This window comes from Brachypodium distachyon, chromosome 3, assembly GCF_000005505.3.
Source record: "Brachypodium distachyon strain Bd21 chromosome 3, Brachypodium_distachyon_v3.0, whole genome shotgun sequence".
Lineage (NCBI taxonomy): Eukaryota > Viridiplantae > Streptophyta > Magnoliopsida > Poales > Poaceae > Brachypodium > Brachypodium distachyon.
Window position 1 is genome coordinate 16,446,431 of NC_016133.3, and position 70,191 is coordinate 16,516,621.

Consider the following 70,191-nt stretch of genomic DNA (forward strand, 5'->3'; position numbering starts at 1 on the left):
ATTTGATATTCTTTCTGGCCATGGAATTAATAGCAAAACAAACAAATATACATAAAGTTATTTTGATGATAACAAAGAAAATTAGTCAGCCAACTTGGGGTGAACCCAATTGACACTATAATAGTATTGTTAAAGACAGAGTTCAAATTGATGTAAAAAAACACATTCATAAAAGAAGCAACAGCAAGTACAACTTACGATGCAAGAAATTCGAGCAAATTAAGGCATGGAGGATACAAGTGATGCAACCAGCTGACATCATTCTACTGGCTAGGTAGCTACTGCATGCATGACCAACCACCGGCCCGTAATATAGCTTATTAGTTAAGCTCCGGCGAAAAACTATGGAACGGTAACAATGTCACTTCATTGCAGGATTTACAAATATCACTTTCTTCGTTGCAGGATTAATTTATGTATCCAAATTCTGGACGACCGCACCGCTGTGCTGAATGTATGCTTTCTTGTCCTCAAGCGAAATCTTCTTCCTCCCTGCTAACTAAAATCTTCAAACGCACCATGAAGACCTAAAACTTTCGAGATTCGCTATTGCACAATCGGCTGAGAAATAATAATTTCTCAGTCGACTCTATGAACCGTCGATTCATGTGCGATCCGTGCACTCTCAAATTTGTTCAGGCTTGTTTGGAATTTCAGATTGTTGTTGTGCGCTTGTGCTGTTTGTAGCAGGCCCGTCAGAAGTCCTAGCAGGTGCAGGTGTATGGATGGCAACTGAGAAATAACTATTTCTTAGTCGATGATAACAACTTTTTGATTCAATCATTGAGATTCGTGTAAGATTAATGTTGATCCGCTAGATAAGAAAGTCTTATTGGATGGCTACAAATGTCGATTGAGAAATAACTATTCTTATGCGACCGAGAAATAGACACTCCCTGTAAAAATTGTAAGTGTAGTTCATGTGTTTTTTTTCAAAACAAAGATAGTTTCTTTTTTTATCACTAAATAGCAGTCAAGTGTAACTTTCTGTACTAATGTTTTGCAATTGCAACCTAGCTTCACTAATTATAAGTGTAATTTTTGTCTTATCTTTTTTCTTCTTAATCCTAATAAAAATAGCGGTCAAATGTAATTTTGTGTGCTAGTATTTTGCAACTACAACCTACCTTCAGTAATTATAAGTGAATTTTTGTGTGCTTACTTTTCAATAATTATAAGTAATTATAATTATACTTTAATACGTTGCAACAGAAGGCCCCTTTGCTAGTAGATGTTTATTATGTGAGTCAGTGGCAGAATAGATGTTTATATGTTTTGTCAATTCTCAAAAAGGGAAGATTTTCTCTCGCGGCAGTATTCGATGGCTCTTGCTACTCCTTGCCCACATTTGGGCAGAAATTGAGCTTCGGGGATCCCCTTGAATTCAATCTTTTCTACATATGCATCCAAACAACTGAAATAGTTGTATAGCTGCAAGATCTGAATGAGTAGGGGAAAATCGCCAAACCCTAGAATGCGTCAACCTAGCGAAAGTGCCAAAATAAAATAAAAATAGCAGAACAGAGGTCAGATCTAACCTTGGCTGCCTGCCACCTGATCTCGCACTTCATGAATTCGCAGCCGTAGTCCGCGTGAGAGGTACTAGCCCGTACTTATGCCATGAGTGCGGCAGAGCAGATGAGCTTCCACGAGACATCATGGTGGTCCAGTCTCAACATAGCAGTCGCCCTTGTCGCCGTTGAAAGAGAAAAACGGGGTGGGGAAGAACAAGGGAGGAAAACCGGGTGGCATGGGGGGAGCCTGATCGTCCCGTCTTGCAGCCGTCTTGTGGGTCCTACACTAACGTGGAAATGGTGTGGGTCCCACCTGTCATGGGTGTTTCCCGTTGTGACTTGGATAAGTGGTGGTTCCCACTGGTGACATGGATATATAAGTTGTCGTTGGCATCCAGGTACAAAAGGCATCAAAGATATATTTGCGAGGGTAAAATGGTGCTTGTCGTCCATTAGAGCTCTTTCAACGTGAATACATTTGAAAGAAGGTGTACATCAATTATTTCATCATATAACTATGTACTACCGCGTTCTACTCTCGCAGCCTACCTAGGAGCTTGTGCTGCTTCAAAATAAGCTGCATTATAGTATTTTAATTTCCATAGGCTGCTCCCCTAATTTCCACGCGACGGGTTGGTGCCGCTGCCGTCCCAGTCGGTGCGAGCCCACGCGGCCACGCTCATGGCCTCCAAGTCAGTCCACACATGCAGATACGTTTTGAACATGACACCTGGAGTAGTAGTTAGTACTAGTTAGCAAGGTGGCCGCTTTCCCTAGCGCTCTACTGCCACTTAATTAGATCGTCTATAAAAGGAAATTAAGAAAGCTAGAAGCAGGAGAAAGCAGCAGCAGTCAGGACAGGTCATCAGCTGCTAGCACTACTGCAGAAAGGTTTATCACTAACGGTCGAAAAACAACATCAGTAACGATCGGGGCCGCCGTTGCTAACTTCGTGTTACTGATGATGGGTATCATCAGTTCACTAACTGTCGTAGTGACCATTATTTATGTATATATACATCAGTGGCGGACGGGCTGACACGACCGTTACTGATGTATATATCATCAGTAACGGTCGCGTTGCCACATCAGTGTCGGTCGCTCAGTGTTGGTCGAGCGACCGACACTGATACATTTTCGGTATTTAAAAAAATAATTAAAATCACAGAAAATACATAGGAAATACACGTAATTGTATATACAGCACATCACAGATTGTATATACAGCATAGCACATAAAAATACATATTAAGCCGCATCACATCACAGCACAACACATCACATCATATCATTTAAACCATACAAATGTATATAAAGCCGCATCATCTAAAGCATATAAAGAATATGTCGCACCAGTGGCACCCCGGGTACCACCGCTGCGCGACGCGTGGGCCCCTCCCCCGGGTTCCCGGGAAGGTCTCATCCCGGGGAGCGCTGACGAGCTCCCCGGCAAGCTACCAGCCCGAAAGGGGCAAGCGGGGCTTCTGGAAATATTCCCGGTTAGGCACCTCCCGGGAAGCTGCTTCCCAGGAGGAGGTTCCCGGGTGCGCTGGTCCCGGGTGCTTCCCGGGCCGACTTGCGGGGACTGGGGGTTCCCGGACGCGTGCCCCCGCCTCGGGTCGTGGGGCCCACTGGACAGCGCCACACGAGCGCGTGACGGGCGCGGAATGCGCGGTCCCACCAAGGCAAGGGGTAAGGCACGCGGCTCAACCGCCTCCACCGCCTCCCCGACCGTCGACCGACAATCGGCCGAGGGGACCAGCTGCCCCCCGCGCCGGGGGCAGTCGGGCGAGCACGCATGGCGTCGCCCGGGCCAGCCAACGGGTGGAGTCGCGACCCGAGGATGCCCTGCGGCAGCAGCACCCGGAGCACGCCGCGTCACGGGCGACCTCTGGAGGTTCGCACCCTGCGCACCCGGAGGCGTCCGGGGCTAGGGCGGGAAGCAGCCGTTCATGAAATCGGTTGCCCCCCGTGCGAACCCCGGCTGAAGCCATCGTCGCCGCGCGCGTCATGGTGCGGTACGAGCCGCAGCAGGGCACGCCGGCACACGAGACGTGGGGCGAGGAGTTGGAAGCGCTTCTCGCCTTGGCCGCCCAACAGCCGCAAGGCGAGGGCGCCCCGGTAGGCTCCGGCCACGGGCCGAACTCAGAGCGCGAAGGCGCGCCGCCCGCCTCGCGACAGGGGAGAACCCTCCCCCTCCTCAGCGGGGCCTGGTAGACGGGGGCCCGGAGGGGTCCTCGAATTCGTCGCCCACCGTCCCGGAGGGCGATGCGCGTGGCATCTTGAATGCCCGAGAACAGGAGGATCTGCGCCCGTGCTTGGAGCGCCGGCGCAGGCGCGAGGTGGAGCGCCGGCACCCACTGGAGCAAGAAGATGCTCCCCTGGGCCCAGAAGACGGCTGCACCGCGTTCGCGCGCGAGTTGCGGCGGGTGGTGTGGCCCCGTAAGTTCCTAGCGCCTGCGCTCGGTACGTACGACGGGACCGCTAACCCCAAAGATTTTCTCCTGACCTATACGCTGGGCATGCATGCCATCGGCGCCGACGACAAGGTCAGGGCGAACTGGTTCCCGATGGTCCTGAAGGGATCAGTGAGAACCTGGTTGCTCAACCTGCCCGCCGGATCCGTCGCCACCTGGGCAGACCTGTGCGAGCAGTTCGTGAGCACGTTCCAGGGCGGTTATAAGCGCCCGGGAACCATGGCGGAGCTGCACACCATCGTGCAAAAACCGGGAGAGATGTTGCGGGCCTTCGTCAACCGCTTCTCCAATCTCTCCTATTCTATCCCGGAGGCGGAGGCGGCCGCCATCATCAACACCTTCGCCATCAACGTCCGCGATCCCAAGATGCGTGAGAAGCTGAGCACGCATCGGATCCGGACGACGCATGACTTGTACGCCTTGGCGCACAAGTGCGCCATGGCCGAGGAGGGGCGCCTAGCGCCCGAGCTGGCAGCCCAGGCTGCCGCGAGCCCGGGCTCGGGCTCGCAAAAGAAGGGTTCCCGTAAGCGCAGCGGGAAGCAAGTCCTCGCTGCGGACTCGGGGGCTCCTGCTGCGAGGGCCACGAAGAAGGCCTCGCTGGGGGGAGAGTCTGGCAGGAAGCAGAGCGATGCGGCCCGCTGCCCTATCCACAACAACTCCACCCACGACGCGCAGAGTTGCCGCGTCCTGCAAGGGATCAAGCAGCGGAGGGAGCAGCGCCACGAGGAGCGCCGTGCCGCTGGCGCCTGCTTCAATTGTGCCCGAACGACCCCAGAGCAGGTCCGAGGCCGGCCGGCGGTGGTGCCGGCAGGGTTGAACCCCAAGGAGGGCGCAGCCAGCCCCTCGCTGCACGGGAACGCCCTCCTCGGGGGCGTGACAGGGCGCGAACCGAGGAGCAGCGGGAGTCCGACCATTCCGGCGGCGACGAGCCAGGCTTCCAGGAGCCTCGTGGCGTCGCCTGCATCCATGGGGGAGCTTACGCTCTCCCATCCCACGCCGCGGTGAAGCGCCTCACCCGCGACGTGTGCGCGCCGTTGCCGGATGCGGAGCCGCAACAGCCGCTGAGGTGGTCGCACGTGCCGATCACCTTCAGCGCCGACGACCACCCGGTGCGACCGGGGTAATACCCTTCGTCGTCTCGCCGATCATTAGCAATATGACGGTGACCAAGGTGCTGGTGGACAACAGAGCGGGGCTTAACCTCCTATCCGCCAGGCTGGTGGAAAAGCTCCAGCTGCCGATGGAGCAGCTGAAGCCCACCAAACCATTCCGGGGGGTGAACCCCGGGATCGTGCGCCCGCTGGGACACATCATGCTGCCGGTCACCTTCGGGTCCCGGGAAGCATTCAGGACCGAGCACATAGTGTTCGACGTGGCGCATACCCCGTTGCCCTACAACGGGATCCTTGGTCGGCCGGCGCTGATCAAGTTTATGGCGGCTACGCATTGCGCCTACGGCGTGATGAAGATGCCGTCCGTCTACGGAGTCCTCTCCATCGGGTGCGATCTCAAAGACGCTGCTTGGTGTGTTGGCGAGGTCGTCCGGGCTGCTGCTGCAGCTGACGCCGGCGACGAAGGTGTTGTCGAGGACGACGCCCTGCCGGGTGACGCCCCGGCAAGGAAGAAGGCCCGCGCCACCCCGCAAGGGCTAGCCGGAGGAGGCGCGGGCTCGAGCGCGCGTCCCGGCAAGGGGCGGGGGCTCCGGGAGGAGGCCGCCAAAGTGAAGAAGCTGCCCCTCCAAGCCGGCGACAAGGAGCGCACCGTTACCGTCTGTGCGAACCTGACCGCCGAATAGGAAAGCGCCCTCGTCACCTTCCTCCGGGAAAACGCCGACGTGTTCGCCTAGGAACCGTCGGAGCTTCCCGGAGTCCCCAGGGAGGTGATTGAGCATCGGCTCGCGGTGCGCCCGGACGCGCACCCCGTCAAGCAGAAGATCCGGCGGCAGGCACAAGAGCGGAAAGATTTCATCAAGCAAGAGGTGGGCAAGCTCAGGGCTGCCGGGGCGATCAGGGAAGTTTTGTACCCCACTTGGCTGGCTAACCCTGTAGTAGTGCCCAAATCGGGGAATAAGCTTCGCATGTGCGTAGATTTTATAGATCTTAATCGTGCATGCCCCAAGGATCCCTTCCCTGTACCCCGTATCGACCAGATAGTTGATTCTACCGTTGGTTGTGACCTGTTGAGCTTTCTGGATGCTTTCTCCGGCTACCATCAAATCAAGATGGCGGTCGAGGATGAGGAAAAGACAGCGTTTATCACCCCGGTTGGCTGCTACTACTATACATGCATGCCTTTCGGGTTGAAGAACGCGGGCTCCACATTCCAGCGCGCCCTGCGAGAATGTTTGGGGCCCCAGCTAGGCCGCAACGCGGAGGCCTACATGGATGACATCGTCATCAAATCGAAGCGTAGGGACTCGCTGATTGATGACCTGCGGGAGACATTTGACAACCTCCGCAAGATCAAGCTCAGGCTGAACCCTGATAAGTGCACCTTTGGTGTCAACTCCGGGCAGCTTCTGGGTTTCTTGGTTTCACACCGGGGGATACAGGCCAACCCGACCAAAATAGAAGCCATCGAGAAGATGGAGGGCCCCCGCAAGGTGAAAGATGTTCAGCGCCTCAACGGCTGCGTTGCCGCGCTTGGACGCTTCATCTCCAGGCTGGGCGAGCGTGCCCTTCCTTTCTTCCGGGTACTGAAGAAGAAGGGTCCAGTCGACTGGACTGCCGAGGCTGAGGCGGCGCTCCAGGAACTCAAGCGATACCTGAGATCACCGCCCATCCTCGTCGCCCCCAAGTTGGGCGAGCCGTTGCTACTCTACTTAGCGGCGACTGACCAAGTGGTCAGCTCGGTGCTGGTTGCCGAGAGGGAGGAAGACATCCCGGGGATTGGGGCTGCGGGGCAGGGGGCTGAGCAGCCTCCGGCAACCACCTCAAACCCAGGGACCACCCCAGAGCCGGCAACCCCGGCGCCTCGGAAGTGGTTGGTGCAGCGACCGGTGTACTTCGTCAGTACGATGTTGCGCGACGCGCGGACAAGATACCCGCAAGTACAAAAGCTCCTTCTGGGGATCCTCCTTGCGTCCCGCAAGTTGCGCCACTACTTCCAGGCGCACCGCGCCACGGTGGTGTCCGGGTTCTGCCTCGGGAGGACCCTCACCAACTGTGAAGCCACCGGGAGGGTGGCCGAATGGAGGATGGAGCTGTCGGAGTTTGACCTCCACTTCGCCAACTCCAAAAGCATCAAGAGCACGGCCCTGGCGGACTTCGTCGCGGAGTGGACGTCCACGGGCGTAGAAGAAAGTGAGTCGGAGACCGGCCTTCCCGGCAAGCTGGACGAGGGCCACTGGGTCCTCTACTTCGACGGTGCGTTCAGTCTCCAGGGAGCGGGGGCCGGGGTCGTCATCGAGTCACCCACAGGGGACCAGCTGCGGTTCGCCGTCCAACTCGACTTCGCTAACTCCACCAACAACACGGCGGAGTACGAAGGCCTGCTTGCCGGGCTGCGGGCAGCGGTCGCCCTCGACATTAAGCGCCTGGTTGTTCGCGGTGATTCCCAGCTTGTGATCAACCAGGTGAACAAGGACTACGATTGCCCTCAAATGGCGCCATACGTAGAAGAGGTCCGCAAGCTGGAACGGAAGTTCAAGGGTTTGCGCTTCGAACACGTCAAGCGGAACGACAACTTCTCTGCTGACGAGCTGGCCAAGATGGCAGCGGAGCGCCGAAAGCCTCCGGCGGGGGTGTTCTGTCAGAAGCAACTGGCTCCTTCAGTCACCCCCCAGCCAGCTGCCGGGGACGCCCCTCCGGCAACCGAGGGAACCCCTGCAGCAGCAGGGGTCCATGCCGCTGATATGGCGGCATGCGTTAGCAGAGAAATTCCTCCCTGGGCGGAAGAGATCGCCCGCTATTTGAAAGGGGAGGCTCTCCCGGAGGATGACGTCACTCCGGAGCGCATAGCGCGGCAAGCCAAGATGTACACTGTGATAAACAGCAGCATCTACCGCAAGCGTGCAAATGGTGTCAAACTTATCTGCGTGTCGCAGGAAGAAGGGTGTCCGCTGTTGGAAGACATACATCGAGGCACATGTTCACACCATGTGGCCTCCCGGGCTTTGACCGGCAAAGTTTTCCGGCATGGCTTCTACTGGCCCACGGCCTTGGTCGACGCAGAGCGGCTGGTGAGGACGTGCGAAGCGTGCCAGTTCCACTCAAAGAAGAGCAACCAACCAGCCCAGGCCCTGCATGTCATCCCGTCCTCATGGCCGTTCGCGGTCTGGGGACTGGACATCGTCGGCAAGCTACCAAGGGCGGTTGGCGGTTACGAATACTTGTTTGTTGCAGTCGACAAGTTCTCCAAATGGGTGGAGGTGGAACTAGTGCGCAAGGTGACCGCCCAGGCGGCCATCAAGTTCTTTAAGGGCATTGTGTGCCGGTTTGGTGTTCCTAACAGCACACCGACAACTGCACGCAATTCACGAGCGCGGCGTTTCACGCCTACTGCGAAGACATGGGCACTAAGCTGCGCTTCGCGTCCGTCGCTCACCCGAGGAGCGACGGGCAGGCGGAGCGAGCCAACGCAGAGGTTCTGCGGGGGCTCAAGACGAGAACCTTCGACAAGCTCAAAGGCCACGGGAAGCACTGGATCGAAGAACTCCAGCCCATGCTGTGGTCCATCCGGACCACACCTAGTCGGGCAACGGGCGAAACTCCTTTCGCCCTTGTCTACGGGGCAGAAGCGGTGCTGCCTCTCGAGCTCAAGTACGGATCTCCCCGAGTACGCGCGTACGGCGACACCAGCCAACACGAGCAAAGGGTCGACGATCTAAACTTCATAGAAGAGTTTCGGTGCCGGGCTGCTGTGCGAGCCGCGCGCTACCAGCAGGGACTCCGTCGTTATCACGACAGACGAGTCCGTCCCCGGGGGCTCGAGAACGGAGACCTTGTTCTGTGCCGGATACAAGGAACGAAGGCCGGGAACAAGTTGACTCCGAAATGGGAGGGCCCCTTCCGGGTAGTGCAGGTGACCAGGCCGGGGGCTGTCCGCCTGGAAACCGAAAACGGCTTGCCGGTGCCCAATAGTTGGAATGTTGAACACTTGCGCAAGTTCTACCCGTGAAGCGGTGGAGCCCAACCCTCAGGTGATGCCTCCGATGCATACCTCTCGAACTAGTGTAACCGAGCAGCCCCCGTGTGTAAACCGCTAGTTAATTGTGAATAAAGATAAGTATTTCACCCCTGAGCTTTGTTTTTGTCTTGTTCATTCGCGTGTTTTCCCTCTTGCCTCCTGCTTTAAGTGCACAAAGGTGTCTTTCCCTACTTGGTTGTGAGCAAGGGGCTGCCGTGGCCCGAACGAAAACCCGTTGCCGGATCGTTCCGGCACGGGACATGCCGTTGGCGGGCTTCCCGCAACATGCATCACTACGCATGCAGCTGCTCGGCCTCCCGCAGCCTGCACCGCGTAGTCGCTCCGCGTGGGAAAGGAAATGCTCACATCCAAGTTTGGCATTGACCCCTTTGTGCCGGGGGCTAGGAAGCAGGAGAGATTTATCTGTTTTACCTGTGTTACTTGTTTTCGTAAGTTTCGAAAATTTTTGCAGCACCTCGAATATGGTAAGAGTCTAACCTGCAGGAAAGGGAGGAATCTTGTACACTGTGGTGCCCGTGAGCTGCCCACGGGTCGCACCATGCACCGGTGCCTTGTGGTGAGGGAGGTCCGCAACACAAGGGATTCCCCGCACTCCGAGGCTTCTGAGTTGACAGCTTGCCGCCGCGTGTGCCGCGGTTACTCGGTAAGCATGGCGGCGGAAACTGCGCCGCGTTCGAAGAAAAGGCGCCGCGGTGCCGCGCGGATCCGTCGCACGCGGTGGCAAGCCTCCCTCCCGCATCTATAAAAGGCGCGCCCCAACCACGGAATGGCTCAGAGCGAAGCCGGTTCGGGGCCGTGAAGGCAGGTGGTGCAACAGAGGCGCGGGGGTGGTGCTTCCCACCGGCGCCTAGCGCCGGCGGGTGTGCTGCCATCGTGCCCCTGCTGCGTCACTCCATCGAGCCCACCCCGAGGGGCGCCACAGAGGCATGATGGTAGTGAATGCCATAGGCATCCCACGCGACGGGTGCACTGCTGTTGTGCCCCTGCTGCATTTCCCCAAAGGGGCGGTTCCGGGGCGAGGGTCGCCGCAGAGGCACTGTGGTGGTGCATCCCATCAGCGTCCGGCGCCGACGGGGTGCATTGCCACAGTGCCCTTGTCGCCCCCCTCCGAAGGGCACCTCCGCAAGGAGCAGGGGCTGCCCCCGCGTTCCCGCCGCATCCCTCCGAGATCGTTTCCCTTGAACAGGTACCCCAGATGGTTTCCTACCGAGGCAATGCCCCGTCTGCACTGTACCACAGAACATCGCGGAACATTGGACCAAACGGAAAAGCTAAGTATCTGAACATGAACGCTGAATTCGCTAAGAGCTGAACGAAACTGAGCACTGCCCCGCTGGGTGCGACCCCGGATCCCGCGCGTAGCCGGAGTGTTAGAAGGGACGCTTGCGGGGGGAGTGCGCTCCCCGTGTGGCTCCCGGGTCCGCCCCGGGAGGACACGGCTTGGAGTGGTTACCCCGCAAGCGGAGTGACTCCCCGCTACCGCTTGGCCCCAGGTCGGCACTGCGGGTCCGTCCCGGGTCCCTGGTCTGGTCAAGGGTGAGGCGTGCGCGAGTCCCTCCGCAACACAAGGCAAGACACGCAAAGGCTAAGGGAACCACCCCGCGAGGCGGCCTCGGGAATAAAAGACAAAAACCGAGCAAACTAACAAGCTTGATTGACTAGGTGTCGAGTGGTTACATGGACTAATCAAAAGGTCATTGTCCAAACGGCGCTAAGCGCCATACTTGCAGGAAAAGCAAACAAGGAGGTACAGGGGAAGCAACGAGTATAGCTAGCTGTCGCCGTCTTCGGCCGGGGGGTCGACCGGGGGTTCAGGCTCCGGCTTCATCTGCATCCGCTCGACGACCTCGTCCATGAACTCGCGCACTGCTTGGGTGTGCGTGGGCTCGTCCTCGCTGTCGGACCAAGCATCCAGCAGGGACTTGAAGGGAAATTCCGGGTCCCGGAGATGAATCCGCGGGAGGATTGTCCCGGCAACCTCCCGGGCGCAGTTGGCGACTTCGTTGGCGCCATACTTGGCGATCCAGACATCGAGCGCCCCAAGCTTCCCCAACAAGTCGGAGAAGAAGGGAATCAGCGTCGTGACGTCCGTGCCATCCACCTCCGCCGCCTGCAGCTCGAACTTAGGCAGCAGGTCGCGCAGCGACTCGGCGATCTTCGCCAGCTTCTCCGTCTCAACCTGCCGCTGCCCGATCAGCGTGCCATGATGGAGTCGGGCATCTTGCGCGGCCTTCTTGGCCTTGCTGACACGGCCCTCCAGCTTCGCAAGCTCTAAGGCTTGGGTCGCGTTGGTCTCGCCGGCCTTGGCGAGCTCTTCCCGGACGGCGGCCAACTCGTCCTCAAGCCCGGCCGCTTTGCCTTTGACCGAGTTGAGCTCGGCCTCGTGCTGAGTCGCCGCTCTCGCCGCATCCTCGGCGGCCTTGACCTGCACCTTCAACAGGATGCGGAGGCCTTCGATTTCACCGTGGTAGTTGGCGATTAGCTCGCTCTTCTCGTCCAGCCGCACCTAGGCCGTCGCGAGCACCTCGGCATGCTCCTTCCGGGAAGCTTCTAGGGTTGCCGCCATTGCGTCGATCCTTCCTTGGAGCTCCGTGCGCTGGACCTCCAGTTGCCGACGGAGCTCGGTTTCCAGGACTACCGGCTCCCGAGCCGCCTCCAGGGCTTGCCTGGCCAGCCGCGCCTCCTCTTCGGCGAGGTGCGCCTCCTCACGCAGCCGGGAGAGTTCGCGCCGCTCTCTCTTGACAGCCTCCCGCACCTTGCCGAGTTGATTCTTGGCAGCAGTATGGCGCTCCCTCACCTTGTTATAGGAGGTGACGAAGGCGAACTGCTGGTCCCGGACGGCGTCCAGGAACCGGTGCCCCCGCTCGAAGACGCTCGGATCTCAGGTAAGAGGATTCCAAGCGACCCCGGCGAGGCTGCCGAGGTCGGTGCCGGGGAGAGCCCCCGAGGATGACGAAGCCCCAGCAGCCGAAGTAGAGCTGGGCGCGGGGTCGCCAACTTGCTCCCGGGGGTCTTGCCGTCCTTCCCGACAACTTCCCCCGCGCCCTGGCTCCAGGACACCCGGGTTGGAGAGGGTTCCCTGCTTCCGGCGGGGGTCGTCCCCTGCTGGACAGCGGGTGAGCCCGAGCCGGCCACGTCCGCTACTTCGGGCGCGTCGCCAGGTGCCGCGGCGGCGGCGGCGGTCCCCGCTGCTGCCGCTGTGTCCGTCGCGGCGGGGGCGGACACGGGAGCCGTTTCCGACTCCACCTCCGCCCCCGCGGTCCCGACGACCGAGCCGGGGTCGACCACGGTCGCGCCTGTTCCGGGCGCGGGCGCGCTAGTGCCTGCAACCGTGGAAAAGCATGAGGGTCAGCGATGGTTGGTGCTTTCGGAGGCGAATAAGGGCGACCGGGGCGGTTACCTTGTGCGGCCGTCGAGCTTGCCGGTGCAGCCGCCCCTACCTCGCCTGCGCCAGCGGGAGCGTCCAAGGGTCTTGCCGCGGGCGAGTTGCCACTCGCTGCAGAAAGAGAAGGTATGGTTGTGAATTTGGCTAGCAGGAATTGCAGTTGCAGAGAATCAACGAAGACATACCTGGTGCCGGCTCTGTCTCCGCTTGGGCTGGGTCGCCAAGGGGCGCGCCCGCGCTGACGCTGGCCCTCGAGGCAGCAGGGTCGGTGGCGCCGCCAGCGTCCGCGCGCATCCTCTTGCTTGGCGAGCCGGGCGGGGAATCACTCCTCGCCCTCTTTCTAGCGCCCGCCGGCGAGGAGGACTTCAGAGGATTGCGCCGGAGCGCGAAGCCCCGGAAGACCCCCCGAGCGGGCGGCGCCGTGGGCACCCGCGGAGTCGTCGTGACCCGGAGAGCTCCAGGTGTTGATGGCGATGCCGCTGCGACGCCGGGCACCAAGCTCTCGGAGGCCCCCGCTACCGGAGCGAAGGCCGTCGCCGGGGCACCGGAGAACCCCGCAGGTGCTGGAGTTGCCGGGGTACCGGCGGGCACCCTGGGACCAGTTCCCGTCGTGGAGCTGGCGGCCACCGCCGAGGCACTCGCGGCCCCTATTGCCGCCGATGCCGTCGCGGTACCAACGGGCGCCCCAGGAGCGGCGGCGGCCGCCAGGTTAGGGGCCGCTACCGGGGCGGACGTCGCTGTTGAGGAAGTGGCTGCGGCCGCCGCGAACGCCCTCGACCTTCTCAGGATTAGGGGCGCGCTGTCGCTGCTTTCCTCGTCGTCGTCCTCCACGGCAACGACTTTCGGGGACGCAGCCACCTGGCCCGCCTCGTCGTCCAGCGACCGGAGGAAGGGCCAGCTGGGCTCGGACCCGCCCTCGCTCTCCTCGAGCACCTGCTTCCCGCGGGGTGCTTGTGGGAGAGCGTGCGGGACGCGGGTGGGGGTGTCGTCCATCAGCCCCCACTCGTTGCAGGGCGGGAAGGCGCCGACGATGTCACTGAGCGCCTTGACGCTGGCATGGAGAGCGGAGACCCCCGGCGGGAACTCTGTCCCCTTCACCCACGTCTTGAGGGACTCCAAGTCCATGCCGTCCGCCTGGAGGCATGTCCTGTCCCCGGAGCCCGTGTACATCCCCGCGGGCCGGGAACGTAGCTGCAGCGGGGCTATGCGCCGATGCACGAAGGTGCGCACCACGTCGACATCTGTGAGCCCCGCTAGCCGCAACGCCTTGATCTTCTCCACGATGGGGACGAGGTCGGCGTCGTGGTGGTACCTGTCCTGCCATCCGATCTGGGGCACCGGCAGCCCTGTCGGCGGTTGGATGAACTCCTGGGGGTCCTCCACTCGGACCCAGCACCAGTCGCCCCGCCACTCTTTTTCGATCTTCTTCCCCGACCGAACAATGAACTCTGACTTCATCTGGTCGCGGGCGTGGAAAACCACCCCCGACGACATCGCCTTCGCGTTATCGATGCGCGGGTAAAAGTAATGGCGAAAGAGCCCCACCGACGGCATCACCCCCACGAACGCCTCGCAGAGGAATTGGAAGGTGGCGAGGAGGAAGAGCGAGGTGGGGTGGAGCTGCGCCACCCGCAACTGATAGGACTCCATCAGCGCGTGGAGAAACAGAGAGAAGGGCGGCACCATGCCGCAGAGGAGGAAGCGCGCGAACACCCGTAAGTCGTTATCCTGGTGTTCGACGCCCGCCGGGAGGATCCGCGTCTCCCCGTGCTCGTTGAAGTTGGAGGCGACGGCGTGCCGGAGCTTCCCCAGCGCCTCGCCGTTGTAGCCGGGGCGGAAGAAGGCTACTTTTGCACGCATCTCCCGCCTCTTCTGGTCCTTGGCGGCGGCCGCTTTGAGTGCCACCTCGGTCTTGCTGGTCGCGGGCTTCTTTGAAGACTGGACCACCTTCCCTTTCCTGGTGGTGGGGGGCCCCATGGGGAGCGAGGGCGGAAGCTGGCAAGAGCGCGGGGATGCGAGATGCGGAACAGGATGGAGGCAAAAGGGCAAAGTGTTGCTCCCCGTTGCCAACAGTGGAAGCTTTATGACGCCCGGTCGTTTGGTAACGGCCGGTTCCGTACCCTACGGGTGCGCGGGGATAACTCCTAATCACTGGGAGTAATGCGCGGAGTGGCCTTAACTACCCTATTTAGGGGGGGGAGTTAGGATGGAAATCTCGCGCCCACTACTCCGCTTTTGGCGGTGCCGTACATGGGGCAGCGAAGGGACGCGGGCCCGCAACTGATCGGGGGCCCACGCATCGGTTATGGGCGTAGCCCGGCAACCGACTAGGAAGAGACCCTTCCGGGAACAAGTGATGCCGGCCCATGCCCGGGGGCTACTGTCGCACCAGTGGCACCCAGGGTACCACCGCTGCGCGACGCGTGGGCCCCTCCCCCGGGTTCCCGGGAAGGTCTCATCCCGGGGAGCGCCGACGAGCTCCCCGGCAAGCTACCAGCCCGAAAGGGGCTAGCAGGGCTTCTGGGAATATTCCCGCTTAGGCACCTCCCGGGAAGCTGCTTCCCTGGAGGAGGTTCCCAGGTGCGCTGGTCCCGGGTGCTTCCCGGGCCGACTTGCGGGGACGGTGGGTTCCCGGACGCGTGCCCCCGCCTCGGGTCGTGGGGCCCACTGGACAGCGCCACACGGGCGCGTGACGGGCGCGGAACGCGCGGTCCCACCAAGGCAAGGGGTAAGGCACGCGGCTCAGTAAACGAGCCAACCGACGGGTAGTTACCCGTCCGATCCAAGGAACAGTGGTTGTCCAATCCTACCCTAGGGCCCTAGGCCCCTAGCAGCGGAGGTGGCACGCATGCATGCCACCAGCTCACCAGGGAGAGTTGCGTGACTCCCCATTGGACACTTGTAGCCCATGCACCGTGGCACGTGTGGCATCCCCTTGTGTATAAAAGGAGGACCCATGCCAACGGTCAAGGAGGTTAGATTGTTGACGGGTCAGACAGCTGGAGAGGTTAGTCGATTGGTCAGTTAGTTGGTTCGGACGAAGCTCGCTCGATAGATGCTTACTGGCTCCAGTAGGCAGCCGGCGGAGAGTAGTGAGGAGTGCCTAGCCACTGAGAGAAAGCCCGGGAGCTTGCCCGGCAACCTGTAATCATTTGATCCGTAATCAATATCAGCTCAGACAGGCAGGACGTAGGGTTTTACACCTCCGGGTGGCCCGAACCTGGGTAAAAAACGTGCGTGCGTCTGTTCTTGGACCAGCGCGTACCCCTAGCACTTTGCCTCGCCGGCCCCGTAGGGCCTCATCGGCTGTGCCGGCGATCATCTGGTCTTCACCCCAGACGCCCCTACCGAACCTAAAAGGGGGACGTGGCTGCACGCCCCCGGTGTCGGAGCACCGAGCGACGACAGAATACAAAAGTTTCTCACTTCACGACATTGATTACAAAGTATCAAAATTTCATAGAAGCATAATTACAAAGTGTCAAAATTTCATAAAAGCATATAAAGAATATAAATGTATCTCATTTCAAGCTAGGTCATAATGTTGTGGGTGAATCCTAGACACCACTTGTTCCACGCGTTCGTACAAGTCCCCACTAGGCTTGATGACCTGATTGTTGATGAGATGGGCGAACTCCCTTTGAATGTTATACACGACCCATTTAGTTCGGTGTCCCATTGTCATTCGGGGCCGCCAGTACTCTTCCATCGCCGCGACTGACCCCTTCCACTCAGGGTTGAACATGCTGGCATTCTCCATAAGGATGTGATAGCAGTAGTAGCCACAGAACACACTGCCGGGCGGCTGTTGCTGGCAAGTGAACCTGTGGTTGTGGTGAGGCTCGTCTTTACAGCCTTTACCAGCTAGTTTTCCCCTGGTCGCCACTTTCTAGGCAGTGTTAATGAGTGATTTGATGGGTTTCCAGAACCTACCTCGAACACCCTTCTTCGGAAGTAGTGAATCGAAGTAGTACAGCACGGACCAAAGCAAACAAATGAGTAGTGTGATCCAATGGTCTCTGTTTTTAAAAGAGACAAACTTTAGTATCTAAGGGTGTATAAGGAAGACTGAATTAGAAAAAAACAGACGGTTCCATATATAAAATTGAACTTACTCCAAATTAAGGAAGAAGACGATAAAGTCGTTGTCCGCGTATTTCTCGAGACATGACACCAAGTATTTAGATACAAGGGTTCTTGAGGCATCTTTTTCTGGTTCAAGACTGATGTCACCGTAGTTGAACATCGCGGGGTTTAGAATGGCTACTTTTTTGACCTCCATTCGCCGCAGTTCTCTTATTTGGTAGGCAAACCACAGCCTTAAGAGGTTGATATCAAGCTTTTGGTGGTTGAAGAGGTGGAACAGTTTGTTGAACTCCACACCAAATGTGATAGGACGTTCCTGAATGTTCCCGGTTTCTTGGTCAAAGAAACCATAGTCTTTTGGGATTCGAACATTGATCTGTTTGGCATGCTGTTGAGAACCAGATGATGCTTGCATGTAGAACTGATGAAGCTCTTGCATCTCTCTGGACACGGCACGCAGGGAATCTTCGGTGACCATCGGTCTTCCAGGATATTAATAAGCACCCGGTCAAACTCCCTAGCCACGAAATAGGATCCGTCTTCAAATCTCTGGCCTTGACGAGGGTTCTTCATGAGAATGTCAGGCCTATTGTCCTCTCAGACTCCAATTATGCCAGGCACATAGTGCATCTCATCTTGAGTGACATTGGAGGACTCCTTGATGGTCTTGCCGCCGCGCCCCCTCTTTTTATGCCTCCTCTTATTGTCCCATGCCTTCTGCTCCTCTGCCTTGTACTTGTCATCGATTTTGCGGCCACCCATGGACTTAGTGGCACCCACGAGAGAGAAGGTTGGAGGGACGCTTCCAGCCTGTGCCGACCCTGTGGTCTGGCTATCTTTGAACTGTGCAGGCATCGACATTGCCCGCTCTTCATCTCCGCCGGCATCGACAGGAGGAAGTATCCTAGGGGAAAGGCTGAGCGGCGAATGAGAAGTACCTTTGTGGGCGGAGGGAGATGGAGTCATAGAGGACCGGCGCTGGTTGTGGAGAGATACCAAGCTTCTAGGCCAAATAATGCGGTAGTTTGAACAACCGCCTAAGATATCCACGCCTTCCTTCGGAGGTAGCGGGATAGCATAATCCCGATGCTCCTCGACAACGGAGTCCACCATCACACTCGCTTGTGCATCATTCATAAGAATGCCGTGCACTAGTGGCGGTGATTGTCTGGGCATCAGGCAGCCAATGGCGCCTACAGGCTTTCCAGGCTTGTCAACGTGGATACGACACTTCACCGGTGCCTGTGCGTAACAAAAAGAAGGCATATGTGTGTAAGATCTTTATTCATGAAGGTAAGTAGTGAAAAAAAGTTTGAAAAGTATGCTTACAAGGATGTTGTCGCTCGGACCCGGATCGTTATCCCGGATGCCCTCGCTTGGGTCCGGTTGGCTAGCGGGGGGGTTGTCCATGCTAGGAGTCGGGCTGTAACCTGGGGTGTAGCTGTCTTCGTCATCCATACGTGTGTCGGAGGCGGCGCTGCTCTTCAGCGGGGTAGTAAGAAGAGGAGGAAGAGGAGGAAGGAGGTTCCTCAAACCTTCCACTCCTCCCTCGAGTATGGCGTCAAGGGCGGGGTGGTCTTTGGCCAATGCCGACACCAAATGATGGACGGCTTGCACTGCATATTCCCGCGACACCTCTTGAGACACGATAGATGCCTGCTCTCGCGCCTCCGCCTTTGCTTGTTCTATTATTTCAGCAGAAGCAGGGAGCTTTTTCTGAACCCTGCTTCGTTTCGGAGCAGGCGGGAAATAATCATCCCAGCAGGCCCTTCGCCTTCCCCTAGAACACGGCCCGTGTGCTCCGCCTTTTGCAAGCTGGTGGTCACAGCCGACTCCCACCTCTTGCTCTCCTCCCATTTGTGGGCATTTTCCTGTTATCATATAAGACAGGTGAGTCTATATGGATCAGGAGTGTCATAATTAACGCCGAAAACAAATAAATGCACGTGAACCCTTACCGTAAATTTTTTAACAGGCGACTGCATTGGCTCAATGCCCGTCCACTCCTCGGGTGTCATGTGCTAACATGCATATTCTCTAGCACATTGGTCCGCCAGCATGTCATGCACTGGAGGCACCCTGCCTGCCGCCTCGAGAATTCGGCCCTGCTTGCGCCAGACCTTCTTCTTCCCCTCTTTCCCTGTACTCCCTAGGCTGTGGTTCAAGTGCTTCCTCAAGCGCAACGCCCTCATACGTTCACTCTTCGCAATGCAGGCAGGGTCAGAAGATTCCTTCTTGAATTTTTCCCATTCGGCCTCATCAGTTACCGATGGCCATTTCTTCTTGATGATCTCGTAGGTTTGTCCATCTACTTTCTAGCGGTGGTTTTCCAATTACCAAGTCCATTGCGTACTGCTATGTTGACGGCCGCTAGGAATCGCTCACGCCACTCGTTAGTGACTTGGAACCTCCTTGCAACGTCCGCGATGCACGTGTTTCTAATGACTTCGCAGATGTCACTCCACTCGTCGGTGATCTTGCCATACTTACGTGCAACGGCTCCACAGGTCGTTGCGAAGGCCTTCTGTACCCTCTCAGGCGACTCCGGGCGGCCTCTTTCAGAGTGCCGGGTGACCACGTAACAGAACTCCTTCAAGTTGTGGCTCCCCCTCAGCGTCTTCTTCCTTGGCTTCTTAGCGGGAGTTTCAGAAGGCTGCGGGTTACTCTCTTCCTCCCGTCGCTCATTGTCACGCTCTTCTGAATGAGAGCTACCTGAGCCAGAGCTGGCAATCTTCTCTCCCGATGAAGACTCTTCATCAACACGATCTACCTCCTCCCGATCAAGAACTGGTTTCTGGCTACTCTTGCCCATTTCGTACCTATGCCATCAAAACCATCAAATATATATCGGCCAAAAATTTCGGCATGACCTATGCTAAAAAACTAGCAAATTTTCTCTACTAGGAGCTCGAAACCTGCATAAAAACCCCACCCGCATATGTACCCCCTCGGCACGATGGCCGGCCCCTTCTCCAATGATCCGACACGATGGTCGGGCCCACAATTCACATAAATGAAGCACTTGGTGTATATAGCTAAAATCATAAGTAAACAGCATGTATATAGATAAAATCATGCTCTTTCTGAAATTATGTAGAGCTAAATTTATGAACTCCAACACGCAAACATGTATATTGCAGCATCTAAATTATGTAGAGCTACATATATAGCTAAAATCTTAAACATGTATAAATCATGCTCTTTAATTCAAATCAGCAAGGAGCACAGGAGCACATCATACAAGGATTAGGAACACAGGAGCACATCATACAACATTTGTAATTTCAATGAACCCTAACACTTGTAAACAGGGGCAGAAGCAGCAATTCCTAACCCTAACAGTGAACCCTAACACTAACCCTAACCCTAACAGTGAACCCTAACCCTAAAATTCAACCCTAACCCTAACAGCGAACCCTAACCCTAATAGTGAGAGGGAGGCAGAGGGAGCGCGCACCTTGTGGGTCGAGGAAGACGGCTCGATGGTGCGGGGTCGACGGCGGGGAAGAGGAAGACGGCTCGGGGGTGCGGGCTCGGGGACGGCCGAGGAAGACGGCTCGGGGCGGAGGAGGAAGACGGCGAGGAGGTCGCAGGCGAGGACAGCCAGGGAGGTCGCGAGCGAGGACAACGAGGCCGTCGGCGGCGGGCTCCGGTCGAGGACGGGGAGGCGCGGGCTCGGGGCGGAGGAGGAAGGAGGCGAGGACGAGGCCGGCGGCGGCGGGCTCAGGGCAGCGCGCGGGGTCGACGGCGGCGGTTGTGCCAAAATTGGGCAGAGCTTCGCCCGGGGAGGAGGAGCGCCCACTGCTGGTCTGCTAGAGGAAAGCGACGCGCAGGCGAGAAGTAACGGGCTAGGGTTTTGGCGCTTCCTTTTATATGCCCAAGCACATCAGTGGCGGTCTCCTTCCCACGTGACCGTTACTGATGTATAGATGCACATCAGTAACGGGCGAGCCGTGATGCGACCGTTACTGATGATCTATACAGCAGTAACGTTCCGGTAAGAACGCGACCCTTACTGATGTATAGATGCACATCAGTAACGGACAATTAACCAGCCAACCGTTACTGATGTGCATCTGTACTTGTTGAGCTTTGTACCAATTTCAATTACAGGAACGTTTAAATTTTTTACAAAAGTACATGGATCACACATAATTTCACTTAGTACAAAGTTTACATTAAGATTCCGTACGAGTACATTTTACAATGTGACTACTAGTGCTTCTTCTTCCTTCGGTAAGTCATAACTTGACTCCTCGCAGAACTGCTTCTGAGGTAGGGTTTTTGTGGTATTTTCTCGCTCTCGCTCCCCTCACTTCTTCATTTCCCTCTCCTTTTCCTCGTTAATATCGTGCGTTCCGCTTCTTCGTCATCTGCGGCGGTTGTCGGATCATGGAAACCTTCGTAGTCTTTTTTTGAAGTAAGTCCGTCCACTCCAACAATGCTTCTTTTCCCTCTTCTTACTACGACGCGGCCTTTATTTGCCGGCTCGTCTATGTAGAATACCTGCTTGCATTGTTTAGCAAAGACCCATGGTTCCTCTCTTGCCGAGATTTTTCTCACGTAACCTCGTTCACGAGGGATCTCAAGAGGTAGCACCATCGTCGTGAACCTGTGACTTTCTTCTTTGTCACCTTTGGTCCATCTTACACGGAACATTGGGATCTTTGTGATCGAGTACTCCAATTCCCAGATCTCCTCGATAACACCGAACAACGCTTTGGTTTTGCTGTTGTCGTCGGTCGCGGTCTCAGAAGTCATGACTACACCACTATTTTGATACGTGCTTTTACGGTCCTGAGACGCAGTGTAGAAGTTATAACCGTTGATCGCATATGATTGCAAGGTAGAGACGTGGTAAGCAGGTTCCCGTGACAAACATGCAACCGTTTCTTCTGATACATTGGTCGTCTCCCTGCCGTACCAATAATTCTTCAGCCACGCTGCGAATGTTTTATTGTGCTCCCAGTGGATCCAGACTTCTCCTCTTTTAGGGTTTTCATTTCGAAGTTGTTCCATGTGCATTTCCTGATAAGGCCGGCAACAATCGACAGTTTGCAACACAACCAAATGTGCTCTTTCAAAGTCAGCTTCCCTTCCTCTTCCATAGACATTAAGGTATGTATCTCCAAGGCCACCTTCGCCATCGAGCTTGCCCTTGTGCCGTGATTCGGGAACACCTATTGATTTCTGGTCGGCCAACCAATCTGTGCAGAACTCGATGCACTCTTCTGCCCTAAAGCCTTCCATGATACTACCTTCCGGACACGATCTGTTACGAACGTAGCGCTTCAGAACCCCGTTGTATCGTTCAGGACCATACATGTTATGCAGGAATGAGGGCCCGAGGGACAAGATCTCATCGCATATGTGGATGATTAGATGGACCATGATATCGAAGAATGATGGAGGAAAGAACATCTCGAGCTCGCACAGAATCTGTATCATACTATCCTTCAGTATTTGGCATCGTCTAACGGTGATTGACTTCTACGATATGCTGTCAAAGAAGTCAGAAAGCTTCATGATTGTCTCCCTTACGTGCGGCTCCATGATACCTCTGATTGCGACTGGAAGTAACTGAGTGAGTATGACATGGTTGTCGTAAGAATTCATGCCAGATAGATTGTGACTCTTCATGTCAACTAAATGCTTGATGCTCAACGAGTAGTTCGATGGGACTTTAATGCCCTGCAGGCACTGGCACATCCTATGCAACTCGTCTTTGTACAGGTTGTAACATGCAAGACGACACCGCGTGGTCACCGTCACGAAATCATTCTTGTCGGCTGCCGACGCTTGATCTCTGCCCCACAACTCTTTTCTGATAGACATGAGTTCCAGGTCCTTTCGTGCATTGGGTCCATATTTCGTCTTCTCTGGAATGTTCATCAGCAACCCCAGCACGTTGTCGCATACATTTTTCTCCACGTGCATGACATCTATGCTGTGGCGGCATTCTAAATGTGCCCAGTACTCTAGATCCCAGAATACGGACCTTCTTTTCCACATGACGCCTTCAGGTTCCTTATATTTCTTTGCAGCAATCTTTCCGGGGACAACTTCAAGATCGTTCACAATTTCGAGGATTTGCATACCAGACTTCTCCTTCGGCGTTGTCCCATGCTCCGTCTTCCCATTGAACCTTTCCTTGTCATCCCTCCAAGGGTCTTTAGCATCCAACCACTTTCGGTGGCCCATGTAAACAATTTTGGATGAAGCGGGCAACTTCTCCGATGTCGTGTTTTTCCCTCACTTTGTATAGGCCTTGTAGCCACGTGTCACCTGGCATGAAGTATTTCCATTCGCGGGGTAGTCATGCAATCAGGTCAGAAGCGCTGCTCTCATCGTGAAGTACTCCCTCCTGTTGGCGTCCCAAACCACTCTGCCAGGGTTCCAAAGCTGCTTCAACTCATCCTTCACTAGTTGCAGATACACATTTAGGTCAGCTCCCGGCTGCTTTGGACCCTGTATGAGCATGGACATGTGGATGTACTTTCTTTTCATGATTAACCATGGAGGAAGGTTGTAGACAAACAAGATCACTGGCCATGTGCTGTGCTTGTTGTTCATGTTTCCGAAATGATTTATCCCGTCAGTGCTGAGATCGAGCCTCAGGTTTCTGGGCTCTGCCTCGAAATCAGGAAATGCCGTGTCGAAGTTCCTCCACTGAGTCCCATCGGCAGGGTGTCTTAGGACCCCAGCTTCCTCCACACGGTAGTGCCCGTCAAGATCGAATGCAGCCTGCGCCGGATCATGATGGACGAGATACCTCGCGTCCTTAACGTTCTGCATCCAACGTTCAACTCGGCCACCTGCCGTAAGATACCAGAGAGTCTTTGCCGGCTTGCCCTTCATCACTTCTTCCCCATCGTCTTCGCCAGCTCTGGCGTTTTTCTTCTTGTATCTCGATGCACCGCATATGTGTCAGCTCTCATGGTTCTCGTACTCTCCAATGTATTCCATGCAGTCGTTTGGACATGAATGATGTTTCACGCAATCTAATCCAAGCGGGCATGTAATCTTCTTCGCCTCGTATGTGCTCTTGGGCAACTTGTTTGGCTGTGGAAAAACCGAAGCAAGGTAACTCAACAAGTCCGTGAAGCTCTTGTCTGACCAGCATGATGCTGCCTTCAGCCTCAAAAGTTCGAGCGTCACTTCGAGCACGTTGTTTTCTTCGCCAGCTCCATCATACAAGGGTGTGTTTGCGTCCTCCAACAATTTTTTGAACTGAGCAGACTCTGCCTCATCTTCAGGGTCCTCCAGCTGCTCCCGTATGTACGGGTCATCTAGCATTTCGGCAATCCTGCCACATGGAGCTCCTTCACCTTCCACATTAGCCTCCTCATCGACCCTTGTTTCTTCCTCGGAATCATTCGGCAGATCATACCGCAGGACATCATCATCTTCGCTACCGCTACCGACATCAACCGCATCCTCCCCGTGACAAGTCCAGCGAGAATAACCTTCCACAAAACCCGATGCCAGCACGTGCATCTGAACATCTTCAGGCTTCATCATGCATGTGTTTCCACATTTGCGACATGGACAACGCATCATCACAAGTCCTTTCCGTTCCATATCACCTTTCGCGACTCCAAAAAAGACCGTCCATTCGGTTATCCATCGAGCATTGATTCTTTCCTTGGCGTACATCCAAGAACGGTCCTTCGATCTACAATACAATACACACGAAAACAAACAAAGCAAAATAGTTAGCCTAATCATTGACAAGGGGATTAAGGTGTTAATTAACCGGAGCTAACTAAAAATTTGAAATTAGAGACATTCGGAGAGAAATTGGAGGCCGGCGAGAAAGATCGGGAGGGAGAGAGAGCTCGCAAGGGAGAGGGAAGCTCCGGGCGATGACGAGGAGGCCGCATTTTGGCCAGCGGCCGGAGCTCAAAAATTTGAAATTGGGAAACTTCGGAGAGAAATTGGAGGCCGGCAAGAAAGATCGGGAGGGAGAGGGAAGCTTCGGTGTCGAGAATCGGAGCTTGCCGGCCGCCGGAGCTCCAAAAATGGAGATTGGCGGCCATGGCTGCCCGCCGGCCATGGAAACGGCGGCCGCCGGCGAGGGGGGGGGGAGGAGGAAGGGAGAGAGAGGAGGGGCTACCTGGGGGGCTCGCTGGCGGCCATGGCGCCGGCGGGCAGCGCTTCGCCGTCGCCGGAGAAGAAGGGGCCGCGGCTGGTCCGTTACGACGCGCAGCGCGACCAGCTGCGGCTCTGCTCTTCGTATTTAAACCGCGACGATCATCAGTGGCGGTCGGAAATTGGACGACCGTTACTGATAATAGTGGGTACATCAGTAACGGTCGCGTTAGGTCGACCGTTACTGATGCATGGTTCATCAGTGGCGGTCACCTCTTAACCGACCGCCACTGATGTGTCTCGCGAGGTATGATGGTTTATCAGTGGCGGTCGCCTCGCGCGACCGCCACTGATGTATGGTTGGGCAGGGACGGGCAGACCCCGCTCTGTTCATCAGTAACGGTCGCGGCCGCGACCGACACTGATGTTGTTCATCAGTAACGGTCGCGCCGGACCTATTACTAAGGTGCCGTTGCATATAAACTGTTTTGTAGTAGTGTAGCGGCCATGCAAGACCTGCTCCTCCTTTGATTGTCGCTGGCCTTACCGACGCTCATCGGCGCCGCTTTGCTGGCCTTAACAAATCGGTATTTTGCGCACGTGACGGACGAAAGGACGACGGAAATTTCACTCATTTTATTATTAATATAAAGGAGATGGACGGAAATGCGTAACGACGTCCGCACGTAGATAGATAGATATAGGCGGCTTACATCATCTCTCCACGCGTTGGGTTGGTGCCGTTGCAGTCCCGGTCCATGCAGATACGTTTTTAGCATGACACCTGGATTAGAATTTAGTAGGGCCGCCACTCTCCATAGCGCTTTGCCACTTGGATCGTCTATAAAACGAAAGAAAGCAAGAAGTAGGAGAAAGCAGCTAGCAGCAGGTCATTAGCGGCCATGCAAGACCTGCTCCTCCTCCTCTGGCTCTCGCTGGCCTTAACGACGCTCATCCCCGCCGCTTTGCTGATCTGGCAGCATGCCTGGCCGTGAGATCGAGATAGGCAATCAGAGGGGGTGAATGATTGCGCGGAAGCAAATTAAAACTTTTTTTGAAAATTCAAACCCTAAATCATCTTTCTGTCCGTGATAATAAAACAGTCGTACCTTTTGATTGGATGAACCAAAAAATACGTATGAGTATGCAAAAGAAAGGTATTGAAATTATCTAACCAACGCAACAAGAATCAGCTCAATTGGACGTACCAATCAAAAGATATGATCAAAATAGTAACAGCTGACAAAAAATTACGAGGATTAATCTAAAATCAATTTCGAAGAATAACAAGAAAGATGAATTAATCGCAATTTTCATTTGATCTCGTGATAAACCTGCAGCAAAGTATTATGAACTCGTGATGAACCTGCACCAAAGTGTTAGAAAGATCTAGCACGAAGAATCCACGAAGCTTTGAGAAGAAGAGAGATGACACCACCAACGAATCTTCTTAATGTAACGATGTTGATCGATTACAAAAGATGCACAACCATGTATCGAAGAACTCTCCAACAATTGATCTAGATTCAAAGCTCTGAGTTTCCTCACGTCCTTGTTAAAACCCTAGCTAGGATGCCATCTATTTATAAGGGAAAATTCACGACCCTAAACCGAATCCGAATCCAACACGAACTTCTCTGTTCCGGTCGGTATTTTGCCCGTGGGGCCCGCATACGACCTCGGATTGAGATGAGTCCAAAAGCAAAGTTGTTCGTCTCGACGACGCGCACAACTTTCATTGAGACCAATTTTCCATCCGACACCATCTTGAGGACGCTACTGTTTAATCTTTAAACAGATTTCATCCTGCCACGGCTGGACCTACATATCTTCACGTCGATGACACTCCGTGCCATCAACTATTCTTGAGATGTCTTCAAAACTCGACCATGACGTATCGAATATCTTCAATACCATACATATCCGGTATAAACAAATACGACAAACCGGTGGCCTCCCGGATCATCGTAACCTTCACTTCCATTGTTCCTTCGCACGAACGTCCCGCATGACCTTAATCCTCGACCTCAGCTTCTCCCAAGCTTCGTCTCTCGATCCCGTCATCGACCACGTTTCTCTAGCTCCGGCAACACCTCAGGCCACGGCGGACGTCATGGACGACCTCCTCGAGAGCTTCCTCGCGCTGCGCGTGCTCGCCATGCTTCCCGCGGCGCTGACGCGTGTTGTGTACCGCAAGCGGTTGGCCAAGCTCGTCAACATCCGGCGGCGGCAGGAGGATCTGTACTTGCCGCTCGTCGACCTCTGGCGCCAGGCGATAGCAGGAGGAGGAGCTCCGGCGTACGTGGACACGCTGATCGAGCTCATGGTCCCCGACGAGCAGGACGGAAAGCGGAGGCTCCTGACGGACGGCGAGGTCGTGGCGCTGGTGTCGGAGTTCCTTGGCGCCGGCACGGAGCCCGTGTCGGCGGAGCTGCATTGGATCATGGCGAGGCTCGTGAAGCTGCCGGGCGTGCAGGCGGCCGTCCTGGGCGAGATCGAGGCGGTGGTGGGCGCAGACGCCGAGCAGGTGGACGAGGAAGCCCTGGGAAGGCTGCACTACCTCAACGCTGTCATCATGGAGACGCTCCGGATGCACCCAACCGTGCCGGTCATGCAGAGACAGGTGACAGAGGACGACGACGTCGCTCTCGACGGGCAGCGCATTCCGGCGGGGACAGCGGTGAAGTTCCCGGTGGAGAGGCTGGCGCGGAACAAGGCGGCGTGGGCTGACCCGGACGAGTTCCGGCCGGAAAGGTTCCTGGCGGGCGGCGAGGGCGAGGCCGTCAACCTGGCGGTGGCTGTGCCCGGGGGGCAGATGATCAGGATGATGCCGTTCGGGGTCGGCCGGAGGATGTGCCCTGGCTGGAGCATCGCGGTGCTCCACCTGGGCTACTTCGTCGCCAACCTTGTCAGGGAGTTCCAGTGGGCGGAGGCGGAGGGGGAGATCGACCTCCAACCGCGCCTTCGTGGCCTCGTCACCGTCATGAAGCGCCCGCTGCGTGTCCGCCTCATGCCTCTGCGTCACAATACTTGTTATTAACTAGATGGTTACGCGCGCTTCGCTGTGCCGTCAACAATTGTCTGCATGGTGTGATTGTCTCGGTCTTCCTCAGTAGAAAATAATCCCTCTTTTCCAGCAAAAACTGCAGCTCCTGCTTACATTGTATCATTGGTGTTGCTTTAATTAGTGCCTTATGCTGCTCACCTTTTTAATCTAAAATAGTGCAGTGTCTCTGACAATGTACGTCCTAATTAAGCTTGGTCCACACAATATGCATAACTGCAAGTAAGGCAGCTAGGTAATGCGGAAACTTTGTTATTCTTTTTCTTAACAGAATTAAGTCACAGTTTTCTTACCTCTGCTATGAGCTGATTGTCAAAAACTGAAATGGAAGAGAATTTAGTTACCACTTGCTTACCTAGAAAGAATTTCTTTGAACCCACATAAATATACACCTTTGAGATCGAGCATATATTAGAAAATAAATTTCAGTTTACACTTGAAAACTATAGGGTGGGATGTTAACCGAATGAACATACTGAGTACTTGCCTAAAGAGTCTGATTTAATTTGGAGAAAACAATTACCGAGTATGTGACTATGGAGTACTTTGCATTATATAGCCATTTGAAAGATATAACTGAAATGAACACCCATCATGGAAGAGTACACGGTGTGAAGTAAGGATTATTGGAATTGAAATGAGGCAGCTAAATAAGCTTCCCCAGCACAAAAAATTGCCTGAAAGAATGTATAGTTCAACGGAATGAAATATGAGTGACCAATAGAAGGCATAGCTAGAGATAGAAGTGATCTTACATTAGAACTTTGCACAAAAATGGAATTAATTCATTTTGGCATCCTGCTGTTTCAGAACTATCTTGAAGCCACATGATACTCCATGATACATGGACCTGTCACTTCCCCATAAATAATATCTGCAAAGTGAGATAGGAAGGTAAGGTGTGCACACATCGACCTAATAGGCAAGGATGAAATCCAAAAGTACGATTTAATAATTAATTAATATATAAGGTTGTGGTACCACACTCGTATGCTCGTATTACTATTACAATCAAGTAAAGTACGTGCTCTCCTAATTCCCAGAACAGGGTAGCCTCAGCTTTCCGCTGATAGTTTTGACATGCATCTTCAAGGAAAATGCCTAAGGTCCAAGTTTTCCTGATAGATTGATACGGGATTGTAATCTTCGACCACAAAAATAAATGGTAGCTGTAAAAATTCTTATATATTGCCAGCCTCCAAAACCTCGTGATAAATATCCACCATCGGGCACAAAGTGTTGACCTTTTTACCCTATCCACCGTCATGATGTTTCACTGTTTGTTCTATTTTCTTTTGTAAGAACTTCGCTCCAATTTATTACTTGAGCTAACCTAATCTGACTTCGCCAACTTCCATACACAAGCTATATCCATAATAAATGTCACAAATTTAGTATAACTTTGTACTAATTTTGTATTAAATTAGCGACACTTATTATAGATCGGAGGGAGTAATAAACAAGCAACCCAAATCCCTTCTAGATCCCATTTTCCCGTGTTTAACATTCGGGGAGATCATATTGTATTTTAAGGTGGCCCGGTGACACTATATACTCAGTATGGTTATCCTCACTACTACAAAACGGTCTATATGTAACGGCACATCAGTAACGGGTCCGGCGCGACCGTTACTGATGAACAGAATGGGGTCTGCCCGTCCCTGCCCAGCCATACATCAGTTGCGGTCGCGCGAAGCGACCGCCACTGATGAACCATCATACCTCGCGAGAGACATCAGTGGCGGTCGTCGGCAGTCGGTTAAGAGACGACCGCCACTGATGAACCACGCATCAGTAACGGGCGCCCTAACGCGACCGCTACTGATGTACCCCCTATTATCAGTAACGGTCGCCCAAGTCCCGACCGCCACTGATGATCGTCTCGGTTTAAATACGCTGGGCAGAGCCGCAACTGGTGAAAGAGTACTGGCGGCCCCGAATGACAATGGCACACCGACCTAAATAGGTCGTGTATAACATTCAAAGGGAGTTCACCCATCTCATCAACAATGATGTCATCAAGCTTAGTGGGGACTTCTACGAACACGTGGAACAAGTGGTGAGTAGGGTTCACCCACAACAATAGCTTCAAACTTGAAATGAGATACATTTGTATTCTTTATATGCTTCTATGAAATTTTGACACTCTGTAATCAGTGTCGTGAAGTGTGATACATTTGTATTCTTGATATGCTTTAAATGATGTGGCTTTATATAATTTGTATGCTTTAAATGATGTGGTTGTGTATTTTTCTGTGCTGTGCTGTGATGTGCTGTGCTGTGTATTCAAATATATATTTTTCTGTGTATTTTTTGTGATTTTAATTATTTTTTTAATTACTGAAAATGTATCAAAGCGACCGTTACTGATGTACATATCATCAGTGACGGGCGCGGAAACATGACCGTCACTGATGATGGTCTTCATCAGCAACGGTCGGGTCGGGCCGCCTGCCACTGATGATGGTACATCAGTAACGGTCGGAGCGACCGTTACTGATGATACCCATCATCAGTAACACGAAGTTAGTAACGGCGGCCCCGACCGTTACTGATGTTGCTTTTTGACCGTTACTGATAAACTTTTCTGTAGTAGTGCCTCAATAGTCAATAAGCAAATAAGAAACGAAAATTTATTTTCTCACTAATAGTCATCAGCCTCTCTCTGTATAGCCCAGAGTAGAGCAAGGCCTGACTGCAGCAGCTTGAGGCATCACGCTCTACCCTTGGCCCCTGGCATATACCAACTGACCCTCCAAATGATACACACCTAGTTTACCCTATGACATACAAAATACGACTAACGAAACCAAGAATTTACCAAAAATAGCTCCAGCATTTCATCAAACACATGATGAGCATTGAGAAAAGCAAGCCACAACTCATACCAAGAGGGAGGGAGAAGTGGCAAGGAGGAGCTCCCCACTTTTAGGAATTGTATCTTATATTGACGCCATGAGAAGCCACTCAAATTGCGGTTCTCATCACCAACGCATGGACTCTCGAACCCTCCGAAGAGCCAGCGCATCGACCGGCTAACATGTGTCGACGGGCATGTATCACAGCGCACATCAGAACGCTGAAATCGGCCCATAACATTAATGACGGAAGCCCACCGCTAGAATGACCCTCAAAAAAGGAAAACTGGCCTTTTCGCTAGCGCACCGAGAATAACTCATCTACTTTTAGGAATTGTATCTTATATAGACACCATGAGAAGCCACGAGAATGGCGGTTATAGTCGCCAACGCATGGACTCTCGTACCCTCCGAAGAGCCAGCGCATCGTCACCCAACACACGTTGAACAGGGGGCTAAAGGAGCAAAAACCCTACAAGGTTGAATTCCACATAGTGGCTCCCCGTAGCTGCTGCCATGCCATGTGATCTTTTGTAATCCTGGGTGTTCTTCAGGTGTTCTATAATGCGGATGTATGCAGGAATTAGAGTCTGCGCACGGCACACCCTCTAACATAGGAAGGAAAGAATCACAGATGGTAAATAACCAGCCAATCTCCGAAAATGCCAATTGGCTCTCGCGATCCAGTGCTCATGTTATCTGGGCCATACATCTATCGATCCGACTGCTCCGGTCGACCGACCCTTACTAGTATACCGACACCGCAGAATCGTATGGTCCGGTATTTCAGCCGGAGACCTGACACTTAATATAGGTAGGTGGTGCCTTTTTGGTCCAGCTTCTCCAACGCCACGTCCTGGACCGGCACAGGAGGAGATCTCGCCTCCTGCTGCTTCGACGCTACCCTCCACTACAACAAAACAATGCATATGTGACGTCATGAGCGACGGGCCTTTCGTGCCCGTCACTGATGACCATCATCAGTCCCGGGCCTACCCCGTCTGTCACTGATGACACACCATCAGTGACGGGTGCGTGCTCGCCCGTCACTGATGCCCCTCATCACTAACGGGCGCGCATGACCCGTCACTCATGGTTCAATGTGAAAAATAACAAAAATTCACACAAACATACATTAGTGGCGGTCTTTTCATATAGGCCCACCACTGATGACTCGTGGAGACCTTTGGAGATTGAAATAATCATAACTAATTCATAAAAAATCAGAAAAATATGATTTTTTTTAAAAGTCTTATTTTTTTTATTGCTTAAAATGAAGAGACAATAATATCATATGTTAGCATTTGAAAAATGAACTATGTAGTACAAACTTGTCATTTTGCACACTTGAGTTCATGGTTTTATGCCAAATGAGAGAGGTTTTGTCCATTTCTATGCCATTATTCATGATAATGTATCCATTTTTTGCACAAGTGTGCATCTTGTTATGAAAAACTATATTGCCACATAGGTTTACAATTTTTTGGTTATAAAAGTGATTGTTCATTTTCCAAATGCAAAAATGGGGTATTTTGTGAAGCAAGTACAATTAATATGCTTCAAAATGAAAGTAGCTAATTTTTCACACAAAGTAGACCATATGTATATACTTATAAATCAGTTTGGGAACATTAAATACTTATATCTCATACTGAAAATGAAAATGAAACAAAATTTTATACCCATCACTAGCGAGTCTTTCTGCTCTGACTGTCGCTGATTGAAAGAAAGCACAATCTGTGTGCTACATTCTGATTGGCTGAGGGAGCGAAGGCATGGATCGCTCACGTGGCAACTTCCCATCCACTCCTTCCCCCCTCTCTCTATCTCTCACGCACGCACCTCTTCCTCTTTCCTTATCTCCTCTGGCTCTCCCCGTCCTCCCTCTTCCTCTTTCCTCACCCAGTCTCCTCTCCTCTCCCCCGATCTACTACCTCTCCTCCGCTAGCAGGATCGGCAGCGGCTGCCTCCATCTCCCAGTCCTGGCCCGACTCCCAGTCCCGGCCACCAGCGACGAGGAGCCGGCACCGCCCTCCTTGCCGCCGCCCGCGACCCCGGCGACGAGGCCTGCGAGGAGGAGCCAGGCGCAGCCCTCCTTGCCGCCGCCGCCCCCGACCCCGGCCGCCGCATCCACGGCGCCGGTGAATCTCTTCCTCTCTCTCACCCCTTCCTCTCCCCCTCTCTCTCCCTCTCTCCGATTTCTCTCTCTCACTCACCCTCTGATTATTCTCTAGCTCTTTCCGCAGGCATGGAGAGGAGGAGGAGCCGGCCGCCGCCCCGCAGATTCGCTATCTCCCTCTCGGTTTCCCTCTCTTTCTTCTCTCACTCTTGCAGGACGTCGGTGTCGAGGAGCAGGTGCCGACGAGGCGGCGCGGCCGCTATAGCAGGAGGAGCTCCACGACTACCGAGGAGGGCACTCCTCTGTCCATCTCCAGCCGCCGCCGATGCCTGCGTGTGCGGTGAGGTCGATGGAATTGGGGCTGGCCTCGTTTTTTTTTATTTTCTCAAATTCCCTATCAGTGTCGGGCGTGTGCCATGACCGCCACTGATGAGGCGCCACATCAGCCAGGAATGTTGTGTGCCCGTCAGTGATGTCGTTTTTTGCCCCTGATGGGGTGTTTTGTAGTAGTGCCCCCCTCTCCTCCCTTCCTCCCTGCGCAAGGCAGGCGAAGGCAGAGCGGATCCGGTCGGCACGCTCCGCCTCTCGCGCATGGAAAACACCTTCCAAAAACGATCCATGCTTTAATGTTCCAAGTTATTTATTAACCATCTATTAATCCGTGATTATGCGAACATTATTCACCTAATTTTTGATTGGCGTGAAAAATTGGTACATAAATCTGTACGCAAATCTGAAGTAAGAACCAGAGAATATCCACAGAAATTTCATGTGCAGATTAGAGACCGGGAGAAATTGTGTGCGGTCGAAAATACAAATCATTTGGATTCACGGAGAAGAACACGGCGTTGCAAGCCATGGAGTTGGAAGCCATGTGTGATAGTATATTGTCTAGTGCTAATTTAACTCGGAGGAGATCGAGCTGCTATTTGATGATTCTTGTTGCCGTCGAGGGTGGCTATATATAGGAGAGGGGGGCTGGAGCTCGGTGCCACAGTTGTAATTCAATTGCCATTGATGGAATGATAATGTAATCCTCTTGAAACGGTCCTGTTAGTTTTTTTCTAAATGGGGACCTGGTGGTCACCCGTCGACTCCAATTAAGCTTGGCTGATACGTGTGACCGTGTTACATAATTCAGTTTTCAGACATGTTTAACCTACATGAGCGCACGACCTACCCTAGCTGTATATCTTGCAGTCCGGCCGGCAACGTGTGTGTGTAGCTGTGTACTGTTCTTTGATTATTGATCAACGGCTTAATTTTCTTGGCTAGCTAACTAGTGCTAGGCACGTTCTGTACAATCTGTTAATTCATATTGATTTGAAGAAACAAATTTGCTGGAACCAAAAAAGTCCATGTATTATCTATTAACGAATGGAAATGTTTAATTCCACTCATCCTATTGCACGTAGGTAAGGGACTACTTTTAACATTAACAAGCATAGGAAACAGAGAATGAAAATGCTTAAATCTGCTCATGTCTTGTCGACTTTAAAATAAATATTTAATATGTTTAGCACCAGCTATATCTCAAGGTATCCATCACACAAAAATATAGTCTTGCTAGTTGTTACAAGTACAATCACGGAGATATTATCTGACAGGAGAATTTCATGTGAGAGAGCCATCGGTTATTTTTGTGTGACAGACCACACCCAAGTCGCTTTGAATAGCAATCAGATACAGTATTGAACATCTCCTCTTTCAGAATGACAGTAACTTCTTTTATCAGTCCGAGGATGGCATTTCTTCTAGATCCACATTAATACTAAGATATAGGAGACCAAAACCTAGACTTTCTGAAATTTGGTTGTTCATCTACACTTCTTACTTACAGCTGACGCAAGTTAGACATCAAGAGATATGAACACAAACATTATCTCTTAGCGTAAGAAACGGCAATCATTTTCATTTCCCTTGTCTGAAAGAAGAGAGGGAAGAGAGGCAAGTTGGAATATGGCCTAGTCCCTACATGCTGTCATCACCTCCATTCAGGAAACTGCCATAATTGTTTCTCCCTCTGTAATTGTTTATGTCTTGCTGTTCTCTCCTGTGTTCAAGCAGACTCAAACAGTGTGATAAAAAAAGTTATAATTTATAAATTTAGAAGCGTATTGGGAAGTGCATTGGCATTTTAATTGAGAACACATGTCATTACTTATAATGATATTGAAGTGTATTTTCACAGCTTTCAGCTATGGCAATGCAGCTGCACAATGTGCAATCGTACTTGTCAAGAACCGCAATCAGTGACTAAATACGCTAATATCAAGTTATGCATCTCAAATTTCCAGTTGAAACTGGCATTCTGATATACAAGATGTTCAGATGTTGTCGACAGGAGACCTTTTTCTGCATTACCCAGTGGTCTATGACTATGTGAGAGACAAATTTTTAAGTACTCCCTCCGATCCATATTAATTGTCTCAAATTTGACCAAATATGGATGTATCTATGCCTAAAACACGTCTAGATACATGTAATATTTCGACAACTAATATGGATTGGAGGGAGTAGCTCTGTTTTACTGAAAAATCATCAAATGTTCATTGGAAATTGTGCTGTGCTATTTAAGTATGTGGATGCTTTTCTTCTTTGAGAAAAGGGTGGTTAGCTTGTACTTCCTACCAGCCAAAGAAACTAGAAAACTCTGTAGAATTTGAAGGAAATCCAAAACAAGATATATTATGTTCATTATTTTAATGGTTCTCTTCATCCCATCTTGTCAGGATTTTTTGTGTTGCAGGAGTATAGATCTCACTTGAATAGATGGGTTTTGATTTTCAGAAACAGATGCTTATTTTTCTAGTTATGCAAATTAAGCAGACACAGATTTCACCAGTCTTGATGAGCTCACTAGAGGATATCACACCGTAAAAAATGCACAAAATTTATATATGCAAGCCACTTCAAAATAAAGTCAGATATTACCAACAAAAAATTGAAGACTGAGCCCTTTTGACCAATTATATCCACTCCTTTGGATTTATGCACACGTCTAGAAGTTTCCATTCTTCAGTCCCGACTTCTGGTTTCTGCAAACAAATGGCATGTGAGTAAACTTGCCAAAAATGGTAATATAACAAAAGATACATGTCAGTTGTCACAACCAAAAGATGCATCGTAACAGTGTCACTTCCTTGCCAAAAAACGATCACTTAATGTTCAAATGAATCTTTTCAAACTATTTAAGTTTAGAAGCATTTTATTTTCTTTGAACATTTTAGTGGCTTAAAACAGCAAGAACTTAAAACCTTAATGTTATCAGAGTTGGATAACAGTAACAGTCAGCAATGCTAATTTCCTAGAGAATCTCAACTTACATGATCATACTCCCACCTTGCAGTCAGAGGGAGTGAAACAAGGATGCTTGCAATCCTTCCTCCAGTCTTCAGGCCAAATGTGGTGCCACGATCGTAGACCTATGCAAGGAGCAAACTTCTATGGTTAGAAGAAAGCTAACAATGGCAAGCATGACGATCACGGACATGTGGAAGAACTTACAAGGTTGAATTCCACATAGCGGCCTCTCCGTAGCTGCTGCCATGCCCTGTGGTCTTCTGTAAATGGGGTATCTTTCCAGCGTTCTAGAATGGGGATGTATGCAGGAATTACGGAGTCTGCACACCCTGCAACAAAGGAAGGAATCAGATGGTAAAGAACTAGCCAAACTCAGACTTCCATCCAATGTTACCTGTAGTGAAGTCGAGAAGCATTTCTTGATCATGATCATTGAGATCATCAAAGAATATTCCACCCACTCCCCTGCGTTCGCCACGGTGCTGCATTCACAGACAAAATATCCATCCCACGATTTGTTCTTGAGAAAAGCACAAGATGCAGGATAAATCATGCCAGGTACTGAAAAATACTAGCAAGCCTGATACTCTAATACCACTTTTCCGATATCTGGATCGTGTCAGCCAGTTTTGCATTGTACCGACCGACCACCCAGAAAAACTTACTAAATTAATGCCTGAGCAAACTAACCTTGATATGAAAATAATCATCACACCATCTTTTGAACCTTGGGTAAAATCTTGGATCAAACTTATCACATGCTTGTTTCTGAACCTGAAAGTACACAAAAAAACCTAAAGTTATGCAACAAAAAGAGTAGACATCAACAAGAAAAACGTCAAATAGCCTTGTATTATATGTATTTAGTGAAGAAAATGACACAAACATAACAGGAACATGTTGACCAACAGAATGAAAATGCTGAATATCCTCTTCGATGATGTAGGATGGCGTCAGGTCAGTACCACCTCCAAACCACCATTGCCTGGGTGCCCCAGGAACATCTGCAGAAAAAAAAACGAGGTAAAATCTCTGATTTGTGCAAGTAGATCAGTTCATTTTACTTGTCAGCACTCAGCACAAGTAGTACCTTGCAATGCCTCGGTCTCGAAATACCGGTAATTGAAATGCAATGTGGGAGCAAAGGGATTGTTTGGATGGATAACCTGGAAACCAGAAGTGAAAACAAGGTTCTTACCACTCTAAAGAAACAATCGGTAAGACACAATTAGGAACAAATTGGTAGAAGTGGATAACGTTTGCACACCGAAATGGTGGATGAAAACTATAACAGATTGCTGAATGATGCAAGATATGCCATTGCAAATTGGTAGAAGTTGATGGGAGACTCTCACCGAGCTAACGCCAGCAGCGAAGAAGGGAACGGGCCCGGCCTTCTCCGCGCCCGCCGCCGCCGCCGCCTCGGGCCTCGCGGCGCGGTAGGCGTCCGGGGGCATGACGCCGTAGACGACGGACACATTCCCGGCGGCCTTCTCGAACACGCGGCCGCCCTGCAGCACGCGGCTGATGCCGCCGCCGCCGCCCGGGCGCGTCCACGCATCCTCCCGGAACACCGCGCCGCCGCCGCTGCCCTCCTCGACCGCCTCGAGCGCCGCGCACACCTCCGCCTGCACCCGCCGGATCATACACTCGAACCGGGCGCGCGCCGACGAGGAATCCTCCCCGCGGAGGAAGGTCGGCGGCGGCGCGGGCTCCGGAGTTTCCCTCTCCATGGCTACTGCGGCGGCTCTTCTGTGAGCAAGATTTTAATGGGTGAACCGCCAGCCAGTCAGCTTACCCCACGTGTCCTCATCTTATCTTCGACCACCTTCCCAGAGATTGGCGAGGCTCCTCCTGCGAACTTTGCACTGACGGCGGCGGGAGTTCCGGCGATGGAGCTCCTCTCGTCGCCTCCGCCGCCGCTGCCCCCCTCCTCCCCCTGCAGCCGTCCAGGTTCGTGCGCCCCGTCCTGAGGAATCTCACACTCGATTCGTATTGCCCAGTTCCCACCCCTTATCTGATCTCAAGCATCTTCTTGGTCCCTCATCAATTTCCCAGGTAAAGCTACTCTTCAGAAGTATTTCCATGCGGGAGCAACAAGAAAATCTCGAAGATTGAAAGAAGCCAATAGAAGGGCGACCTGCAGGTACAAATGTACAATCCAATCTAATGCCTCTTTGGTGACAGCATACTGACATGAATAACCTTTTGGTGCCATGAATCATGTTTCTATTTTCTTTTTCATTTCAATGGTGCCATGAATCACCAACACTTGTTAACTGTCAAATTGAAGGGCTGCAGAGATCCATAGCACTGAACAAGCAAAGTGCAGGGAACCGCTAAGGCGCGGCACGGTCAGTCCACGCCTCCCGGTGCCCGATCACATCCCTCGGCCACCTTATGATGGTACTGATCGTCTGCCGGATGTGAATCCTGATCGTCAAATGCATGACAGCAAGAGCATTGTTCATATGAGAGCTGCATGTGAGCTTGCTGCCCGGGTTCTTCAGTATGCAGGAACACTGGTGAAGGTAAAGCATTTTATAAAGAAAGCTTCTTATGTTGGCAAACTATGTGCCATTTCGTCATATACTTTGCTACTGGAACTGCCCTTAGTTTTGTTATGTGTTCTGTAATATATTACTAAGACCCACTGATAGAAAATTATGGAATCTCTGTGTTCCTATCAGCCTTCGGTGACGACAGATGAAATCGACAGGGCAGTTCATCAGATGATTGTCGATGCCGGTGCCTACCCGTCTCCCCTTGGATATGGCGGGTTCCCAAAGAGCGTCTGCACATCAGTGAACGAGTGCATCTGCCATGGAATTCCTGATTCACGCGTGCTGCAGGTCAAAACACTCCTCTACATCTTACAGTTTAAGGCCTGATCGCTAGTGACCCCCTAAAAATTGTTCCTTGTTTTCTACTGATTTCGCAGGATGGAGACATAATCAACATTGATGTTACTGTTTACTTGAATGTATGTCTAGCCGTTCTTTTTTTCCGAACCATGATGTCTAATGGTTTGCATAGCATTAATCCAGTTATAGGTGCATTTTGTGGTGTAATGTCTAGCCGTGCTTTGTTGCTCCAGGGATACCATGGTGACACCTCAAGAACATATCTATGTGGAGAAGTTGATGAACCTAGCAAGCAGCTTGTAAAGGTCTGCCTTTGCTGATCACTACTGGCTCTGCTTCCAGCCACAAGTTTCAGACAGTGTCTGAAGAACTTGTCTGATGTACAGGTCACTGAAGAGTGCATGCTCAGGGGCATATCAGCCTGCAAACATGGTGCTAGCTTTAAGACAATTGGAGAGAGAATAAGGTGTTGCTTTCTCAGATTATGGCAGTAGTATTAATTTTGTGTTGCTTTGGTAATTATAAATCAGCTACTTCTTGTTTTACTTTCACCTATAAATATACTGTATCAGATGCCAGGATATTGTTTTGTATCCCAGGATGTGAAAATTAATTAGGAGAGAAAAAGAATTATCAGCATCTATTGATTTTTCAGGAGCAAAGGATATCGTCTAGAATTGTTTTGTGAATTCTGTTAAAATATGAGTCCTCAGAAATATTTGTACTCGTTGTTTGCAGGATATGATGAGATTACTTTCTTGACACTATGTTACTCTCATAAGTCAAGTCGAAGTATCTAAATCAGTGCCCTGTTATTGTATTCTTAGTGATTCTTTTGGTTCCAATGGTTTTCAGTGAGAATGTGAACAAGTACGGCTACAGTGTTGATCCTTTTGTTGGGCACGGAGTTGGGACAATCTTCCATTCAGAACCCATCATATGGCACACCTGTAAGTAAGCTCAACTGTTACTGTTTCCTTTGGCTGACGATGATCATGTACTAAATGACAGATAGGAAAAGGCAAACAATTTTCAGCGAAGCTCTTATTAATCCTCACAACCTGCAACTAAACACACATTTGTAAACAGATGATTACGAGCCAGGGTTCATGGTTGCAGGCCAGACATTCACAATAGGTAGACCACCTTCGTCGACATTTTCCCCTTCATTACCTTGTCTTTAGATAATGCTGACTGATTTTGTGATGCAAAACAATTCAAATGTGCACTTTCCATCCTGTTGATATCTTCTTCCCGTCGGTCAGCACAATGGTAGGCTGAAACACGACTCTGTCAGGCGATATGTGGTGATGCAGCTGTGACTGAAATATGCCAGAAACCAACACCTGAAGATCCTATCATATCCGCATGCTTTTCCTGAAGAGATGTAGCCTGCAATATAAAAGTCTGTAATAGATTGACGGTTTTCGTGATCATTCATGTTGCAGAGCCTACCCTCTCCATGGGTACCACGCGGTGCGAGGTGTGGGATGACGGCTGGACCGCCATCACGGTGGACGGCAGCCTCAATGCACAGTTTGAGCATACGGTTTTGGTCACAATCGACGGCGCAGAGATTCTCACGAAGTGTTAAGGGATGAAGAAAGGGTCTCATAGGTGGCATATTAAAGGTTAAGAGTTCAGGTCAGCCCTTTGATGAACAAAAAGGTCCATCGGGTAAACATAAACTTGCCCTTTAAAATTTAGGGCCTCCTTGGAATGTAGAAATAGCTAGAAAAACACAGGAATTAGGTGTAATGACATTTCGTGTTTCATCCTTGGAAATTGAGAACCCAAGGTCATGTACCAAAGTTGTTTGGTTGGTATCACAGGAATAAGACTATTTTAAAACAGAAATAAGATGATCTAGAGATTTCAAGTATGCCATAGCTAGTTGTGACAGACAAAAATGGCAATTACCAAATGGTACGAGTGACCATAGGCTAAAAATTCCTTGGAATTGGAGATGAAAGAGCTCGGTAGCCTCATTCCTTTGATGCAAAATACATATGGTACTTAACATATTTGGTACTCCTCTGATCCTAAATTCTTGACTCAAATTTGTTCAAATATGGATGTATCTATTTTTAAAAAGCGTCTAGATACATGTAATATTTCGACAACAATTTAGGATCGGAGGGAGTACATCATTACGTGAATATTGGGCACGTTGTTGGAAGCGTTTTTTAGATAATGGAACAATAACTTCTTGTTTTTTAGGTCCATGACTCAGAGTATTCCTAAACAAAGACTTAAAACCTGCAATTTGTAATAATTAGTATTAATATTTTGGGGAAAGGCCCCCGCGTCGTCCTAGGTGCGACCCGGGTGGCGAAAAAACCCTAGCTGCCGCCGCAAATTCCTTGACCACCTCCCCTCGCCGCCGTCGACGGTCGCCGCTGGGCAAAGCCCGTGCGGTTGATGGCGGCGGCGGGGCTCCTCCGTGGCCTTCTTCGTTGTGGGGGTCCTCAGGCGTCTCGGTCGTCGGCGGGTTAGATCCGCAGCGGTGTCGGGGCCGCTAGCTCGATGGTGGCCAAATCCGGGACAGGTGGTGCTTGATCCGGTGATGGGCTGTGCCCGGCGGCGGTGGCGACTCGGGTCCCCTGCGTACGGCTGCTGCGGTGGTGTGCGGCCGGTTTCCGGCCACGGTGGGCGCGTGGCTTCGCAGGCGACCTAGGGTGCGGCCATTGGTGCGGGTGGTTCTGTAGCAGCTACTTTTTGCGGTTTCCCCGGTGGTGTGCGTGGTTGGACCCGGCTGGTGCGGGCCAGGATTTTGGTTGCAGTCGGTGTGGTTTCTCCTCGTTGAGGTTGCGGACTCGGTGGCTTGATCGCCTCGTCAGCTTGATCGCCTCGTCAGCTTCTGGACGGATCTAGAGTTCGTGATCATGAGCCGGGGAGAAATCCCTGCGTTGCTTTTGCTGACACAGACGATGATGACATCTGCAGGCTCCATGACCTTCATGGAGGCGTCGTTGTGGCTTGACTAAGGCTCGTGCCTCGTTTGATACCGGGGGAAATCCTTGGTCTGGTTGACGAACCCGACAACGGCGGCGCTACAACGTTGTTTCTCTCTCTTGAGAGCGTTGTGTTGGTGGCCTTGGAACCTTCCAGCGAGCTTGTGCGGTGGGCGATGGTGCTGGTCCCATGCCTGGGGCGCTGGACTTCTGGGTGCGACGCACCCCGTCGTCGATGCATCTTGGACAATCTTCTTCCTCAGCTCCGGCCTGTTGCTGCCCCACTTGCTGATCTTCTCTCTTGGCATATTGGTGGATCAGTCCGAGGTGGTCCTGATGTTGCGGACATTCTTTGAGAGGCTTGGCGGCGGCGTGAAGCAGTTGTTGAGGTCTTGTGCGTAGTGTCTTCGCCTTTTAGGCTGGATGTTGTGCAGGTTTCTGATGTGGTTGCAACTGAGTTTTGGTCCAAACTAGTTTGGGTCGGTGGAGTGGGGTTTTCCTTTTGTCACTTGTTGGCGTTGTACTTGCAGTCTCGGTGTTGTACTACCTTTATAACTCCTTTTTTTAATCAATGATGCACCCGATGGTTTGCATTCTAATTTTTTTTTTAATATTTTAGACAAACCCTATGCATGGTAAATTCGCTTTAGGAAAGCTACTCAAAAGGTGGCAGTCAACTACCTTTCCGCATGTAATTTGGACTCCTAAATTTTCCCAACCAAAATTGGACTCCGTGAGACATCTCTTTCGTTAATACATATACTAGTGGGGATCCTTTCCACCCCTGATGATTACTCAAGAATCTGGATAGACTATTTTTTTTCATACTCCCTCAATCATCGGTAAGTTCGTATAAATTTTTATATTTGTTCTATATTATAGGAATTTTTTTCTGACAACTGTATTATAACTTGTTGAAGTCTTTACTCCCGAGAATATCGATGCCTCACCAGTGGGACGGGGCTTGCATGTTCCTCCAAGTTACTCCCATCGATCGGTGCTACTAGGCACGTGGCAACCATCCAGCAATTCCCCTCATAGGTGCTATCCCTTCCGTTACTTGCTAAAACAAAAGAAATCACCAACGATAATCTCGTCTCTCTTCCACCTCTGGACTCTGGACGCGGGGCCGTCCTTCCGCCGTCGTGACTCTTGCAGCGGTGAGCGCGCCCGTGCGCCTGGAGGCAGCAGACTCATCAGCGATGGCGGCGCCAGATGGTTCAGAGCCCACAACTGCTCTGATCCAGATGAGACTTGTATGAAGCATGTTCGGCTGTTCGCTATCGGTGAGGCGAAAGCATAAACTTGTACTTAAGAGTCCAATATAATGCAAATGATTTGGTAGCTCCTGGGCGCGAGATTGAGCAGAGTACTGCTCACTCTCCTATAACTAATCCGCGTTAAAATTGGTGCATTGGGTGTTCACCAAATTGAGCAATACCGAAATGGAACAAATGCAACACGACTACTTCTCTGGAGGCCGGCGTATATACGACTGCTGGTAGTATACCGTATTTGTGAACTCTCGTAATTTAGGTAACCCCGACGACTCAAAGTATTCCAGAACCAAGAGTTAAACCTGCAATTTGTAAATTAGTATTAATATTTCAGACGTAACCCTACGCATGGTAAGTTAGAAAGTTACTCAAAGGTAGCCATCACTCTCTGGCGAAACTACCTATCCCGTTTGTAATTCGGACTCCTAGATTCTTCGAACCAAACTCAGACTCCGTGACATTAATAGACTGATAGATTCTCCGGACCAAATTCAGACTCCGTGACAATCTCTTTTGATCAATACATATGCCGGTGGGGAGCATATCCGGCACTGATGACTACTCAAGAAAAAACTGTTCTATCAATTGGCAGAGCTTTTTCATGCATATTTTGTTGTTGAGCGCAAACTCAGCGCTGACTTTGACTGTACTGTAGTCTACTTTCTATGGAATTGGCGTGTTCCGCTCACGCTTCGCGACTGCTTAGCAAAACCTTAAAAAGAAAGACCGGCGATACGGATTGAAAACAAAACAATGCCCGTCGACGAAATTTCCACGCGTTGGGTTGGTGCGGTGCCCATGCATCTTCCCAGTCGGTGCGGCCACCGCCCACGGCCTCCAGGTGGGTCCATGCTGATACGTGGCGCCCTGTTAACACGACACCTGTACTAGTCAGTATACGGTGGCCGCTTTCCGTAGCGCTGTACTCGGAATATTCCCTCCCGGTGGGCGGCGCCGCCCGTCGGCATGACATGACATGTTTACGCGCGCGATACTCGCACGGTATACTAGAGATTTTTTCTCTGCAGATCACGAGGCGAGAATAGATTCAACCTGAGGAGGAGCTTGGGAACAGAAAGCTGTAAAATCTGTCTGCATTCCTTGCTGAGTTCACAGCTAAAACAGCTTACACGGTACACAGATCTGCTGCCTACTTTACACTGATCGACTGAGCACATGATTCATCGGTACAACAACAAGCTAAAAATCCAGCGGATGGATGGATGGATGAACAAGCAACGAACTAATTAACTTTTGGATCACGGTCAGCTAATTACTCTCTAGCTTGGATCTACATCACATCACATCTCGGCCGGCGGGGGGAAGTTGAGGTCGAACGCCACCGCCGCGGCCTTAGCCGGGACGACGATCCCCAGCGTGAGCTCCAAGGACGCAGCCGGCGCGGCCGTCAGGAACCCCGCTGGCGACTCCTCCCGGAACCGGAACAACGACGTCGAAGACGAAGAAGTAGCCCCCGAGGAGGAGGACCCCGCAGCAGCGCTGCTGCTCCCCGCCGATGGCGCCTTGTGGAGGAACGCGAACGGCACGGCGTTGGCGGCGGCGGCTGAAGCAGGAGGAAGAAGGGGGAAGTTGGTCTTGGCGTTGGGCCCGCGGAGGCGGCGGGCGGCGGCGTCGTAGGCCCTTGCGGCCTGGTGGGCCGTGCCGTAGGTGCCGAGCCAGACGCGCTTCTTCTTCCCGGGGTCCCTGATCTCCGCCGAGTACCGGCCCCACGGCCGCTTCCGCACGCCCCGCATCCGAGGCTCGTCCCCCCACCGCCCCTTGTTACCGCCGCCGTCCTCCCCCTTGGCCGCCATGGATGGACGAGGAGGAGAGGAGAATATGAGTTTTGTGGGTGGGGAAGAATGAGCCGTGCCGGGAGCGAATTTATAGGGGAGGCCGCTGGAGAGGGAGTGAGGTCTGACTTTGACCCCCGCGTAGGGGCGGCGCTTCCTGCGGGTTTCTTCCGTTCGGCGCCGTTTTCCTGTGGGTGCGTGCGTGCGTCAGGCAGGCGGTATTGGCGGTGCGCGTTGGCTGCGGGGTCGGGAGGACCCGTGTCTCGTGGCCCACGTGTCATGCGGCCCACGCGTCTGCGATCCGGACCGTCCGTTCCTTACCTGAACGGGTGAGCGTTGGGCCGGCATATGCCACGCGTCAGCCGTTTGGCCCTGCCGCGCCAGTTTATTTTTTTTCTAAGAACAACCTGCGGCACCGGCTAGGCTTGGGTCATTCCACCGGGTGTCTCTCGGCCCAACATATATGCCAAATTGTCAAGTTCTTGCTCAAATATGTCAGTATACCATATATTCACGGAGTACTTTTTATGTTAATATGCTAAGGCTTTTATTTAAAGGGAGTGTCTACAGAGTACGGCGTTCACTTCTGACAGTCTTGATTACGAAACCGCTGCTTTCCACGCATTTCCAAAAAAAAACAGATCGGACGCTTCTCCGCGTGTTTCGGAGGCGTGCAGACCTCATTTAGGTTAGAAAGTGCCACCGACAAGCGACGTCAGAAAAATTAGTGTCGTCCCATAATTTTCAAAAAAGGAAATCTGAAACCTCTACCCCCGAAGCATTTTCTAAAAACAAATCAGACGCTTCTCTGCGTGCTTCGGAACCCAATGTACGGAAAGCGACTTTTAGTTAAGAGGGACGTACGTCAGGGCGGTGCGCGTGCACCTTTTAGGTTAGGAAGTACCACCCGGCAAGCGACGTCAGAAAAATTAATGTCGTCCCACCATTTCCAAAAAAGGAAATCTGAAACCTCTACCCCGAAGCATTTTCTAAAAACAAATCAGACGTTTCTCCGCGTGCTTCGGAACCCAATGTACAGAAAGTGACTTAATTTTAATTAAGGGGGCGTGCGTAAGGGCGGCGAGCGTGCACCTTTTAGGTTAGGAAGTGCCACCCGATCGACAAGCGACGTCAGAAAAATTAATGTCGTCCCACAATTTCCAAAAAAGGAAATCTGAAACCTCTACCCCCGAAGCATTTTCTAAAAACAAATCAGACGCTTCTCCGCGTGCTTCGGAACCCAATGTACAGAAAACGACTTTTAATTAAGGGGGTGTACATCAGGGCAGCGCGCGCACCTTTTAGGTTAGGAAGTGCCACCCGACAAGTGACGTCAGAAAATTAATGTCGTCCCACAATTTCCAAAAAAGGAAATCTGAAACCTCTGCCTCTGACGCATTTTCTAAAAACAGATTAAACGCTTCTCCGCGTGCTTCGGAACCGAGAGTACGGAAAGCGACTTTTCATTGAGGGGGCATCAGGGCGGCACGCGCACCTTTTAGGTCAGGAAGTGCCACCCGAAAAGTGAAGTCGGAAAAATTAATGTGGTCACACAATTTCCAAAAGAGAAAATCTGAACCCCTACATCACGTGGACGCGCTACTGCCTTGGCAGCATGCACACGCTTTTTCCAGCCCGCGACAGCGCTGGTTGTTGGCATAGAGAAGAATCAAGCAACTATACAGGAACTACAGTTACTATAGAGCTGGTCATCCAAAAGTTACTCCGTCTTGGTAGCGGGTAATTCAAAACATCCCAGAAATTACACAACCAAATGTAGTTAAGTGTGTAGTCAAGAAGACCTTTCATCTACATCTTGATACATGAGAAGTTACATCTAAACCTAGGTGGTACGTAGTAGTTACATACATCCTTCACATGAAACAACCTAAAATTAACACCAAATCGAGACAAAACGAGTAAACCGAGGAGAGCCGGGCTAGATTAAACATGTACATGTCCAGGAGTACGGCGATCTCCTCACACATCATGATGTGGGAAACCTAGGAAATCTTGGGTGGTGGTGTCCTCCTTGTTAGTTCTCCTTTTCCTCCATTAGACGATCCACCGACGGCGTATCTTGAAGCTTTTAAATTCAAACTTTTCGAAAGAATACGTTATTCTTTTGCTCAGGGAGCTCATTTACTATGAGGGGGTGTGGGTGGGGGTGGGGGGGGGGGTGGTATCCAAAATTATGTTGAAGGGGTGAAACACATTGTGATGTTTACTCAAGATCGAAGAAGAAAAAATAGAGTATTTTATAGCATCTTGAAAGGTACGTTGAAACACATTGCAGACCACCTGCTTCACCAGTTCACCACCTGTGAGCACACTTACAAAACACCTTCTTATCCATTGGTCATTGAATCATAGACCAAGTATATGAAGCAAGTGTGTACAAAAGTAAATAACCTACATCAAAGATGAGACTGTCTTTTTGTCAAACACAAAGTAATTTCTGCATACCAAAGCGACCAGCAAAGAGTCCGCCACCCCCACCCAAATTGCTGACCGGATTTTAGAACATATTAGCAACAGTTCGAGTAGAAACTAATTAAGTTAGTAGTCACCTGGATTTTATTCGCCATGCAGTGCGGCATAGAACAATTAAGAAACAAGTGTCTAATGTTTCATTCTGTAGAAAAAAAACTATACATTCCGTGTTTAATTTGTATCACATGCATCACTCCTCCAAGCCAACTGCCAAACATGTTAGCAACACTTCAAGGAGGAACTGAATTAGTCATCACCTGGATTTTATCAAGCATGCAGATTCATGTGGAAATAAAAAAAAACAAGTGTCTATTGTTCTTTCATCTTGAAGACAAAAAATACAAATTATTTCGCTAAAAAAGAAACTACAAATTAGAGCATATGTTTGTTGATTTGTACCTCATGCAATCATGTCGGGAGAGGAGAGAGTAATTTTACGGCAGTGATATATTGAATGCACCGACTGTACCATATGTACTCTAACACCTTTTAGAAGATACTGATGCATTGAAGTCACTACGCACTGTATGAATGGAGGTTTTTATATTAACACATTCGTTGATATATATATACCTGCATCTCTAGCTCTACCTAAGATTCATCCTTTTGATCTTGCAATTGTAGAGATTATGCTGAACACTAGATGCACATGTAGGATTGGAAGGCGTCGGGAACTCAAAACGTACACCGGGCTGATATATAGCGAGAAAGGGCAATCAAAGGTTGGCTCGAAGCTGCTCTATCAGCTGCACAAGCTGGCTGTGGTTGGGTAAACCAGCTGACCCGACGGGAGCGCTTTCTCACACAGGCCAGCACAGTCCACGAGTAGGCCAGGTTTACCTTATGGGCCAAACCGCCATCGTGGGGGCAACATAACTCAGCTTGGTGATGAAAGGACCTCAAACACTTTGTGCCAGTGGCGCCCATATGTGCACCTCTCATCTCTACTATCTCGCCACGGAGTGCGGCGCCAACGCAAAGATTACAACTCGACGACCCAGTTCCTCCCTTACAGCTGCGTCAGATCGGTAACGACGAATGGTGCACCGATTAATTGGTTAGCTAAAGTTCAACCAGTAGAATCCTATGTAAACCGATATAGCCTAAACTGCCAAAAACCGTACCACTTGTGGAATGGCCGGGTTGTTGTTTCTCTCAAAACCACCTAAACCTGGTTATTATGGACAGGCCTAGCGGCGAACAGCAAATTAGCGGCTAACTAGCACCATAGAACCCGGCTTAATTTCCTGGGAAACAATGTCTATCTATACTGATCATCCATCACTGAGAGTTGATACACGGGAAAAGAGGAATTGCATGTGTAGCCCTCTTTCCACAGATGTTCTAACAGAGTTACTCCCTCCGATCCATATTAATCGTCTCAAATTTGTCCAAATATTGATGTATCTGCGTTTAAAAAACGTCTAGATACATGTAATATATTTCGACAATTATTATGGATTGGAGTGAGTACTATTTGTATATCCGTATATTTTCTCTGCAGAAGAGATCACGAGATTCATACTGAGGAGAGGAGGAGGAGCTTGGTAGCCGAAATCTGTCTGCATTCCTCGCTGAGTTCCCTTCCAGTGGGCGGCGCCGCACGGCGCCATGACATGTTTACACGCGATATACTCGCAGTCTTGGTCTCTTGGAGTGTAGTACTACTAGAGATTTATGTGTGCAGAAGATGACGAGATTCAACCAGCTGATGAGGAGGAGCTTGGGAAAGTAAAACGAAATCTGTCTGCATTCCTTGCTGAGTTCACAACTCTTACACGGTACACAGATCTGCTGCCTACATACACTGAGTCGGCACAGGATTGATCGGTACGCAAAGATAAATTCGGTGATGGATGGATGGATGGAGGATGAAGCAACGAACTAATCGGAGGCTTCTAGTGATACTCTCTCGGATCTACTCTCTCCGTTCCTAGATTCTTATCGTTGTTCTAGTTCAATTTTGTACTAAAACAACGACAAAAATTTAGGAACGGAACATCACATCTCCAGGCATTATATCTCGGCCGGCGGCGGGAAGTTGAGGTCCAACGCCTGCAGGCGGCCGAGCGTGAGCTCCAGCTGGGACGCTGCAGGAGGCGCCTCAGTGAGGATCCTCACCGGCGACTCCTCCCGCTCCGGGGCCGACGACGACGAAGCCGAAGAAGAAGACGACGGCCCCGCGGTGCTGCTCCCGGCCGCCGACGCAGGCTTCTTGTGGGCGAACCGGAGCGCCACTTCGTCGGCGGCGGCGGCGGAGGTAGGAAGGAGTGGGAAGTTGGTCCTGGCCTTGGGCCCGCGGATCCGGCGGGCGGCGGCGTCGTAGGCCCGCGCCGCCTGCTCGGCCGTGTCGTAGGTGCCGAGCCACACGCGCCCTTGCCGCGCCGGGTCCCGGATCTCCGCCGCGTACTTCCCCCACGGCCGCTTCCGGATCCCGCGCAGCCGAGGAAGCCCTTGCTACCGTTCCCCGCAGACACTGAGCCTGATCTCTTGGGCGCCATGGATGATTGAGAAGAAGAAGAAGAAGGCTTGTTGTAAGGATGGAGAATAAGGCCGTGCGGCGAGGGGATTTATAGGCTGGGAGCGAGGTCTGACTTTGACGTGGTACACTGGTAGGGGCGGCGCTTCCTCGTGGTTTCTGACGCTCTTCCTGTTGGCGTTCGGCGCCGATTTCCTTTTGACGACGTCCGTTTGGCGGTGCGGGCGCGCGATTGCGTTGGCTTCTGGGTTGGGAGGACAAGTGTCTCGTGCCTCACGTGCCATGCTTCTATAGTCCCCGCCGTCGGATCCGCCGTACCTGAACGTACGGGGAGCCTTGGGCCCGTGTGGCGTCAACCGTTCAGCCCTGCGGCGCGCGCCAGTTTTTTATTTTATTTTATTATTTTAATAGAACAACCTGCGGCGCCGGTTAACTAGGCTTGGCATGACACTGGTTGACTGGTTGTTTCTGTCTCGGCCCAACAAATTGCAAAGTCCATGCTCAAATATGTTTATGCTAATACGTACTTTGGTTTTTTATTGAAGAGAGAATGTCATTCGTAGCGCGGCGTTCGTTTTCGACAGTCCTCGTTAGGAAACCTTGCCTCCCACGCATTTTCTAGAAACGGACCGGACGCTTCTCTGCGTGTTTCGGAACTGAGTGTACGGAAAGCGACATTGCAATTCATTAAGGGGGCAGGGTGGCGCACGCGCAACTTTTAGCTTAGGAAGCGCCTCCCAACAAGCGACATCAGACAAATTAATGTGCTCCCATAATTTTCAAAAAAGAGGAAATCTGAATACCCCGCCACCGCACGTGGACGTGCTACTGCCTCGGCAGCTGCAAACGTTTTTTCCAGCCCGCGACGGCACAAGTTATTTTTTCCTTTCTTCTACAAGGCAAAGACCTACCCCGTCGTCTTTCCCCTTCTATTTTTCTCCACTACATATTGGCCACCTTCTTTGTTCTTCTAAATCTCCACTACAAGCATCAACCATAGAGAAGAAATCAAGCAACTATACCGGAATTACGTTTACTAAAGAGCTGATTATCCAAAAGTTACTTTGTCTAAGTACCAAGTAAGTCAACCCTCCCAATAATTACAACCAAATGTAGCTAAGCATGCGATCAAGAGGTCATTTTATTTAATAAACCTCACCGTACCTTGATAGTGGAGAAGTTACTTTAAACCTAGGTGGTACACTTTGTAGTTACATCCTTCTCATGAAACAACATGATCCCGTGATCCTGGTGGTGGAGCCGTGATCCCGGTCCACCACCACCTGTGAACAGACTTAAAAAACACCTTCTTGCCCACTGGGCACTGAATCATAGACCAAGTACGGAGCAAGTGTGTGTACAATAGTACATAACCTTCGTCGGAGATGAGATCTTTTTGTCAGATACAAAATAATTTCTTCATGCATACCAAAGCGACCAGCAAAGCGTCTGCCGCCCCCACCCAAATTAGCGACCGGATTTTAGAACATATTAGCAACCCTTCGAGTAGGACTACTTAAGTTAGTCGTCACCTGGATTTATTAGTGCAGTGAGGGCCATACAACAATTAAAAAAACAAGTGTCTAACATGTTACATCTGTAGACAAAACTGCACATTCTGTGTTCAGTTTGTATCATATGCAGTCACTCCGAGTCAATTGCCAAACATATTAGCAACACTTCGAGGATGAACTTGGACTTTATCGAGCATGCAGTATAATTGGGCCATCTGGCAATAAAAAACAAGTGTCCAATCGTTGTTTCATCTTAAAGACAAAAACTACAAATTACTCCGCTCAAGTTAAACAGGAAATAAAATGTACGTGTTCCATTTGTACTTCATGCAATCATGTTGGGAGAGGAGAGTAATTTTACGGCAATGATAAATTGAATGCTCCAACTATAGTATATATGGCCATCGAGCACGTAGGATGGCAATGGCTACCTCCGAGGATCGCGGAGGGGCGATCCAGGCGCCCCAGGGGCGTTTCTGGGTTCTCTCCGATGAGCTCTCTGACGAGGAGGTGGATGCTGTGTTTCCACCGGCGGATGGGGGCGTGAAGAGGTTGGCTAGGGCTGGCTCGCCGGAGGAGATGGCTTTCGATGCCATGGACGCGGGGTACTTGCCAAGAACTGCCATGGATCTTGCATTTCAGATGCGGAATGGTTTTCCCTCGCCGTCGAGTACAGGTCGCGCCGGAGGGCCAGTGGCCATGGCGAGGGCCTCTGCTGCGGCCTCGGATTTCGCCGCCGGTCACCCTCGCTGACGTGGGGTGGACGGTGGTGCCAAAGAAGTGCTCGAAGGGCCCTCGGAAGATGGCGGTGGAGGATCTGAACGGCGGATCGGCGATCGTCGGCGATAGTGCTTCGCCATCGTCTGCGCGATCAGCGCCGGTGCCGTTGCCGGTTCAATTTGCTGGGCCTCCGAAGCCCATGTTGCCGTGTGGGCATCAGGCCCAGCTTGCATCTCGGGCCCAACGTGGGGTGCGTGTTTATCCAACGGCGAGGCGGCTAGGGCAGATCGACCCGGTTGTTTCTGATCGGGGTATCGATGGATTCTGCGTCTGGCGGCGCTGCGATTGTTGGTGGCCAGGCGGCAAGTGGCGGCGGTATGGCATCGAGTGGTGGTGGGGCGGTGAGCGGTGGAGGTCAGGCAGCGGGCGGCGCGCTTTCTGGTGCTGCTCCTGTTGCTGCGGTTCCGACTGCGTCCGCAAGCATGGCTCCTGTTGTTGTTATGCCTGGAGGTGCTGGTACGGCAGGAGGTGCGTCGTCTGGTGGGGCTACTGCTGCGGGTGCCCGTGCACAGGGCGGTTCGGCGGTTTTTGGAGGTGGCAACGCTGGCTATCACAGGGGCAATGGCGGTGGCTTCCGTGGTGGCTACGGAGGCGGCTATGGTAATAACTACGGTGGTTTTGGTCCGTGTTATGGAGGCGGCTATGGCAATGGTTATGGCGGTGGATATGGCGGTGGTGGATATGGTAATGGCTATGGTGGTGGTCGGAACTATCGCTTTGCTCAGTCTCGTGGCCGGTTCCCCTACCAAGGACGTGGAGGTGGTCGACGTTGGGGCCGTTGTCGGGGGGATGACCCCGGGTAGGGTCATGGCGACACAACTCTAGTCGAGATGACGGAGGCAAAGCCGGCATAGTTATATATGCTGGCATCGTAAAGTCAAACTGACACTAAGCCGGCATCCCGGGCGTATGCCGGCATGACTATTTTGTCTTATGAGTTTGCAGGATAAGGACGAGCACCTTGATCTCGGCGATAGCCGAGATCTCTCAACGGTCTTATCCTGACCACGCGGTGCAAAGTAAAGCAGAGCCATCATCATCTCAGAAAAGCAGTCAGCGCCTGCGTACCAGCGTCAGGCGACTGCGGAGAGGTAGCACCGAAAGAGAATCTCTGACGGAAGTCGGCAGAGGATAGCGGTACTTTCTGCAGGGTGACAGGGAAAAGTAAAGTTGTCTTGTCCCCTGCGGTGCTACCGGGAGGGAACCAAGCCGCGTGCCTGGCGGGGCCCAAGGAAGATGGTGTTAGACTTGGCCCACATGTCAGTGTGACATGGGCGGCCTATAAATAGAACCTTATCCCTCTGTAAGAAGGGAGGACGGTGCACTTAGACAACTAGGCTTTCCCCTTCTTCTTCTTCTTCTTCTTCTTCTTCTTCCTTAAGAATACAGCTCAAGGAGCGCCATTGTTGAGCTTGCCTATCTCGGTTAATACAACAAAGCAGGAGTAGGAGTGTTACCTCGGCAAGAGGGCTCCAAACCTGGGTAGATCCGTGTGTGCTTGTGTGATTTGTGTGTGTTTACCTTCACGTCCTCCCTCCTCCGGATCCTCCTTCGTCCATCGGCCCCAAGTTAAGCCATCCTATGGCATCTGCCGTGACACCACCACGACAGTTGGCGCCCACCGTGGGGCCAGCAGCGGCGCTGGCTGGAATTTTCATCCGGACGGGAAGCTTCCTCGTCACCGGAGAGCACGTGGTCTCCGGTTTGGTCCAGAGATTCGGCTCTCTGGGCTTCATTGACAACAACGTGGGCTGCTTCAACGACGCACCGCTTCCCTGCGCAGGCCGCTGTTGGGGAACGCGGTAGGCTACGCTAGCACAAAATAAAAATTCCATCGATTCCGCCCGGATCAATGCTGTAGATAATGGATCACGAGATTACCACTAGACGCGCAGACCCATAGCGGAAGTAGAGTCGATGATGCGTGTCGATGCGAGTAGTCGTTCGGCCTGCTCCTCCTCGCCGATCTCACGAGCAGTTCGTCCAAGCGCCGCAGGTGCAGCGCCTCCGAGGTATCCACACGTACAGGGAGGAACTCCGTGCGGCGGACTGCTAGATCCGATCACAAGGTTTTGGGCGTGGAGATGTGACGGCCGAGTATAACTCGCGTCTGGACTGGTGTAACCCTAGCCGGGTTGGTCTCCTCCACTTATATAGACGTCCCTAGTGGGCTCAACACTTGAGGCCCATTAGGAGTCTAAGCCCGATACGAGTTGGAGCTGATCCAACTCAGTCCCCACCCCTTAAGCGTGTGACCCTTTAGGTTCGCGGTCAGTCGGACACGACTACGAGCTCGGACTGCGGGCCCGAGTGACACCTTACTCGTCCACTAGCACCGACTCAAGTCGATAGTTGGTAGCGGCGCCTAGCAGCACGTGCCAACTCCCGAGTGACCACAAGGTATATTGACGAACCATACAATGTGTCATATGTAACATTCCTTTTGCCTCACGATATGTGTGTCGAGCTCAAGGCGAGTGCTTGTCACCTTGTGGATAGCTTGACTCTCTTCTCGTTCCTATGATACAGATTTCCGAACGGGTTAACACTTAACCCAAGTCGCATGGCCATGCTTTCCGAATCTGATCACTCGAGATGGCCCAAAGATATCTCTCCGAATAGGAGGGGCAAATCCCATCTTGATCAACCATGACTCGCAGCATGTTTCTCAGCAAACCCGAAAGCTACCTTTATAACCACCCAGTTACGGAGTAGCGTTTGGCAACCCCTAAGTAGGCCGATTCACATTCCAAACTCATGCGATGACCTCAGGTCTAGGACTGGCATATACGTCGTACTTGAGACTAACAAATGACAATCATCTCGTTGTGTCTCAGTGCGGGTTTGTCCGACTCAACAGTCTCATTGTCGAGTCCATGCTATCAGTCGGCAACACCTTGCCCTATGACTTGTGAAACATAGTCATCATATTGATTCACATTGCTAGTCTAGGTTATGTGTCCGCATAACCTCAATGACCAGGGACCATTAGAACAACATCATAGAATACATAGTCTCACAAACAAATCACGTATTTATTGATACATATCAGTGATGATGTTCAAGGACAATAACAATAACTCATTAATACATAGGAAATAACATCATCATATGATTGCCTCTAGGGCATATCTCCAACAGTCTCCCACTTGCACTAGAGTCAATCATCCAAGCTAGTATCGCATACCCATGGCTCGTGTGTGCGCCTCATGCTTTGGCTGCGGGAGAGGCTTTGTCAACGGATCGGCAACATTGAGATCCGTGTGTACCTTGCATATTTTAACGTCACCTCTCTCCACGAGTTCCCGTATGAGATGGTAACGCCTGAGTATGTGTTTGGATTTTTGGTGATGTCGTGGTTCTTTGGCTTGTGCGATAGCACCACTGTTGTCACAGTAGAGGTCCATGGGATTGGACGCGCCATGAACCACTCCAAACTCAGAAACAAACTTTCTGATCCAAACGCCTTCTTTCGTGGCTTTCGAAGCCGCGATATACCCAGCTTCTGTTGTAGAGTCAGCCACCGTTTCTTGCTTAGAGCTCTTCCAGCTCACCGCACCTCCGTTCAAGACGAACACGTATCCAGATTGTGATCGATAATCGTCCTTGTCGGTTTGGAAACTAGCATCGGTGTAACCCTTTACAACAAGCTCATCCTCACCACCGTAAACCAAAAACATATCCTTAGTCCTTCTCAAGTACTTAAGGATATTCTTCACCGCTGTCCAGTGACTCTCACCGGGGTCAGCTTGATACCTGCTCGTAACACTTAGAGCATAGGAAACATCCGGTCGAGTACATAACATGGCGTACATGATGGATCCGACCGCCAAAGCATACGGAATCGCACTCATCCGACTTCGCTCATCAGAAGTCGAAGGACTCTGAGTCTTTCTTAGACTTATACCATGCGACATGGGCAAGAACCCTTTCTTTGCCTCATCAATGTTAAATCTTTTCAACACTTTGTCAACATATGTACTCTGGCTTAAACCAATAAGCCTCCTTGATCTATCTCTATAGATCCTGATTCCTAAAATATAAGCCGCTTCTCCCAAGTCCTTCATTGAAAAACATTTCTTCAATGAGTCCTTGGCGGCTTCTAGCATCGGAATGTCATTTACAATCAATAATATGTCATCCACATATAAGATTAGAAATACGACCGAGTTTGCACTAAACTTCTTGTATACACAAGGTTCTTCTTCATTTTTGATGAAGCCAAACCCTTTGACTACTTCATCAAAACGAATGTTCCAGCTCCGAAATGCTTGCTTCAATCCATAGATGGATTTCTGAAGTTTGCATATTTTTCCAGAATTCTTTGGATCGACAAAACCCTCGGGCTGTATCTTATACACGTCCTCGGTTAAATTTCCGTTAAGGAAAGCTGTTTTGACATCCATTTGCCATATCTCGTAATCGAAATATGCAGCAATAGTTAGAATGATCCGAACTGATTTAAGCATCGCTACCGGCGAGAAAGTCTCATCGTAGTGAACTCCTTGAACTTGTCAAAACCCTTTGTGACAAGTCGAGCTTTATAGATTTGAACATTTCCATCCATATCAGTTTTCCTTTTAAATATGCATTTGCACTCGATGGTTTTTACACCCTCTGGCGGATCTACCAAGTTCCAAACTTGGTTTTCATCCATGGACTTTAATTCGGATCTTATGGCCTCAAGTCATAACTCGGACTCTGGACCCACCATCGCTTCTGCATAAGTAGTCGGCTCGTCATTGTCTAACAACAACACATTGCGTACATTACGCAGTCTTTCCGACCTTCGTGGATTTGGTGCTGTATTGGCCGTGGGTATGACGACTGGCTCAGTCACTCGGACATCACCTGTCGAGTTATCCCCTACTGGCTCATCTCGAACTTCTTCGAGTTGCACTGACCTCCCACTTGCCTCCCGACCGAGAAATTCTTTCTCAAGGAAGACACCGTTTCGAGCGACAAACACTTTGCCCTCTGCCCGGTTGTAGAAGTAATATCCTAAGGTTTCCCTTGGATATCCCACGAATATGCACTTGTCCGATTTGGGAGTGAGCTTGTCTGATGTCGTTTGACAAATGCATCACAACCCCAAATCTTTAGAAAAGTCAAACTGGGACCACTACTCCAGAAAACCCCTCCAGTGGCGGTCAGAAAATGGGGTTGGTGGCGGTGATCACGCCCGCCACCAACTCTGCGTCACTGAAGATTTTGGCACCGGCGGCGGGTAAAATACCCGCCACTGCTTCTCCGAGATCAACAATGGCGAGTAAAATATCCTGCACCGAATACCCACAAACCGCCACTGTAAATCCCTCCGGCACCACCCGAAAAGTGCGTGGAGTACATCAGTGGCGGGCGAAGTACCCGCCACTAGACATTTTCCAGTGGCGGTCTATGGCCACCGCCACTGGAACTTTTTCCAGTGGCGGTCCTACCTCACCGCCACTGCTATGTGTTCAGTGGCGGTGGTTCTTAACCGCCACTGGTACTATTTTTTCCCGAAAAAAATAAATGAGTTATTTATAAAAATAAATATTCCTGTAGCACAGAAATAGCAGGAATACAGCACAGCACAGATAATAACAGCAGCACAATATACAAAACCAAAGAAACGGAAATAGCAGCAAATATATTACAAAGTTCCACACGAGTTAAACATTCAAGTCACATGCTTGTGTATACAAAGTGTTTGAAAGAATGAGCCACAAATAAGAGTATTCCACACAATTTAGCCACTTTTGGCGACACGATCGCTGCTTGTACGCCGGAGATGGCTTTTGCTGTTTCTGATGTGCAGGTTCAGCCGGCCGAGGGAGAGGTGGTGTCTCCGCGGTCCGTGTCACCGGTTCGTCACTCTCCTTCTCCGTCGTCCATGTTGCTGCCTTCTTCACCATCGGCATCTACGGGCTTGAAGATCAACTCGCCGGTGGAGTTTCCCCCACTACTGGCCTCGGTTGTTGGTCATCGTGGTGGGGGTGACGACGACGAGGAGTTGGGTGCGGCTCAGAGGGGCGCTGTGCCTGCTGTTGGAGCGCGTGGGAGGCGTCTCGAGTATCCGCCGCCTTCGCGTTTCAGTGCGCGTCTTGCTGCCCAAGCTGACTCCGATGACGCGATGATCAACAAAGCAATGCGACTTGCTAAAATCCGGAATCTCGAAACTGAAACAGGTATGGAGGTTGACCTTGAAATTTTTATAGATGATGATTTTGCTTCCGATATGTCTAGTTTGGGTGTTTCTTTGGGTAGGGGTGCTAAAGAAATTACTAGGACTATTCATAAGATTAAAAATAATGAAATTGATAGATTGGCATCTAATTTACATGTCCTGCGTGGCAAGAAAATCGAGAAGTTTCCAGACACATCTGATTGTCTTTTGTTAGAATTAGCAGAACATTTATGTCGGGATTTGTCTGATGAGGAGGAGGAAGAGGTCCTGTGTGAGTCTCTTCCTTCTCGCTCTCGTGGTATTGCTGTTGGAAAAAAGCAGACCAAGGTGGGGCGTCCATGTGGTCGTGCTTTAAAAAATAAAAAACAAGTTGTTACCCGATGAAAGGAATTTTCTGCAATAGCAGAGGTCTTCGTGACTTGGCTAAGCACGGTTTTCTGGCGGGTACTGCTCATGAGCATAATCTTGATTTTATTGTCCTCATGGAGACGGGGCGATCGCATTTCTCGGCTGGCTTTCTTAATCACATCGGTGGTGGATTAGATTTTATTTGGCACTGTCTCCCACTGAAGGGTCGTTCTGGAGGTATGTTGTTGGGAATAAATGTGAATTTGCTGGAAGTGTTGTCAGTCGATGCAGGCGACTTCTGTGTAAAGTTTAGCCTCAAATCGAAGTCTGACGGTTTTAGATGGGTGTTGGTTGCGGTCTATGGGGCTGCTCAACCTCAATTTAAAGCTAATTTTTAACCGAGCTGGTCCAGTTTTGTTCTACTGAAACTCTTCCTTTGTTGGTGGGGGGTGATTTTAATATCATCCGTAGGCAAGAAGAGAAGAGCTCTGCTGCCTTCCAGGAATGTTGGCCCTTTCTTTTCAATGCGATCATTGAAAGTTTGGACCTCTGTGAAATTGAACTTTCTGGTAGGCAATATACTTGGGCTAATAATCTTCCCACCCTGACATGAGAAATTGGACCGGGTTTTAATGAGTACGGAGTGGGAGGCAAAATTTCCGCTTGTCTCTTTGCATGCTTGCAGCGGTCTCTTTCTGATCATTGCCTCTTGTTGTTAGATTCCGGGGATGCCGCCCATCTTGGTCATCAGGCCAGTTTTAGTTTCAAACTATCCTGGTTATCGAAAGAAGGTTTTTTTGAGATTATTGAAGCTGAGTGGAGGAAGATTACTTGGGGGCGGTTCGCTATTGAACGCTGGCAAAACCGTATTCGCCATATCAGAAAATTTTTACGGGGTTGGGCGAAAAATCTTAGCGGTGTGTTTAAACTTGAGAGGGATTGCCTTTTGCGTTTGGTTGAGGAATTAGACATTCGGGCTGAGCTTGGTCCCCTATCCTGTGATGATTGGGCGGCTAAGCGCTTCGCTGACGATCTGTTGGCTGCTTTATACCGTGATGAGGAAACTAAGTGGTCACAGCGGGCGAAGGTTAATAGTGTCCGCAATGGCGATAACAACACGCGTTATTTTCACTTGGTTGCTAATGGGAAGCATCGTAAGAAGCGAATTTTTCAGCTTGAATAGGCAGAAGGTACGATTGTTGGTGATGAACAGCTGAGCCTGTATATCACCAATTATTATAAGCAATTGTTTGGTCCATCGGAGGCTAGTACAGTCTCTATGGATGAATCAATGTTTGCTGATCTTGAGCGTGTTAGCCCGGAGGAGAATACCCTTCTCACTGCACCGTTTACGGAGGATGAGGTGCGTGAGGCGGTCTTTCAGATAAAGCCCAATAAGGCTCCGGGTCCTGATGGTCTCCCGGCTGAGTTTTATCAAAAGTTTTGGGCTGTGATTAAGGAGGATTTGATGACTCTTTTTGTTGACTTTCATGCTGGATCGCTCTCAATTTTTCGGTTAAATTTTGGGATAATTACTTTGTTGCCTAAGAAAGAGGATGCTTCTCAGATTCAGCAATATAGACCTATCTGTTTGTTGAATATTTGCTATAAAATTTTCACGAAAGTATGTACTAACAGAATCAATGCGGTGGCTAGTTCGGTGATTAAGCCTACGCAGTCCGCCTTCATGTCTAAGCGGCATATCTTAGAGGGTGTGGTCGTTTTACATGAAACGGTTCATGAGATGCATACCAGAAAATTAAATGGGTTGATTTTAAAAATTGATTTTGAAAAGGCTTACGATAAGGTTAGATGGTCTTTCTTCAACAGATTCTCAGAAAAGGTTTTGATGAGCAGTGGTGTGCTTGGATCGATAATTTTGTGAAAGGTGGTAGTGTCGGTATCAAAGTGAATGACAAGATTGGGCATTATTTTCAGACTATGAAGGGTGTTAGTCAGGATGATCCGTTGTCTCCAGTGCTTTTTAACATTGTGGCTGATATGTTGGCGGTGCTGGTGGAGCGGGCTAAGGAAATTGGTCGTTTAAATGGGGTAATTCCGCATCTTGTGGATGGAGGTGTGTCGATTCTCCAATACGCAGATGATACGGTGATCTTTCTTGAGCATGATCTCCAACAAGCTAAGTATTTAAAGATGCTCTTATGTGTTTTTGAGCAGTTTTCGGGGCTTAAGATTAATTTTCATAAAAGTGAAATATTTTGCTTTGGGCAAGCGAAGGAGTGTAAGGCCTAGTATACTCAATTGTTTGGGTGTGGGGTGGGATCGTTGCCTTTTCGTTATCTAGGGATTCCGATTCATTATCGTAAGTTGCTGAATAAAGAATGGAAAGGGGTCGAGGACCGTTTTGAGAAGAAGCTGAGCTGTTGGAAAGGGAAGCTTTTGTCTAGTGGTGGCCGTCTTACGCTTATTAATTCGGTATTAACTAGTTTGCCCATGTTTATGATGTCCTTCTTTGAATTCCAAAAGGGGTAGCTAAAAGATTGGATTTTTATCGTTCGAGATTCTTTTGGCAATGTGATGAACAAAAAAGAAAATATAGATTGGCTAAGTGGGATATCTTATGCCGGCCTCGTGATCAAGGAGGTTTGGGGATTGAGAATTTCGAGCTTAAAAATATTTGTTTGTTGAGCAAATGGCTCTATAAACTTCTCGAGGGTGATGGGCTGTGGGTGGATTTATTGCGGAATAAATATCTCTATGCAAGCTCTTTGTCCCAAGTTCGTATGAGGGCTTTAGATTCGCTTTTTTGGAAGGGGTTGTTGCGGGTACGACAGTTTTTCTTCCCTCATATCTCCTTTTCGGTGAATTGCGGGGCTGATGCTTGTTTTTGGGAAGACACATGGATTGGTGCCTCTCCTCTCAGAGAGCAGTTTCCATCCCTCTATAGGATTGCATTTAATCGTAAGGCTTCAGGTGCCTATGTGTTGGGGGCGGATCCTCCTAATATTGCATTTTTGGCATGGTTTGAGTTGTGTCACAAACTTGAGTCAGTGAATCTTGTGGATCAGGCTGACTCCTTTACCTGGAATATGAACTCTTCTGGGTCGTACTCGGTGAAGTCACTATACAAATAGCTTATTAATAATGATTGCCAATTCCGAAAATAAAGTTATTTGGAAGATTAAAGTTCCTCTTAAAATTAAATTTTTTGCTTGGTATTTATGTCGTGGGGTGGTGCTTACTTAGGATAATTTGGCCAAAAGAAATTGGGGTGGTAGCAAGAAATGTGTTTATTGTGATCAAGATGACACTATTCAACATCTATTTTTTCAGTGTCCGATGGCGCTTTTGGTCTGGCGAACCGTCTTTGTGACATTTAATTTACCACTTCCATCATGTGTTACTAATATGTTTGGGCGGTGGCTTCGGGGTGTTGAGAAAAAAATTGCTTCGCTCATCCTTGCAGGGACTTGTGCGATTTGTTGGTCTATATGAAATTGCAGAAATGATTTGGTTTTTCATAACAAGAAAGTGGCTAATTTCTTGCAGGTTGTTCTTCGGGCGTCCCATTGGCTCCGTACGTGGTTCCTACTTCTTCGGACGGAGGCTCAGGGATGTATGGAATCTGAGCGCAACCGTTTGGAGACGGTAGCACGGGAGTTATTCAACCGGCCGGTTTGGATGGCGCGCAGGTCTTAGGCTGGATGAATTTTGATGTTTTCCTTTCACTCTCTGTTGTTTATCTTTTGTAACTCGGAGACATGTACTTTGAATATTTTTAATAATTTATAGCTGTGTGCAGATGAGAGGCCGGGGATGTCTTCCTTTTCGGAAAAAAAAACTATAGTATATGTACTCTAGCACCTTTTAGAGACAGATGCGCTCAGGTCGGTAGGCACTGTATGGATGGAAGCTCTTATATATTAACACATGCTACCTAAGCTTCACCCTCTTTGATCTTGCTATTGTACACTGCATGCATATTTAGGATTGGAAGGCGTCGGGAAATTGAAACGCTGGTGATATGTAGCAGCAAAATGGGATGATCAGTTGGCTTGAAACTACTTAAACTGAGCAACCGAACAAAAATGAACCAATTTCCACAGGCTGGGTTTTTTTGGGTTCAAACCAGCTGCTAACCCCATAGAACCTGGACAGGTACATTCAAACGGGTTTAATTGGCCTATATATAGTGTTAGAACATAGTTTCTAAATCGATCCGAGTAGCTAAAAAGGAGTGTATATCCTTTAAAAAAAAATATGAATTCTACGACCAAGATGACATTACCTTTTACTCCCTCCATTTCACAAGAATGGCGCACGCACAGTTTGATGTCGAATTTTGACCGACGATTATACCGATAATATGTAGATTATATGTTATAAATTTTATATCATTGGAAACATTTCTGAAATATGAATTCAATAATGGTATAATTTTTGTAGCACATAACCTTCGAATCAATAGTCTAATTTTTGGTCAAAGTAAAATCTCAAAATGTGTGCACGCCATTTTTTTTGAAAAAGAGGGACCATTATTTTTTAGTTGTGCTTCATTAATTTCAGTACTGTGACAAATTTAATCCAACTAATAAAGAAGACAAATTGAAACCTACCTACCAAGCCATTAAATAAATTAACTGGAGATAGCCCCGGCTTTTCGGGTCTCGTCGAAAGCCTACGTGCCAAATGAAACGGATTAGGGTTGGCACGTGGCACTTGACAGTGGGCCACATCTGTTAGAAATCGTGTGAAATTGCTTGATGCGGTAGGAAACATGAACAAGTCAGACATCCGTGATGTCACACACGGCCGCTAGAAATTCAAACAACACTTGGTGTTTTGGACCTTTGGAATTTGACGGAGAAATTTTACAGCGTTGTAGTACATACAATTCCGCACAATCCCACTGGAGGGATCGTCGGAACAATATATACTTAAGGCAGCAGACAACTTGTGAGAGAGGGAGAAGGCAGGAGGAAGGAAATTAAGAACATGCGGCGGGAGAACATGCAAGTGGAAAATGAAAGAAAAACGTGAAAAGACTATCCTATCCTCCAATTTTGGGGAGGGAGGGTGTACCGGAGTAGAGCCCTTAGGATATATATACCGGTGCATCTCTAGCTCTACCTAGGTAGCTTCACCCTTTCTTATATTACGATTAAAGAGATTATGCTAAACACTGCTTGCAAACATAGGATTGGAAGGCGTCAGTAAATCGAAAGGTACACCGGACTGAGATGTAGCAGCGAAAGGGGCTTTTGACAGGTTCGCTGGAAACTGTTCAATAAGATGCACATACCTACCTTGGTTGGGTAACTGGGTTCAAACCAACTAAACCGTTAGGAGCGCTTTCTCACACAGCCCAGGACAAGCCCACGTATAGGGTTTTTTCACGATGTCCTCCGTTCGTCTGCCAAACAGCCGTCTTGGAGGCAACGGATCAACTCAGCTTTAGAGCGCACAGAGCTTCGGCCCAACTACTCATACATGAGTTGATGTCTTACCGGTCCAATTTCACAGGAGCCCACAACATATAAGGCCTCAAGCCTAAGTCAACCCAAAATACCGATCCAATAGGTGAGGTTTGCTCCATCTTATATGTTGTGCTCCCTCACAGTCAATTTTCGATGTGAGACTAAACCCAACACTCAGCTCGGCGATGGAGGAACAGAACCCATATGTACACTTCTCATCTCTACTATCTTACTGTCGAGTGCGGCACTGACAACCATGACTTCACGATCTAGCTTTCCCTTGCATCCGCGTCTGGTAGCGGCGCAGTGGCGTAGCTAGGGGGGTTTGGAAAATTCATATAACATAGTTAACAAAAATTCAAAACATCAAAATAACTAAATTTGTATGAATATTTTCACTGTTGGACCACCCTAGAAATTTTAGCTGGCTACGCCACTGTAGCGGCGGCGAATGGTCCTCTGGACCACCGTTTGGCTGAGCTCAGCCTGTACAATTCGATGTAATTTGCTGGGAAACAATGTCCATATATACTGACCATCCATCACTGAGAGTTTATACACAGGAAAAGAGGAATTGTGTGGCTGCGGCACCCTTTTCACAGATGTTCAACCACGGTTACTATTTGTATTTTCGTTTATTTGTTAAGGGCGTCGGTAAGTAAAGGACCAAATACATTTTGTGCTTACATATGTTTATAAGTTAGTTTGAGTAGTCCTGAACAAACTCAAGCAATATATGCATGCGCAGTTGATGCACGGTAGTATTGTTTGCCATAAATTACAAATTGTTGGTTAATTGGTTAGTTCTTCACGTACCCTAAAGTACTTTAGAGTTCTACTTTTTATTCGAAAAGGGGAACTATCCTGCCTCTTCATCAACCGATGCACACACACATTTTTTTGTGTAGTTACGAATCAAAGTTATAGAATTCATGGAGCAGAGAGCATTGGTACTACATTGAATAGTAGACCATGCACCAGCCAGTCTGGTTGAAGATATTCCGTAAGGCCATTTCCAGAAAGTTGCACCCAAAGGCCGAAAGCTCGGGCCGAACCACAGGAAGAAACGGTCACAAATGTTTCTAGTGATTAGTCTTGTACGATCCACAAGAAATGAGAAACTCTGCTTCTGTTATAAATAATATCATTCCTGTAATTCCAAATAGCCCAAGAGCCGAAACTCCCATCCGATCGAATATGAGTGTTAATCTTTTGTTTAATCTCATTAAGCCAATTCCCGAACAAATTAGTAATATTAGCTGAAGGAGGCAAATTAAAAGTAATTAATGTGAAAGTGTATGACAAAAGTTATCAAGGCGGCAGATCTCCGACTCTAACACTAGGCCGCCATCCATGAAAACACATACCGAGCCACATGCTCCATCCGCGAGCACACCTTACACAACCACTTCCTTGTCGAGCCACATGCTCCATCCGCGAGCACACCTTACACAACCACTTCCTTGTCCGTTGGTCATTGAATTCAAAGATCAATTACGGAGCCACTGTACAGGGAGTACATCGCCGGTGCCCTCAGCCAAATTAGTGACCAGATTCTAATTCTAGAACTTAATTTATAGTCGTCACTTGGAGCATGCAGTGCGGGCCATACGATAATAAAAGAACAAGAGTGTCTAATTTTTTTCATCCTAAAGACAAAAACTACACACATTCTGTGTTTAATTTCTATCTCATGCAAAATCATGTTGGGGCAGTAATTTTACGGCAATGGTATATTGAATGCAGCAAAAGCAGCGGATGCAGTATATGTACTCTAGCACCATTTAGTGACAGATGCGTTGAGGTCACTAGTCACTACGCACTTTATGAGTGGTAGCTCTTATATTATTACGCATTCGTTTAGGATATACATATACCGCTGCATCTCTAGCTCTACCTAAGCTCTTCTTCACCTCTTTTTTATCTTGCGACTGTAGAGATTATGCTGAACACTATAGTTGCACACATATAGGATTGGAAGGCGTCGGGAACTCGTAAGATGCACCGCATTGATATCTAGCAGCTGATTGGGCTACTCACGGGTTGGCCCGAAACTGCTCAAACTGGGGACCCAAACAGTACTGAACATAATTCCACGGGCTGGGTGTGGTTGGATTCAAACCAGCTAATCCGGCAGGAACCGATGTTTAGCAAGCTAGCACTATGAACAACGAGGGTGCTCAACTTAGCGCGGCGCTCCGGATAATGTCGCCACCAGAAGGCAGATATAAGATATTGACGCGCTGCACTCCTTCTGCACGTCAGTCTCGGAGTTCGGCGACGATGGCTCGACAATCCAATAGACGGCGAATGGGCTCCGCTTCGCTGTTTGGCAAGCAGTTATCTCTACATGAAAATAGATGGGTCAACGGGATTATTGGGCAAGTAAAATGTGTTCTTTTCACTTTTGTTAGAGCACAAAAGCACTCAAATATTCAGAAAACATAATGAAAAACTGAAAATCACGGTATTTTGGATTACCGATTTTTCACATAATAATCATATCCAATAATATGAAGCTCTGACTATACATATACATAACAAACATATATTTAGAAAAATAAATACATATTTATTTATTTTAACAGATAAATACCTAACAAGAACACTGTGATTAATTACACAGTAGTAGACCCATGCGTGTCTAGTAATACAGATTCTCTGGCTAAATTTCATTGAGTGATGGGAAGATATGGTTTACATATAGATGGTTTAAACTATGGTGCGAAGTAGCAGAAGCAATATTTCTTTTGCCAGAAAACGGTGTAGAATGCCCCTATATATATATGGATCCATTTGTTGTTGATACACATGGTTAGTGAGGTGTATCCCAGTTTGTCCACTATACCACGGACGAGTTTTGGCGGCATTTTGGTGGAGGCATTTTCTTAAATAGCCTCAATTACTCACTATGGAAGGCTATTTCATGAGAAAGAAACGGAGGCCATTTTAAGAGAATGCCTCAAATGTTTTAAACGATAAAGGCATTTTAGAAAAAAAAGCCTCAAAAACTTTGAACATCAAAGGCATAATAAAATAAGCCTCAAATGATTTAGTTATCAAAGGCATTTTGGAAGAAAGCCACGGATCCAATCTTTCGGGGGCCAATCCGTAAAATTTCCAGAGTAACTTATTGAGGCAATTTCAATAAAAAAGCCTTCTAAAGTCTATAAGTTTTGCACAAATACCCTCTATTTTTGACGTTTCTCCAAAATTACCCTTCTGCCAGGTGGATTAATTCCCGTAGCATATAGTACGGTCATTGACGTACTTCATAAGCCATTGCACGCAGCCCCCACGTGCTCCCGCCCGCCACCTAGCAGCCGCCTGCCGCCGGGCAGCCGCCATGTTCCCGCCCGTCGCTGAGCCATCCCCGTCGAGACATAACCGCCATCTCTGAGCTCCTGCACCTCGCCCCGTCTCTGAGCTCCGGTTCGTCGCCTCCATCGATGAGCTCCTGCCCGTCGTCGAGCTGCCGGTGTGCTCCCAGTATCGCTCCGCCCATCTCAACGCCACGCCACCGGAGCTCCCTCCTCTTCTGGTAACACCGTTCCTCACCTCCACGCCCAGTCTCTCACGCTTCCTCCCCTCCGGTGCATCGCAGCCGCTTCGACCCCTGCGACTTCGGCAAGTCCCTCTCGGGCTTCGACCAAACGGAATCATACCGCCCCAATTTCTGCTTGATTGGTTTCATCCCGAGTCCATGAGGTGCATATTCTTCCTCCTTATGTCCCTAGTCGATCTGTGTTGTTTGATTTCCTTCTGTTTTGTTCATGACATTGGCTGCACACAAGGTATTTGTGATATTGCTTGTGTGACAACCAATGGTTATACACCTTGTCATCCAATTGTTACACTATGTAGTAGTATTTTCTATACATGCTGAGGGGTCAAAGTACATCATCTGTCAAACGAATGCAATGTTCAGATCCAAATTAGTTTTATTAATTTAGAACAAGCTAGTTTTCCTGTACTGCATATATAGTACAGTATGATGTACGGGTGTTCTTTACAAATACATGAGTTGAGCAAGCTGAATCTTCCTATTGACTGTAGGCAAGAACCCTTGCATATCAACTCATCCCTTTTGCTTGTTTGTTGCATCAAGTTGTAGCTAAATGTCATCTCACATATAAATTAATGAATGCATTGTGTAGTAGTATGATGTACTGACGGGTGGCTTCTATTTAGAGTAATCTGGTTATAAATTAAGAGATGTGGGAATCGTTAGGTTCCAGTTACGTCCACTGTGTTGTGTTTTCAGTAATATTAGCACTATGATGTACTAATCATGTGGAATCCTCCTGTGTTGTATTATTACATGAGACTTTAACCAACTCTGCAAACCAGAATAAAGTCACGTTCCCTTGCAATAATTGTGTCAATACATATTGGCTAGTTCATGTACTCTAAGTCTTAAAATTTTCTTTAATTTTAGGTTGTATGGAGCACTTGGTTCGTAACATGTTGCGGTCTAAGGTACAGGTATCCTGCCATGATTGATGAGAATAGACAAGAAACACTTGTTTTTAAGCACAATATTCAAAATAATTGAAAAATAATCTTGTTTTTCCCCAATTGTAGGTGGCTGTGACCAATAATGAGAATGTGGATCCTAGAACCACAACATCACATACAGAGGTTGTTGTGCAAGGTAGTTCAGGAAGTCTGAAGGAAAAGGAAGTAAAGAACTGAAGAAGCGCAAGCAGAGTACTGCCGCCACAAACTGAAAGTGCTCCTCCTAGGAAAAACTTTCCTCCTAGGGTGTGCAGGAATCATAAGGCTGGTAGCTCACAATCACCATATGCAACGCGTACGACAACAACGTGTTTAAAACAAATTCACAGCTTCAACGTTCAAGTAAGTCACTGATTTTCTCAATATGTGTCCACTGTCAAGATGCATCGATATGTGTGACTAGTTCTTTCATGTGAGGAGCTGCATTTGTTTTGTGCGTTTTATTGTATAATAATATATATGCGTGTGTGTTTGTTTGGAATTTCAAGATTACTATGTGCGCTGCTGCTCTACTTCTTCTTGCTACCGGACACTGTTGTCGCTGCTCTGCATCTGCTTGCTGCCAGCCACTTCTGCTGCTCTGCTTCTTCTTGCTGCCGGCCCCTGCTACTACTCTCTACTAAGTAATAAAGCTTGATTAGATTACTGACTTGATATGTCCAGTTCTGATGGAGGTACTAGTGCTAATTAAGATGAAAAGTACCATGCTTGCAAGATCATTTCTTTTAAGTAATCGCCTTTTCTACTTCCCATTGTCCACACTTTTAAAGTTGTCTATTTTATAGGTTGCTAACTATTCGATAACTATTGCAGATGCAAATGGATCATGAATGTGGATTGTAGAGATCAAGTAATGTAAACATGGTGCTCATGCCACTTTGACAGTCTATGTTGTTCATAGATCCTCGGCATGTTGTCTTATTTAGTACTATGAATTCATGGTCATGTACTTCGATGCATTTCAGAAATCGTATCATAAATCTAGAAATTCTATGTAGTAGTATTTTTAACAGTGTCTAAAATGATCATATATTGGAGGTTTTTATGTCAATGCCCCCATTGACTATTGAAGGCAATTTTTCAATTTGACTTGAAAGACTATTGAAAGCAATTTTCAGTTTGCCTTGAATGACTATTGAAGGCAATTTTCAGTTTGCCTTGAATGACTGTTGAAGGCAATTTAAAAAAAGCCTCAAACTATTTTCAAAGGCAATTTTTAGAAATGCCTTCAATGACATTTCCCTTCGCCAACTTCCTTGTCATTTTGTGTAAAGCCTCCTAACACTTTTGAAGGCATTTTGACTCCTTTTTTAGGCTTTTCAAAATGCCTCCGAATCACATACGTGGTGTAGTGGTCTCTTGAGCATGGTCCAATATTTCGGAATTATATATGTTGCCCCTGAAGGCAGAGGTTAAGTGATTCGGAGGCATAGTCGCCGCCGACCACCGACCTGCCAGCCGGGTTCCCCACCGTCGCCTGCTGAGACCCCTTCTTGCGCCTCCTTGACACCACCGTCCA

The 70,191-nt window shown here is 50.0% G+C and overlaps 5 protein-coding genes across 9 annotated transcripts; 2 read left to right on the plus strand and 3 right to left on the minus strand.

Moving 5' to 3' along the window:
* Positions 1–26,590: 26,590 nt before the first annotated feature.
* On the plus strand, positions 26,591–27,741 carry LOC100829713 (cytochrome P450 89A2). Its single transcript, XM_003571486.2, has 2 exons — positions 26,591–26,627; positions 26,783–27,741. The coding sequence occupies exons 1-2, from the start codon at positions 26,591–26,593 to the stop codon at positions 27,739–27,741; spliced, it is 996 nt and encodes a 331-aa protein (XP_003571534.2).
* Positions 27,742–34,230: 6,489 nt separating this feature from the next.
* Positions 34,231–38,018, minus strand: LOC100830026 (oxygen-dependent coproporphyrinogen-III oxidase, chloroplastic-like). 5 transcript variants are annotated; one of them, XM_014900956.2, is made up of 9 exons: positions 37,401–38,018; positions 37,136–37,211; positions 36,937–37,049; positions 36,736–36,819; positions 36,440–36,527; positions 36,250–36,374; positions 36,069–36,167; positions 35,681–35,780; positions 34,231–34,795 (listed from the first exon to the last, which is right to left on the minus strand). In XM_014900956.2, exons 1-8 carry the CDS (start codon positions 37,776–37,778, stop codon positions 35,712–35,714), a joined length of 1,032 nt encoding a protein of 343 aa, XP_014756442.1. In that variant the 5' UTR covers positions 37,779–38,018; the 3' UTR covers positions 34,231–34,795; positions 35,681–35,711. The 5 variants fall into 5 exon arrangements, with proteins under 5 accessions (XP_014756442.1, XP_014756441.1, XP_014756440.1 ...); XM_014900955.2 differs by having other exon boundaries at positions 34,231–34,810; XM_014900954.2 differs by having other exon boundaries at positions 34,231–34,810; positions 35,677–35,780.
* Positions 37,938–40,503, plus strand: LOC100838497 (methionine aminopeptidase 1B, chloroplastic). Its single transcript, XM_003573510.3, has 10 exons — positions 37,938–37,998; positions 38,104–38,191; positions 38,339–38,576; positions 38,736–38,897; positions 38,987–39,028; positions 39,143–39,214; positions 39,296–39,375; positions 39,765–39,859; positions 39,999–40,046; positions 40,358–40,503. The coding sequence occupies exons 1-10, from the start codon at positions 37,938–37,940 to the stop codon at positions 40,501–40,503; spliced, it is 1,032 nt and encodes a 343-aa protein (XP_003573558.1).
* A 3,711-nt stretch (positions 40,504–44,214) lies between these two features.
* Positions 44,215–45,009, minus strand: LOC100838809 (ethylene-responsive transcription factor 9). The gene has a single exon (XM_003573511.4). The coding sequence runs from the start codon at positions 44,952–44,954 to the stop codon at positions 44,442–44,444; it is 513 nt and encodes a 170-aa protein (XP_003573559.1). The 5' UTR covers positions 44,955–45,009; the 3' UTR covers positions 44,215–44,441.
* A 4,143-nt stretch (positions 45,010–49,152) lies between these two features.
* On the minus strand, positions 49,153–50,189 carry LOC104584063 (ethylene-responsive transcription factor 11). Its single transcript, XM_010238175.2, has 2 exons — positions 50,022–50,189; positions 49,153–49,883 (listed from the first exon to the last, which is right to left on the minus strand). Exons 1-2 carry the CDS (start codon positions 50,187–50,189, stop codon positions 49,443–49,445), a joined length of 609 nt encoding a protein of 202 aa, XP_010236477.1. The 3' UTR covers positions 49,153–49,442.
* Between the last annotated feature and the right edge of the window lie 20,002 nt (positions 50,190–70,191).

Coding starts and splice junctions, on each gene's coding strand:
- LOC100838497 (XM_003573510.3), top strand. CDS start 37,938: ATGGAGCTCCTCTCGTCGCCTCCGCCGCCGCTGCCCCCCTCCTCCCCC. Junction 37,999..38,103: donor CTCCCCCTGCAGCCGTCCAG/GTTCGTGCGCCC, acceptor TCAATTTCCCAG/GTAAAGCTACTCTTCAGAAG. Junction 39,860..39,998: donor ACCCATCATATGGCACACCT/GTAAGTAAGCTC, acceptor ATTTGTAAACAG/ATGATTACGAGCCAGGGTTC.
- LOC100829713 (XM_003571486.2), top strand. CDS start 26,591: ATGACGTATCGAATATCTTCAATACCATACATATCCG. Junction 26,628..26,782: donor TTCAATACCATACATATCCG/GTATAAACAAAT, acceptor ACGTTTCTCTAG/CTCCGGCAACACCTCAGGCC.
- LOC100838809 (XM_003573511.4), bottom strand. CDS start 44,954: ATGGCGGCCAAGGGGGAGGACGGCGGCGGTAACAAGGGGCGGTGGGGG.
- LOC104584063 (XM_010238175.2), bottom strand. CDS start 50,189: ATGGCACGTGAGGCACGAGACACTTGTCCTCCCAACCCAGAAGCCAAC. Junction 49,884..50,021: donor TACCAGTGTACCACGTCAAA/GTCAGACCTCGC, acceptor GGGGAACGGTAG/CAAGGGCTTCCTCGGCTGCG.
- LOC100830026 (XM_014900956.2), bottom strand. CDS start 37,778: ATGGAGAGGGAAACTCCGGAGCCCGCGCCGCCGCCGACCTTCCTCCGC. Junction 36,168..36,249: donor GCTATGTGGAATTCAACCTT/GTAAGTTCTTCC, acceptor CTCCTTGCATAG/GTCTACGATCGTGGCACCAC. Junction 35,781..36,068: donor CAAGGTGGGAGTATGATCAT/GTAAGTTGAGAT, acceptor ATTTGTTTGCAG/AAACCAGAAGTCGGGACTGA.